At 38.8% G+C, this 72,089-nt stretch overlaps 2 protein-coding genes across 4 annotated transcripts; one reads left to right on the forward strand and one right to left on the reverse strand.

Moving 5' to 3' along the window:
* Positions 1-26,646: 26,646 nt before the first annotated feature.
* Positions 26,647-28,072, forward strand: LOC122318767 (GDP-mannose 4,6 dehydratase 1). Its single transcript, XM_043136372.1, has one exon. It carries the CDS (start codon positions 26,767-26,769, stop codon positions 27,871-27,873), a length of 1,107 nt encoding a protein of 368 aa, XP_042992306.1. The 5' UTR covers positions 26,647-26,766; the 3' UTR covers positions 27,874-28,072.
* Positions 28,073-28,253: 181 nt separating this feature from the next.
* LOC122318768 lies at positions 28,254-34,806 on the reverse strand. 3 transcript variants are annotated; one of them, XM_043136374.1, is made up of 6 exons: positions 34,648-34,806; positions 34,461-34,544; positions 34,217-34,301; positions 29,680-29,768; positions 28,880-28,991; positions 28,254-28,760 (listed from the first exon to the last, which is right to left on the reverse strand). In XM_043136374.1, the coding sequence occupies exons 1-6, from the start codon at positions 34,681-34,683 to the stop codon at positions 28,474-28,476; spliced, it is 693 nt and encodes a 230-aa protein (XP_042992308.1). In that variant the 5' UTR covers positions 34,684-34,806; the 3' UTR covers positions 28,254-28,473. The 3 variants fall into 3 exon arrangements, with proteins under 3 accessions (XP_042992308.1, XP_042992307.1, XP_042992309.1); XM_043136373.1 differs by having other exon boundaries at positions 28,254-28,799; XM_043136375.1 differs by having other exon boundaries at positions 28,352-28,694; positions 34,648-34,805.
* Positions 34,807-72,089: the final 37,283 nt, after the last annotated feature.

The following is a 72,089-nucleotide window of genomic DNA, read 5'->3' on the forward strand; positions in this document are numbered from 1 at the left end:
AAATGAGTAATTTGGATCTTTTTTAAAGAGTATTAGATGTGGTGACTTGTTGTGAAGAGAAGGTGAGGGGAGAAAATTTATAAGGTAGGTTGCAGTATGGAAAGCATTGGACCAAAATTTGTATGAGAGAGATGCCATTGCCAAAAGAGCGAGGCCAATTGCAATGATGTGACGACACTTTCTCTCCACTACACCATTTTGTTGGTGGGTGTGAGGACATGAGAGTCGATGTGTAAAGCCGTGAGATTGAAGAAGGTTGGTTAAGGGTGAAATTCACCTCCCCAATCGCTTTGAACAATTTTAATTTTTGTATTAAATAGGCATTCAACATTTTTTTGAAATAGAACAAAAGTTGATGTGGCATCACCCTTAGAAACAAGAGGATAAAACAAAGTGTAACGACTATAGTCATCGACAAAGGAAATGTAGTATCAAAAACCATCATGTGAAAAATAAGGGGGTGATCCTTAAACATCTACAAATATTAAGTGTAAAGGTCCTAGGGACCTATTAACATTAGGACTAAATGGTAACTGTCTACATTTCGCAAGTGGGCAAACAAAACAATAGAAAGAAGTCAGAGTGGGAAATGGTAAACACTCAGTGCATAAAATGTGAGACACAAGTCGAAGCGATGGTGACCAAGTCTATGATGCCGCTGAGCAACTGAGGTTCTTTCACCGATAAAGGCAACTGGAGATGATTTTGTGATGCTTAGGAGAGGAAAGAGGTAGAGCCCATTTTGTGTTGGTCCTTGGAGAAGGAGAGTCCCGGTTTGCTTGTCCTCCACAAAGAAATGTGAATCATGAAACTTAAAGAAAACATAGTTATCTCGGCAAAACTGATGCACATAAACTAAGTTTTTGGTGATGTGAGGGACATGCAATAAATTGTGAAGAAAAAAGTTAGAAGACGAGGAGGAAAACCTAGAATCACCAATATGAGTTATTTGAAGACTCTTACCATTGCCAATGGTGATTTGCTCAAGACCAGAAAATGGTTGAGAGGAAATATTTAGGTTGTGAATGTCAGATGTTATGTGATTTGTGGCAGCTAAGTTAGGGCACCATTGTGAATGAGTGGGAGATTGAGAAGAGGTGTACTGAGCAAAAGGAGGTTGTGGGGTGTTATACTAATAGGCTTGGTTGAAGCGGTAGTAACATTGTAGAGCAATATGGCCAAATTTATTGCAAACTTGACAGGTTGGTTTGTTGGAAGTTTGGGAAGATGAAGGAAAGGAAGAGGTTGTTTAACCACCACGAGAACCATGTCACCCCCCATGAGAGAAGGAGGAAGTAGTGATATTAGCTAATGGAGTTGGAAGAAGACCTCGCTGAATAGAGTTTAGAGACATGTGACTTTCAAAAGTTAGAAGAAGGTTGAAGAGCTCAGCTGAGCTTATTTGTGACGCCCCCAAATCCCCATGCACGGACACGGGAAAATCGAGACTTCCGGATGATGACATCACGGGTCATCATCCTATCGACGAGTGTCAAGTGTGTGTAAAAGCAACGAATGTGCACGAGAAACACGCAGCGGATAAGCAAAGTCAATACTAAGTACCAGAATTTTTCTTGTTTAATACAAAGCTGTTCAACACATACATAAATAAATATTACAAAACCCAAATATAGTTTTAAACCAAATATAAGACATAAACTTCAGCACCCCGGCGGAGCCGCATCCTCGGGCTCAACCTCCTCATCCTCATCCTCGATCTCTGCACCAAAATCTACGGTACCAAAAATGGTGCCACAGGTAAACAAAACCCAAACACCACCAGATAAAAATATATAGAACTCAAACAATATGCATGAAGTGATGCCAATGCACAAAACCCATAAAATCATATTTTTCCACACACGCCAAAAATCTCATTTGACCCAAAAACATAACCTTTCCAAATATCACACCAAAAGTCCCATTTGGCCCATATCAAACTCAATCCATTAACCAATTAAATCCGTATGCACCATGACCTCCCCTAGGGGTCATCCGCACACCCTGGCTCCAGTGCCACACCGCAGGTAACGACCACGCATGTGACACTTAAACGAGCGATGCCCAGTTCCGCGCCCCGCACGTTCATAGCCAAGCATCCTCTAGCCCTCACCAGCGAAGGGTCACGGAGTCGATGCGTAGAGCAATGCTAGGTTCCGCGCCCGGCGTGTTCGTAGCCAAGCATCCTCTAGACCCCGCTCCCGTCGTCGTCCAGCGACAATCTAAGGGACGTCACTCGGTATATTACGCTCCCGAGTAACTAGAGGAGCTCCACCGAGATAATAACTCATCCCGGCTTGGGCTCGTGAGACACACGCACCCGAAAATCCACTTGCACCAATAAAACAGGATTTTCTCAAATTAAATAAAACGCACGTGCATGCACCATGTAAATGCACAAAACAATCAACCAACCATAAATCAATAAATCAAGCAACTCCATCCTCTATCAATCCGACTCCCGAACTCCTCGAACTCAGTCCGGAATCAGTCAACCAACAGATAATAATTATTGAATGAGCAAAATATATTTAAATCTAAAAGTAGGGTTTGAAAAATACTTACAGTGCTATATGGTATTTTTAGAAAACACGCGGCGTTGCAAACGGCGGAAGGAAAGCAACGTAACAACGAAATTTCACTGTGGCTGTGGGTTGTAAAATACCCACTTTTGAACGGGGATAAACCAAGGCTCGAGATTGATAGGAAATGGTCTAAGGATATTTATGAAGCTAGTGGAAGTGGAGTTTGGCCGTGGGTGGCGGCGGAAATGGCGGAAGAAGGGCCGAAATGCCCAAAATGGAAACTAGCTCGTGGGAGCTGTTCCGGTGGCTGTTAGAGGCCGGAAATGGGTGGGTTAGGACAGCAAGGAGTCGGTGATGAAGTGGTGAAGAGGTGGTGGCCGGAGGTGGAGTGACGGCGGCAGATCGGAGCAAAAACCGTGTAACTTGATGGGCTTTTTCCGGCTAAACGGCGGCTCCGTTGGTGGTGGAATTTTGTGGGGTGATTCACCGGAGGGAGGGGAAGATTTTGGTGGGGGTGGTGTGTCGTACGGTGGCTGGCAGCAATGGGTCTGGGCAGAAGAAGCTTCCAGCGTGGGAGAGGAGAGAGAGAGAGAGAGAGAGACGAACCGGGGGGGGTATCACGCGGGAGGGGAGGGGAAAAAGGAAGGGAAAGAGAAAAAGAAAAAAGGGAAAAGAAAAGATGGAGGGAAGAAATATGGTCCAATCCTCACTCCGGAACTCAAAACAGATCCGCCGAAAACAACATTAAAAACCGTAAAACGACTAAATAAAATAAACACCACATCAAATAAATTAAAAACCAATTAAAATACATTAATTTAAAATAAATAAACCAATATATTAATTAAATTAAAAACAACCCTTCAGTAAAAATACACGTAAAAGCGGGTCATCACATCATTGGAGTCGCACGGGTGGTGACTGAAATGAAAAAGGACTCAAATTCTAAGCTAAGGGCATTTAGGAGGTAAGAAACAACTTCAAAGTCATGGAGTGATTCTCCGGCAGCTGTCATAGTATTGGAGAGAAGACAAACTTTTTGGTAGTAATCATTGACAAAGAGAGATCCCTTTTTCAGATTTGTGAGTTGGTGATGGATTTGAAAAATTTTGGCTTGGGGCTGAGAAGTGAACATAGTTTCTAGGGTGACCTAGAGTTCACGGGAGGTGAGAGAAGAAATTGCTTGGGCAAGTATGGGTTCAGTAAGAGAGGAGAGCAGAGTACTAAGAAGGAGTTGGTTTGTTTGTCACCATTGAAAGTACGCTGGATTGGTTGTGGGATTGAAGAAGGAGATGGGGAAGATGAGACTGAGGGAAGAATTGGAAGGGGAGGAGGAGAGGAGCCATCGTAAAGTGAAATGACTCTTGGCCATGAAGATAGGGGATTATTTGGGCACGCTAAAGGAGCTTCTTCAACGGGAGCCAATAGGCCATTAAGGCCTTTAAAAGAAATTCTTCAAAATTTAAGTTAGACTTATTAAAATTAGATTAAATAATTAGTTAAGTTAAGATGTTATTAATTAGAACAAATCATAGTCACATGAAGCAAGCCAAGCCAAAAACATCAGGACCCACCACACATCTGAATGATTCCAAATTCATACCTCTATGTTCTTTTGTCCAAATCTACTAGAAATATGTGCCACAAACTTAGCCTTACCATCTAAATTGTTTAGGAACTTGAAATATGTAGAAGACAATAGGATGACGTACATGAAGGACATGCCCATATGACATACACACTACAAGGTTTATTCGGACCAACACAACAACCAATGGATAAATGATGACACTTCCAGTAAAACCCGTCCATATGATGGGACTTTTAGAAAATGATTTCAAGGAGGAGACGAGAATTACTACAACAAATTTACTTTTTATGAGTCAATGACCTGTAAGATCTTATGAGTCAATGACTCATAAGATCTTTATTACAACAGATTTAATGACCTGTAAGATCTTATGAGTCAATGACTCATAAGATCTTTATTACAACATATTTACTTTTTAGGGACGAAAACTTTCATCTCAGAAGGTTTCAATTTTGTCTCTAAAAGTCTTTTGGGATTAAATATTTTCGTCTCTAATTTGTCTCAAAAGGTTTTTGGGGACAAATTTAATTTTCATCCAAAAAAAATATTTTTTGAGATGAAAAGTGTCATTTTCATTGTAGTTGTGGGCAAGTTTTTCTTAAACTTGCGCTCTGAAATTACCCCAATGTCCCTATATATTAATGCAAATATCCATCAATTCACTCAACAAATTGATTAGTCATTGACCATACAATTATTTAATAATAAAGTAATAAGATAAAGTAAATAAATTGCATAACATCAAGATTGCTAATGAAGAAAAACCTTTTAAAGAACTCTTTAAAGGTAGAACCCTATGGGACAGCCAAACCCAAAAAAGTCGATTTTATTATTTGAAAATCAGTTACATGCAATTTTTAATTACAAAACCTTTGTCAATTGATACTCTTACTTGACCAGACAAATGACTCGTTTCCCTCGACTGCAGTAGCAGTCAAAACCTCTGATGATTTTCAAATATTGGCTTTTCTCCTGTAACTCTGGTAGCTGAATCATGATCACGCTATCTGAATCTTGAATCAATGATCAAGCTCTTTAAGAGAAACAATATGAAAATTCTCCAAGCAATTTTCTCACCAAAATATGCATTGGTAAGTGCTCTAAAAAATATCTAGAACTGAGTCTCCATAGTTCTTAGCTAGTACAACAATTTAAATAGATTTCTAGAAACAGTTTCCAAGTCACAGTGAAATTATGCTGATGACTTGCACCTGATACTTATATTCTCAGAATTTACAGTTTCACATTCAAATTCTTTTCTGGATAAGATCTATATCTTAGAACTCGATTTTTGTACTTTTGACTTATTTAAAACACTTCCTAGCAACCTCTAGATAAGATCAAAACAATTTTAGATAAACTCAAATTATTTTACATTCATCCAAAATATAAATCCCAACATAAGATGAAGTCTATCATCTTAATCACTTAGTCCTATCCAAACTTATCAACTTAGTCACCTAGTCATAGCCAAAATCTTGCATCTACAACCTCCCCATTTGGTGAATTGTTAACAAAAACAATTTTTGATGAATGTAATATATACCACAACCAATGGACCAAGAAATCGAGTAGAAACTAAGGAGTGGGTATGGTTTTGTTAGACACTAAGGTGTTACTCTCTAGTTTAGTTCAGTGGAAAGTAACTTTTGTTAGGAGAAGTGGTAACCAGGTTGCTCATGATCTAGCTAAGGAGTCCTTAGAACCAGTTGAGAACTCGGTTGAGTTGGTCATTCGACCTCTTTGTAATCATGTTCCATCTTTCCCTTAAAGGTGTATGAAAGTAATGTTTCAAAAAAAAAAATCGAGTAGAAACTCCAAGCAAATAATCATAAATAAAAAATACTGATATAGAACAACGACTAAGATTATGTGGTGCCCCCGACCCCCACATGTGATTTGGTAGGGGTCGCGACACCAGGGTGAGGCCCCATCGGGTCACTTAATTTTACATGCTCCCGAGTGACAAAAAGAGTTCCATCGAGATAATACCCCATCTTGGCTTGGGGTCATGATATGCACGCACCCACAAAAAAATTTCTTTTTACACCAAAACACAGTTTCACAATACAACCAATATAGAGCATAATTTTAATATCATGCCAAAACAAATATCAATTACAAAAATACAAATGCAAATGCAAGACAGGGTAGGTATTGGATGGCATGGCATATTACAAACAACACACATCTCAACAAACAAATACCACAGTTGTTACAAATACAACAAATTCACAATTTCCAACTACACGCGATTTCCAACGCTTCATTCAGCCATTGGCCCACAAATTCGTCACCAACTATGATAAAAATTCCCAACATTTAATAGAGCCCTCAGCCCAATTTCCAAACCAGATTGCAATAAGACAATTTCTCAGTGTTAGAAATCTAAGGCCATTGCAAAGTTTTACTTACAATGCTAAAAAGGTAATTCTAGATGATCAAGCATGTGACAAATTTAAGTGTTCTGCAGTGTGAGAGAACGTGGGACGCTATGCAGTTAAAAGAGAATAGTTATTCAAAACCAACGTTGCGAAAAACAAGTAAATAGGGCAAGTGGCAAGTGTCTTACAATGGCAGTGTCCGAAAGGGTGGAACACGGTGGCGGCAATGGAGATACACGGTGACAGGGGTGGATCTCGTCTAAATGGTGAGGTTTACAACAGGGAAAAATTAAAGGAAAGCATATCCATGGTGACTGTGGGTGAAGGAGGGGATTTTCGCGGCAGTGCACAGTGGGCCTAAGCAGAGCATTGGCAAAAGTGAGCTTTTGGCTCACGGGTTGGGTGATAACAGGGGAGGAGGAGGAGGAAGTCAGGATTGGGATGGGGAAGGCCAGAGGGTAGTTGTACAACCACTAGAAGGTTGCTAACAGTGGTGTCCCATGGCGGCGTTGGTTGGAAAAGTTTCCTAAGGCTACGGGAAGGTGGATTTTGAAGGGAGAGGAAGAAGATGAGATGTGATTTAAGAGAGGGTGAAGTGGCTTGGGATGATTTTCTAAGAGAGGGAGGTTTGGCCTATTTATAGGTTGCAGGGTGGTGCTCAAGGTACACAACCATGGTTGCCATTGGGGGTACAAGTGGTGGGAGGTACACAACCATGGCTAGCTTGCAGTAGTGGCATCGCAGCTGCCATGCCTAAGGCCTCACAGATTGTAGATGTGGCGAGGTGTGGGTTGGGTGAGAGAGACGGTGGTGGCAGATCGAGAATAGGGTTGGCTATCCTATGGATACATGGTGACAACGTGATGGCGAAGGGTGGCGGCAAGGAGAAGAGAAAAGAAAAAAAAATGAAAGAGGGGAAGGTGTCTTTGTGCAGTGCATCTAAAAGGGAGAGGGAAAGAGATGGGAAACTAGGGCCTCTTCACTCCCTTGCCCCCAAAAAATGTAGTTTTGGGGGTGGGTTTTAAGGGGTTGGGCTTCCACAAGGGCTGGGCCCGAAGTCTCATCCATTTCACACCAAAGTCCAACCTAGCAGGGCCCAAAGTCATCAGAAAATAACCAAGTCCACTATCCCACATTTTTTACCCCATTTTACCAAGCAAAGACAAAGAACAACAAATAATAAATAATAAATAAAAGAAAAATGAAAAAGAAAAGGCCCTCAAAAAGAAATATATGGGTTTCACCTATTAGTACTACAAAATCCACAAGATCTAATTCAAAGTCTAAACCAACATCAAAATTATGTCCAACCAAAATAAACTAAATTATGTCCAACCATCAAGTAAAAGTTTCTAAAATAATTTTTACAAACCAAAATTTAGTTCTCCCCCTCAATATTAAACTATCTTTAACAGAAAAATAAAAAAATTCATTCGACTCCCCCTTAGCAACACATTTACTCCAACTCCCCCCTAAATTTTACAATACAAAAAAAAGAAAAAAAAAAGAAAAAAAAAAAAGGTCTGCTCCCCCTCAATCTACTCCTCTAGTGTTCTCCATCTCCTCATTTTTGTCACTAATTTGACAAGATTTAAACCTCCTCATCATCAGAATCAGGCCCATGTTGACTACCATGTGGGAATATGAAAATAAGACTCTTGAGAAGACCCTCCCACAACTATGAAGAACCTCAACTCTACAATATGGGAGTAAAATTAGGAATGACTCAATGAGCATGAATGCATGTAAAATAATTAACAAAATGCTGAAAAATTTTAGTTAAGATAAAATATCAAACACTTGGTGGCCATATCATGAAAATCGAAATGCATAATGCCGTAACCCACCAAAATCCATCATGAATACATAACTTTATTATGAAAAACTTAGAACCCAATCACAATTTATGGAAATCTTCATCCCAACACACCAAATCCAAATAAAACTCTCAACATCCACTACATACCGAAACTTAATCCCAAAGGGAAAGATATCCAAACCCTAGAAAAAGGGAATAGATGAGAATGAGACGCTCACCAAGGCTTAGGGACTCGAAGATGAAAATCGAAGCTCGATTTAGTGAGTCTGGTAAACCCTAGGGGACGAGAGGGGCACTTTGTGGATATGGAGTGGGCTCAAGAGACGTGAGAGAATAGGGACAATAACAAGTGTGGGGGCTTGGCACTAAAAGTTAGAGTCCCACTAATACTTGGGTATGGTTTAGTAAGTGAGAATTTTAATATGAGAATTTTGAGTTTTAAGATGAAATATTAAAATATTATATTTTAATATTATTATTATTTTAGAATTTGAAAAAGTTAAAAAAAGTTGTATTATTTATTATATTTTGTACGAAGATTTTAAAAAGTTGTAATGATAAGATGAGAATTTTGAATTTGATATGAGAATTTTCTTGGGCCAATTTTCTTGGTTTGGTTTGGCCATTTTAGATTACTTTACTATTATTTACAAACTAGTTGTTACTATATATTTTACTATTATTTATAAATTATTTGAGATACTCTTAACATCTAAACGTGCTATTATAATTTTGAGCTTTGTTATACGATACATAGAGCATTTATATATTGTTAATGTTTGATTGTTTTTAGGGAATTTATATCGATCTATAAATTAACTTATATATATTGTCCACGCTACCATTAAAATAAATTACTAGTTAAGATAAATATCATAATAAAAAATTTTAAATTAACTTATATTGGTAATGCGTGTTTTGTAGTCACCTATTTTGAGCGGTGTTTAAAGTGTTTTGTCCTGCGACAATGGTTTGATACTTGTGAGGGCTTAATAAAGGGTGGCTGGCTGGTGGCTGTTTCACTTCCGCTGCTAAAATTAGAATCTCTATTCTCTAAGCCCGATCGAAAGAAGAAAGAAGTTAAAAAAAAAAAAAAAAAAACACTAGAGAGCAAGATATCAAATGGCTTCCTTCACAGGAAGTTGGGCTGGGCTAAGCTCACTCTATTCTTAGGCCTAGAGGCTTTACAGGCAAAAGCCCGGCCTCTGAACAGGGATAAATATACCTTCCATATATATATATATATATATATATATGTTTGTATATGCATTTATGTATGTATATAGCTCTTCAAGTTATGTAGAGATGCCCAAAATATAAAAAATAAAAACAAATACATAGAAATATGTAAATACAAGTCTTTAGTTTTCCTTCAATCTCAAATATGATTCAATCATTCACCTATGTTTGAAAGGATACTTTTTTTAGTACTCAGGTTATTGTTTGGTCTTTAGAAAATCGGGTTCATTCAAATGGGGTATTCGAACCTCGTATCCGCACATATTCGAATACGGGTACGATTATATAATGTGATTATCAGGTTAAAAACAAGTTAAATTTCAAGGAAAATTTGCCTTATAGATGAAATGATGATTTTGATCTACAAAACTACATCATTTTGTGTTTATAGCCATTCTCTTTGAAAAAAAAAAAAATTATTGTATAAATTCAGGTATGATCACCTTACAATTCGAATTTTTGAAACTTGAGTATGGTCGAGTACCTGAATGTAGATCCAAGTATAGCTAGGGTGGTAATCAATTCAGTTCAATCTATTTTTGAACATACTATTAGAACAAATCGGTCTAAGTCAAATTTATAATTCTGATAATCGAAACTGGCATGCTCATCTCGAGAACAAAAACTTTTAATTTGTTATTTATTTTTTAATTTTTATTCAATTTATAGGTGTGATTTGGTTTTGAACTTTTTGTTCAGCTGGTTGGTATTTTTGACCCAAATGAATAATTCTTTCAGCCCAAATATGACTTTTAGAGCTCAACAAACCATGTATATGTAACTTAATATGCAAGAATAAATAACAATATATTAATAACTTAATACTAATATTCATATTTAAAAATAAATTTATATCAAGGAAATATAAATAATAAGATTAAAAATTTATGCTATATTAATTTTATAACATCTATAATATATATAGTATATAATATATATATAATATAAAAATTTTAAAAAAATATATATCAGTTCGGTTAGTCTTGCTATTTGCAAGTTAATACGTAAATAGACAGTTTTTTATCGATTATATTTATGAAATAAGTTAAGAAAATCAATATTTCTTTTACCCTAATTAATTTGTCAAACTTCCACCACTGACCACACGACGGGTACTTCTGGTGTATCAATAAATAGTTTTAGAAATAGGTTTTTCTATTACTAATGTTACTCTTTTTTCTTAAATTGTCATTCTTAAATCTCAATCATACAATCTGTTGTGACATATTTTAAGTTGTTTGATATGTCTATTATTTAAATAGACATGCACTTATAATATATCACATCCACAAATATGATTAGATATGATATAACATATGATAAAAATGGTATTTTTCAAAAACATTTTATACCTCAACTTCTCTACTGGGGTATTCAACTTTTTGCTAGGTAAGGTTCTCAACCTTAGAATAACATGGAAATGTATTTTAACTAATTTATTGTCCAACCTAATGTTTTGAATACTATTTCAGTGACCACTTCGGCCGAGGCATTAAAACGAGATATTTTTAAGTTGGAAACATATGCATGTACATGAAAATTGAAACCAAGAATTAATGGGGGTTTTGTGTGTATTAAATAATAAATATACTAACGTATTTATTTCTCAATCACACAAAAGATTTTCTCAATGTACAAGCAAGATTTTATATATCTTGTGAATATCGATTTTTTTATTTATTTATCATATTCTCATTTGTATGGTTTTTCTTTATTTTGGAGCCAAAGAAATTGTAATGTTGAGCCAAACAACTGGTCTAGCCTTGTAGCTGCATCCACCATTGCCCTTCAATAGAGATCACCTCTGTTAGGGGTGAGCAGGGGCCCCGCCTTTGTGTGCCTGGACAAATTACTCCGTTTGTATGGCAGGGGCCAGGGGTCCCCCCGACTGTATTTGGGGTCTATGGCGAGGGCGGTATGGGGTAGACCGCCGCCCCGTATACCCCATCCCGCCCCGCCTTTTAATAGTATTATAAATAAATGATTCTGATTCTAGTCAAAAGGAAGAAATTCCTTCTAACAATCAAATTTGTTTAATACGTCATACTATTCCTCTCAAATGGTTTTCTAAAGTTATTATCATTGTTTGTCATGAATTTGAATTTTCTATAATTGCTATGATTGATTCCGACTCAGATATGAACTGTATCCAAGAAGGAATAATTCTTAGTAAATATTATGAAAAATCTACTGAAATATTATTTTCAGCAAATGGATCTCAGGTGAAAATTAAGTATGAGCTCAATACTACTCATGTTTGCCAAGATAATATTTGTTTTAAAATTCCTTGTGTGCTTGTAAAAAATATGACTGACAAAGTCATATTAGGCATTCCTTTTATTTCCTCTTTATATCAATTTCTTTCTGAAAATGATGGTATTACTACTAATCCTTTTGGCTAGAAAGTCAAGTTTAAATTTGATTCAAAATTTGAAATTGATACTGACAAAAGTTTGAAATCTTTGCTTTCTACAAAAATCAAGCATTTGAATTTCCTTCAACAGGAAATTAGATTTAAAAAGATTTCTAAACAATTGTCCAATAAATTATTTCAATCAAAAATTGATGATTTTAACCATAGATTGATTATTGATATTTGTGATATTCCAAATGCCTTTTGGCATAGGAAGAAACATGTTATTTCTTTATCTTATATTAAAAATTTTTCTAAAAAAAATATTCCAACTAAAGCTCGACCTATTCAAATGAATAGTGAGACTTTAGAATTTTGCAAAAATGAAATTAATGATTTACTTTCCAAAAATATTATCAAACATAGTAAGTCTCCCTGGTTTATGTTCAGAAAAATGTAGAAATTGAGAGAAAGACACATCGGCTAGTTATTCATTACAAACTCTTGAACAAAGTCTTAGAGTGGATTAGATACCCTATTCCTAATAAAAATGACTTGATTTAAGGTTGTATGATGCAGTGGTATTTTCCAAATTTGACCTAAAGTCCGGATTTTAGTAAATCCAGATCAATGAGTCAGATAGATATAAGACTACTTTTACAACACCCTTTGGTCACTATAAGTGGAACGTAATGCATTTTGGCCTAAAAAATGCCCTTAGTGAATTCTAAAATATTATCTACGATATCTTCAATTCATTCACCTGTTTCACCATTGTTTACATTGATGATGTTCTTATATTTTTAAAGTTTATTGATGAGCACTGGAAACATTTGTCCTCGTTTCTAGATATCATTAGACAAAATGGTCTTATTGTTTCAGTCAAAAAGATTAAACTATTCCAAACTAAGATCAGGTTCCTTAGTTATGATATTTCTGAAAGCAAAATCTGACTCATCAATAGGGTTATCGAATTTGCTGACAAATTTCCTGATGTTATTCTTGAAAAAAATCAGTTGCAAAAATTTCTTGGTTCCCTCAACTATGTTGCTGAATTCTACAAGGATATGTGAAAGCAATGTCGTCTACTCTTTAAACAACTACATTTCAATCATCTACCCTGGACAGATATTCATACTAATCTTATTAAACAAATCAAAACACATGTCAAAATTCTTCCGTGTTTTAGAATTTCTACTTCTGATTCTTTCAAAATAATTGAAACAGATGCCTCGAATATTGGTTATGGTGGCATTCTGAAACAAAAAGTTTCACCAAACTCGTCTGAACAAATTGTTCGATTCCATTCTGAAGTCTGGAATAGTGCACAACTTAATTACAGTAATATTAAGAAAGAAATCTTTTATATAGTACTATGTATTTCAAAATTTAAAAGTGATTTGTTAAACCAAAAATTCTTACTATGTATTGATTGCAAGAGTGCTAAATATGTTTTAGAAAAAAATGTTGAGAACATTTCATTAAAACATATTTTTGCCCGATGACAAGCTATACTATATTAAGTGTTTTTGACTTTGATATTGAATATATCAAAGGTTCTGATAATTTCATTTCTGATTTCCTTACTTGTGAATTTTTATAGCAACCATGAGTAAAGAGAAAGATAAAGGAAAAAAGATTGCTACACCTCCACCAATTCCATATCTTAAACTCATTAAAAATGAGTCTGCTTCCCCATTAGAGATTCCTGATAGGTTTACTACCTTCGGGAGTATTCCTACTGTTAAACTTGCTTCATTTGCTTTTGTTATTGCTAACCCTTATGACTCATATGCTAAACCAATTTTTTCTATTAAACGCACTCAGTATTTCCCTGCTTCAAAAACTGAGTATCTTAAAAAAATTATTTCTCAAAATCTATTCTATATTGAATACAATCGATCAATATATACAAATCCCTTCAAAATTGCTTCCAGCTATTTTCCTCCAAGTTTTCACTGGATTCCTGAGAGTCCTACAAAAAACCTCCAGTATTATTCTAGTATTCTACTCCAAACAGAATCCATTGTTATTAAACCCATTTATGATAAAACCGATAAATCAAAACTGATTTATCATAGTCTTTACATTTTGAACATCATTACTGAAGAAGACTGGAGTACTCACCCATTTACTTTAAAAAGACTTTCCAATTATGAAATTGTTTATTGTTATTATGATCACATCGATGCCTAGTTCAAATTCATGCTGTTTTAGACTACAGACATGAGTCACTCCTGGTTTCTTAATTTTGATAAGAAATTTAATGGCAAACTTCCCATTTGGTGTTTAAAATGGTGGAACCAGTTTGGTCCAATTCCTGAAGTTTTTCTTGAATAACTTCAGAAATCTATTAAATATTTTGCTAAAGCAATTGTTTCAAAATTGGATTGCCAGAATGCCAAATTCCCTTACTCCCTCCATTTCTGTAAAAGGTACAAGGTACATTGGATTTTAAAATGGAGTTATGAGAGATATGGTGACCTATTGGTTCGTTACTATTTTGTCAAATGGTGGGATACATATCCCTATACATAAGATATTATTGATCACATTACCAGATATTTCCCTAAGACTACTCCAGATCTCAAAAATACTGAAGAATTCCCTGTTATTGTTCATCAATCAATATCGCCTAGATACCCACTGATCCAAGTAACCACTACTACTGAGACCTCTAAACAGAGGCAAAACGCTGCTGCTTCCTCTTCTGCAAGTACTATTAAATCTGATAAATCCTCAAAGTATAAAAAGAAGAATGTTCTTGAAGGGCTTAATAAAAAGGATTTGATTATTTGTTAAATAAATCTCTTGAAATGATCATTCTGATGAATCTTATGACAAGTCGGAAGCATCATCCGAAACTTCAGTTGCTAACCCATATAGCACAATATTTTGACATGATTCAGAATATACCCCGAGGTTATCTAAAGATGAATGATCCATTGGCACAAACCAACAAAAATTGTGGAAGGCTACTATCCTAAAGACTGATTGACCTATTTACTTGATTCGACATTGGTGGGACTCCAACTGCTAGTTTTACTATTTGCTTTATTTTGATTCGACATTGGTGGGACTGCTAGATTCCTACTCCAACTGCTAGTTTTGCTATTTTCACTATTTAGTTTGTTGCTTTAATAATTGTAATAAGTGCCCCCCTCATCTATAAAATGGGAGCCTTGCTTCAGAAGAAGGCATCACTTGTTTCAGGATTCATTTCCTTTCGAATACCTTCTTCTCATCTCTCCCTTTCATACCTGGATTTCTTTTGAAAATCCCTATGTCTTTTTGAGTTTTTCTTGTAAGTTATTTTTTCATAAATAAATCTTGTTACTCTCATTATTCTTGTTATTCTCATTAACTGTTTTCAATTTATTTTAATTATTATGAAGTTCCAGTTATCTGGTCCTATCCAATCATTTGGTCATGTTTTTAATTTATTTTCATTACTTCCAGTTTCAATTATTTGGTCCTATCTAGTAATTTGGTCCCTATAATTACTTGTATAATTATATATAATTATATAATTATATATATAATATATATATATTTAAAAAAAAAAAACCCTTCAAGTGACCAAAATGGCATCGTTTTGGCACCTAGGGTTTTTTTTTTTAATTAAGTTTAGGGGTGGGCAGCGGGGCCCCGTTACCCGCTGCCCCGCCCCGTTCGCCCCGTCCCCGCACAGTGCGGGGCGGGGCATCCGCACCGTCAGGGCCGGGGCAGGGCCCCCCGGCCCGTAAGCTGTAACCCATGCGGGGGCGGGGGACGGGGATGGACCCCCCCCGGTCCGTTTTTCCCCCGCCCCGTATCATATGTAATATATATATAATATATATATCTAAGAGAGTGCAGAGACGGGCTTTGAGATGAGGGCTTCTCCTTGTTCTTCTTCGATGGTCGAAGAGAGTGCAGAGACGGGCGTTGAGATGAGGGCTTTGGAGGCGCTCAGAAGAGGATTCGATTTCGCGAGTGATTTCAGGCTCAAGTTCGCCAAGCGCAGCCGATGTGCTTCAATTCAGGCGCTCGGAAGAGGATTCGATTTCGCTGCGATAAAGGGGATCGACTCCGCTTCAAGTCCGATGTGCTTCAATTCAACCAGGTTATGGTTTTTCTTACTCTTTTTTTTTTTTTTTTTTTTTTTTCCGTTTATCCGATGCTTGAGATTCGATTGTGATGAATCTCCTTATCTCTCTCTCTGCTACATTACTCTGAAATCAGTCGAATCTCGTCGATGAATCTCTGTGGCGTGGGCGTTGGTGGCTGTTATGGCCTCTTGACGTAAGGGCGTGGCCGTGGGCTACGGTGGCTGTTATGGCGTCGAGGCGTGGGTGTGGGCTATAGTGGAGCGCACCATTTCAAGCAAGCTATCGGGGGAGAGAGGGAGAACGGTGTAGAGGGAAAATGGCAGAGAGAGAGAGAGAGAAGAAAAAGAGAGAGAGAAGGGGGGTGCGGGGGGCCGGACGGACTGCCCCCCCACCCCGTACCCCGTCATGCGGGACAGGGTACCCCGCCCCCGCACACCAGAGGCAGGGGACGGGGGGGATTTTCCCCATCCGCCCCATGCGGGGGCGGGGGGCGGGGGGGTGCCTACCCCGCACCGTATGGTGCGGGTAGCACCCCTAATTAAGTTAGTAAACCCAAAATAGTGTTGTTTTGGGATTCATGTGTGTGTGCGTGGCCTGGGTGGCAGTGCACGATGGTCAACGCCTCATGCTATGATGGGAATGAAGATTTAGTATGGGTTAGGATGCTTGAAGGTAGTAACGAGTATGTTATCTAGGATTGAGATGTGTGACTTAGTCGGTTTGAGCCATGCATTAGAATGTAGTTAATAATAGAGTAAGACGAAGGTCTTAGTGTCTTAACTCTAAGGTGAATCATAAAAGTTCACTTTAAAAGATAAGACCTCGAAATAGAATGTTGAATTTGGAAAAGGTGACCCAAGTGGGTCCCAGAAAGAGGAAACATGATAAGGAAGACATAGAAAACAGAGGTAGTGACTGTAAATGGATCATGAAGGTTTTAGCATAGTAAATGGCACGTAAGAACATGGGATAGAAGGAGAGTATTCCAAGTGAAGTGTAGTTCTATTTCTAGTTTAGTTGCTTATGTACTAGATAAAATAATCACGTTAAGGTTATGATTATGCATGCAGATTGTCATCTGACATGCACATGAATGGACTCATGGAATGAGTATGACATGGAGTCCAGGTAAGTATTATATTTATACTCTTCTAAAGTTTTCTAAAGATATGAAAATGACATGTTTTTCCTTTACGATACTTTACGAGATGACACGAACTATGTTTTACAAAAGAATGCTAAGTATAAATTTTCAAGTATATGTATGTAACAACCCTCCTTGGCAGCCCCTTTTTATGCCCTCCAAAGTATTAAGTATATGCATGTGAATGAATATTATACGTAGTAAGTATTAGATGTATTTTCATGAAATGAAATGTGAGGTCGACGCCTCATGCTTTAAGCGATACTTTAAAGGACGCGAAAAAAGTGTTTTAAAATGCCCCTATGAAAGACAATGTTTTAAATGATGCCATGAACTGATGATGTTTAAAGATGCCACGGACTGATGCTTTAAACAATGCTTATGTTTATGAGTTCAAAGACTGCTTTTAAATGTTGAGGTTTAAGCCTATGCTTTTAAATGATGCTTATGAACTGAATAGACTGAAAAGAACAATGAAAAAAATTGAAAGAAAGGACTGGATGAACAGAAGGACTAAAAGATTTAATATATGAAAATACATAACGGCCACATGAATGAATGAATTGACAAATTACAATATCGGGTAAGTAGTATTGGTAGTGTACCTAGTGCTGCATCCTGACGAAAATGGATTCCTAACCCATGGCCACAGACGGAATCAAGGTCTAAAAGACCGCTAACCCTCGCACACGAGGTGTAACTATGTGCCACGGCCAATGAAAGTGATAAGAAATAAAGTATGCATGTTAATGAAGAATGCATGTATGCTTACATTCCTTAAGAAATGAAGGCACGAGGCATGAGGAAATGTTTTATGAAATAAAATCATTTTTCAAGAAAAACTCCACCGCACAATGTTTTAATTGAACGAATGTCTCAAGTATAAGTATGTATGGAGTGATGAATGATGATTGAAAACCTATGTTATGATATTTTAAATGTATGAAGTAATGCTCATGATATTTCAACTCATTTTAATTTTTATGTGTTCCCTCCCAAGGACAAAACGAACGGTAGGCATCAGGACAAACATGACCCAATGGGAAGAGTACAAAAGCTTAGGCACAATATTTTGTGCGAAAGAACTTTAATTATAAAATTTAATATTTACCGCTGTAACACTTTTAAATTAAGAATCACATTTTATTTTATAAATATAGAGTCTTTCGTATCCTGGCATAAAAGGAAAAAGTTTTAAAGATTTTTCTTAAAATTATTTTCTAAAGGACCCACCACAAGGATGAGCGTTACATTTTATGATATTGAATTTGATTCTCATAGCACTCAACACAACTTAGAGTTTTAGTGAACTCACCGCCACCCAAAATTGATCAAACTTCCCAATATTATGATTTTGTTAATTTACAATTAGTTGTAATGTTAATAGTATAATTTGTAGTAGTTATTATTTTTATATGTCATTGTAATTTTTTAATAGTTTATTAGTTGTTTTAATTTGTATCATTGTAAGTTTGTAATAGCTTAGTGCCTTAGTGATGGTTATTACTTAGTACTTAATAGACTAATAGCATTAGTTGGAAATTGGAACTTAGTAATTAGTATATAGTTTCTATTCATAATTTTTTTTTATCAATTTTTTTAATATATAAATATAGTTGTAGTTAAATTTTAAGTCCAAAAACATGTTTGAATGTATTTCCGAGTCATTTTGGGCCCAAATAATCGAAATGAGCTATAGGCCCAAATGTAGCCGGGCGAGGGGTAGACGGTTAGATGTCTACCCCCGCACCCCCATCATCGGACGAGGTACCCCGCTCCCACATGTACGGGGGCGGAAACTCTTCCCCTAACCATGTGGGGGAGGGGGGCAAGGTGGCCCCGACCTTTGGGGGGGGGGGGGGGGGGCGGGGGGGGGGGGGGGGGGGGTAGCACCCCTAACCTTTGAGGTGGAAGGAGGAGCTCTGGCACCTCCCTTCCTTCCCTCTACACCAAAAACCTCACTTTTTGACAAAATTCCTTTTCCTTGCTCTTTATATGCATTTTTAGGCCATTTTTTCCTTCCACTCCACTCCTACCACCACAAGCCAACTCTTTGCCTTCCTTCATCCTTGTTCCGGGGATGCTAGCCCCACCCCAACCGATGTGTGCGTAATATGAAAAGGAAAAAAAAAATGAAAATTTATAGTTTATGAAAGTAACTCACATATTATTTGTAACACAAAAAAAAATTAGAAAGACAAGAATAAAAAATTGGCGCATCCACAAAAGAAGCCTCCCTCACTCTCACAATGCCAACATGTGCGGAGCATTAAGTAATTGCTTCAAATTACTTCACACCCGCTAAAATTGGTGAAAAATAATCTAAAATAAATATGAAACATGACCTTATAACAGGTTTGCCTTTTTATGCAAGAGATTGGTTTAACGGTAGATTTTTAACACAAGGGGCAAATTGAAGATAAATACTTCAAATTATGATAAAAGTTCCATTGAGTCAAAGCTTATGCATACATGGGAGAATTGGGAGGTTTGACTTAATAAAATACAATAATTTTAAAACTATAAAAGACCTCAAGATGACAAATATTAAAACATAAAATTAATTATCTAATTAAAAATAATATTAATTTTTTTCAATTTTAAAAGAAAATGAATTTCCGAACTGAATCTTATTCTAAAAGAATTCGAAATATCAAAAATAATTAAAAATAATAATTTTGTTATAAACCAATTTATATAACCATCTTTATCCATCAATTAAGACCATCTTTAACCATCAATTATGACCATTTAGCCATCAATTATGACTTAAGCTATACATAAACCGCTTTTGTACTCTTATATATATGAGTATCGTTCACTTGTATAGGAAGAGATTTTCATTATTGAATAACAATGCTTTCTCTTGCAATATCATTTCTTTTTTAATTTTATAACACATTATCAGTACGAAGGTTCTGTCGATTTTGAAGCTAGTAGTCTTCTATTTCAAGTAAGTTTTTCAATATATTATTTGTAGTTCTCAAAAAAAATATGAAAGGTTACATTACTTATTATTATTTAATAAAATTGTGTTTATTCTCATGATTTGGTGAATTTATTTCTTATTTAAAATATAAATATACTTATTTTCCTGATTTATATATATAGAAAATGTCAAACCTTATAAAATTGGAATTCATTGCTCTTGACATTTATGAAAAAAATTATTTATCTTGGATCCTTAATGTTGAGATCCATCTGAATGCGATGAATTTGAGAGATACAATTAAAAAAGGAAATCACGGGTCCCAGCAAAAATGCGCTAAGGTAATAATTTTCTTTCAGCACCATCTTCATGAAGAATTACAAACTGAATATCTCACAGTGAAAGATCCCCTTATTTTGTGGAATGATTTAAGGGAGAGATATGAGTACTAGAAAACTGTAATCCTCCCAAAGCCAGTCATGATTGGTTGCACCTGAGGTTGTAAGATTTCAAGAGTGTTAGTGAATATAACTCTGCGTTCTTTAAAATCAGCTTAATATTGAAATTATGCGATGAAAAAGTCACTGATGATAACATGTTAGAGAAGACATATACTACTTTTCATGCATCGAATGTGCTCCTGCAGCAACAGTATCAAGAGCGAAAGTTCAAAAAATATTTTGAACTTATATCTTATCTTCTAGTAGCTAAGCAAAATAATGAGTTTTTGTTAAGAAATCATCAGTCACGTCCTACTGGTTCTATATCATTCCTTCAAATGAATGGTGCAGGATTTACACCATTCCCAGAAGTGAATGTTGTATCTTTTCAAAGAAACTGAGGGCGTTGACGTGGTAGGAAAAACCATAGAAGTGAAGGTCCTAAAAGCGATCACACTAAAAGAGATAATAATAGTTATATAACGTACCACCAGAAATGGTTTAACTCAGAGAAGGGTAAAGATCTTCAGAACAAATTTTTAAAGAAAGACGAAAATGGATGCCATAGATGTGGTATGACTGGACATTGGTCTCATACCTATCGTATAGCTAAGCACTTGGTTGACTTATATCAAGCTTCCATAAAAGAGAAAACAAAAAAGTTTGAAACAAATTTTGCTAAACTATCATATACTTTAGTTTCTCAGGTGGAGAAGATATTACCAACCTTGATGTTTATGATTTATTTGAGGATTCTAGTGATAGAGTTGACCATTTGATTGGTGATGGAAGTGTTCCTTTTTAATTAATGTATTTTCTTTATCTTATAGTAAAACTTTTTGATATTTTGCAATGTTTTGTAATAATGAAAGTTTTATATATTTTGTAGAATCAAGAATCTTACTGATAAATTTTTTACCTCTGAGATGAATAATAGAGATATATGTCTGGCTGACAGTACTACAACTCACACAATTCTTAAGGATAAAAAATATTTCCAAAATCTAACATTGAGTAAAGCCTACGTCCATATCATATCTGATTCATCGAATCTAATTGAAAGCTCCAGAAGAATTTATATTGTGTTGCCTAATAGCACCAAATTATTTATTGATGATACTCTATTTTCTTTACGATTCAGAAGAAATTTATTGAGTTTTAAGAATATACGTCGTAATGGTTGTCATATTGAAACCACCAATGAAGGCAGTAACGAGCATCTTCTCATTACTAAAATAATTTTGAGCCAGAAACTCGTATTAGAAAAACTGTCTATTCTCTCATCTTGATTATATTATACAGAAATGAGAACAATCAAATCATATGTGATAATACATTAGAAGTGCATTGACTCAAAAGTATTTATGACTTGGCATGATCACCTTGGACATCTGGGATCAATAATGATAAGATGAATAATTGATAATTCGTATGGACATCTCCTAAACAATCAGAAAATTATCTTACTCAATGAATATCCGTGCTCTGCATGTTCTCAAGGTAAATTGATTATCAAACCATCTCTCCCAAATGTTGTTTTTGAATCTTCGTTATTTTTACAAATGATTCATGGGGATATATGTTGGCCTATTCAACTATCAAGTAGACCGTTTAGATAATTTATGGTTTTAATTGATGCATCAAGTCGATGATCACATGTTTGTCTAATTTCCACTAGAAATATTGCATTTGCTAAACTTTTGGCCAAAATAATTAAACTACGAGCACAATTCCATGACTATCCAATTAAAACTATTCGATTGGATAATACAGGTGAATTTACATCTCAAGTTTTTGATAACTATTACATGTCAATAGGAATAGATGTTGAACATCCAGTTTCCCACACACACACTCAAAATGGTTTAGTCGAATCATTAATTAAAAGACTTCAGCTAATCGCTAGACCTTTACTTATGAAATCAAAACTTTCTATTCCTACCTGGGGACATACTATATTTCATACAGCATCGTTGATTCAAGTGAGACCATCAGCATATAACAAATATTCTCTATTACAGCTTGCATTTGGTCAACAACCAAATATTTCTTATCTTCGTATTTTTAGACGTACAATATATGTTCCAATTGCACATTCATAACGTACAAAAATGGATTCTCAATGTAGACTTAGAATATATGTTGGGTTTGATTCTCTATCTATTATTAGATACCTTGAGTCTCTTACAAGGGATATGTTTAAGGCACGTTTTGAGGATTGTCATTTTGTCGAATCCATTTTTTCAACATTAGGTAATGAGAAGTCAGTGCCTGAAGCACGACAGGAAATTACTTGAAAAAATAAAGTCATTTCCCAATTTAATCCTCATAAAAATGAATGTAAACTAGAGGTTCAAAAGATTATTCATTATCAAAGTGTTGCAAATCAATTACTGGATATATTTACTGACACTAAATGTGTAGTAAAATCATATATTCCTGTGTTAATGTTCCAGCAATGATTACAGTATCTTAAGGACAAGTTGCCAAAATAGCAATAAGTGAGTCTAAGACATGCCTGAAACTCGGATGGCCTATTGATGCAAATGACAAAATTTCTCGGAAGAGAAAAATACAAAATGAATTTGGTATTCCTAAAAAGTCTATACCCACAACACAGGCCATAAGAGTAATTGATCTCCTAAAGAGACTAAATTTTCTGAAAAAGAACCTCCTGAAGAGATATTTCATGAAATGTCTTCCTTTAAAGATGGACAGGTACCTGAAAATAACGAAATCTCGATACATTTCATGAGTACTGGATAAATTTTGGGTAGAAATAAATCTGTTGTTGACAATATATTTTCATATAAAATGGCATTTGACATTACCAGAAATAATGAAAAAAGTGAGTTAGGAACTGTCTAAGATTGTCGACGTAGAAATGATTTGCCAAAATAGAAATAAGCTATTGAAACTGAATTAAACTCGCTAGCAAAGCGAGAGGTCTTTGGACCAATTGTATAAACACCAAAAGGTGTAATGCCTGTTAGATATAAATGAGTATTTATATGTAAGCGTAATAAGAACAATGAAATTGTGCAATATAAAGCATGACTTGTTGCACGAGGTTTCCTGCAGAAACAAGGGATTGATTATGAGGAAACATACTTTCTTGTTATGGATGCAATCACATTCAGATTTTTTATTGGATTGGTAGTTACAAAAAGATTGGATATGCAGTTGATGGATGTGGTCTCTGCATATTTATATGGATCATTGAATCATGACATATATATGAAAATCCCTAAAAGATATAAAATGTCTTAAACTTCTAATCTGAGTATATCTAGACATATGTATTCTATTAAATCTTAAAGATCTTTATATGGATTACAACAATTTGGACGCATGTGGTATAAACGCCTTAGCGAATATCTATTGAAAGAAAGATTTAAGAATAATCCAATATGTCCATATGTTTTTATTAAGAAATCAGACTCCAGATTTGTTATTATTGTAACTTATGTTGATGATCTAAATCTTGTTAGAACTTTTGAAGAGATCATAAGAACTGCTACATATTTGAAAAATGAATTTGAAATGAAAGACCTTAGCAAAACGAAATTTTGTTTCGGCCTGCAGTTTGAGCATTTGCAAAATAGAATTCTCATTCATCAGTCAACTTATACAGAAAAAGTCTTGAAGCACTTTTATATAGACAAATCTCATCCCTTGAGTACTCCAATGGTTTTTCGATCACTTAATGTGCAGAAAGATCCATTTTATCCTTGTGAAGATGATGAAGAAATTCTTGATCCTGAAATATCTTATCTCAGTGCAATTGGAGCCCTGATGTATTTTGCAAATTGCAATCGGCCTGACATTGCATTTTCAATTAATTTAGTTGCAAGATATAGTTCTGCACCAACTCGAAGACATTGGAATAGTATTAAACATGTCCTTCGATACCTTCGAGATACGGTTGATATGAGATTATTTTATCAACATGGATCAAGTCCACAATTAGTTGGATATGCGAATGCAGGTTATCTTTCAAATCCACACAGAGGTAAATATCAAACTGGTTATGTATTTACTTATGAAAATTTTGCTATATCATGGAGATCTGTCAAGCAAACACTATCTGCTACCTCTTCAAATCACTCAAATATTATTGCAATTCATGAGGCAAGTCGAGAATGTATTTGTCTAAGATCAGCGATTCAACATATTCAAGAAAAGTGTGATCTTTTTGTAATTAATGATAACCCAACAATTTTATACGAAAATAATGCTGCTTATATTACTCAAATTAGAGAATAATATATCAAAAGTGATAGAACTAAACATATTTCCCCTAAATTCTTTTATACCCATGAACTTCAAGAGAAATGTGAAATTAATTTTAAGCATATACGGTCAAGTGATAATCTGACAAATTTATTCACTAAAGCATTATCAACTGCAACATTTAAGAAGATTGTGCAGAATATTAAAATACAGAGACTTGAAAATTTATTATCATGCACTTTTCAGGAGAAATAAATGTCTTTGTTATAAAACCTATGTTTTATAGTTATAAAATTGCCAAGATTTTATTAATAAAGAAATTCAAAACAGATAACAAAACCTTATACGTTTCGGTTCTGAAACTCAACAAATATATTTTTGTTTCTTGACTTAAAACTGAAATGTTCAAGATTCACAATAGCCACAAGATTACCAACTATGTTCACAAAACCAGCAGAATACCACCACAAATCTGTACAAGATTATACAGCACCTTCCAGATTCAATATAAGCACGAATCAACAAAATAACCGAGAGCAAATATACCAGAAATTAGCAAGGAAATAAACATGAACAACGAAATAAGAAATAATAAGTAAAACATAGAAAGAACACACCGAGATATGTGGTTCGACCCTAATGATCTACATCCACGGCAGGAATGGCCTCAGAGATCTTTATTGATAACCATTACAGCACAGAGAAGCCTAAGTTCGATAGAGTTACAAGCCCTCTCATAAATCACAAGAAATTGCACATATTTCTCCCTATAGAGATCAAACCCCGAAACCCTAAATAGCCCCCTTCTCCCTTTTCTCTCTATCCCTCTGCCTCTCGAGAAAGACCCAGCCGCTACACAAAATGACTCAACTCTCTTAGGGTTTTCACAGTAAGGATGCAATATATATGTTACAACAGATGGTGACAAGTGTAACAATCTAGCGGCTTGGCTTATGAAGAATCAGATGGAACCACGGGCTCCTCACGTGGTCTGGCAGCTCATCACTTAATGATATCAATGGCCCTAATCTTTCCACCTTACACATCATTCACTTATTACACATAAAAGAGAATACATAAGTTGGTTAAATAAATAATATAACAGATAAATATATTGACACACATATTACAGTCTTGAAGATTTGTGTTGATTGTATTCTTTTTCCTTCGCTAAGATTTTCTCTCACTGGGTTTTCCTTTGCAAGATTTTAATGAGACAATCTTAAAACACTTGGTAGTACACATGAGTGTTTTACTATTTTTCATTTGCCATTATTTTTTACCATTGGTTTTTTTCCTGGCAAGATTTTAATGATGCATATTATTTATGTATGATCATCCAAATGGTGAGTGTTATAAACCGATTTATATGACCATCTTTAGTTACCAATTAAGACCATCTTTAACCATCAATTATGACTGTTTAGCCATCAATTAAGATCATCTTTAGTCATCAATTAAAATTATCTTTAACCATTAATTATAACTTAAGTTATACATAAACCGCATTTATATTCTTATATATATATATATATGTATAATTCACTTGTATAGAAAGAGATTTTTATTATTCAATAACAATACTTTTTCTTACAATATCATTTTTTTTTAATTTTATAACAAATTTTTATTAATTAGATCAAGTAATTGCCAAATGGCACGAAGAAATTCCCTACTCCCTTGCCCTTGTTCTTCTAGAATCGGTCTTTATTACCGCAACGGGTTAAACTCGGCCTGCCAAGGCCCAATCACAGATTGACCATGCACCGACGCCACGAGGATAAAAAGTCCATTGAATTCTCTTCCACCACGTTGGTCATAGTGAGGTGTCGTTCCGTTATTGGTTGAAGGTGAGTAACCGGAATAGCGCGTACCATTTTTTCAAGCACCATTAAACCCTCCTACTCGCTTCCAAGTTCCAAGTCCAACCTTCAATTAACAACAGTCGCTCTCTCTCTCTCTCCCTCTAGTCTTCCCACCCCCCGGAGGACCCGACTGATTAAACGAGCTTGAAAACAATGGCGTCGGAGAACCACAATTCCGGATCCGGATCTACATTCGACGGCGAAGCTCCTTCAAAACCTAAAGTTGCGCTGATTACCGGAATTACGGGGCAAGACGGTTCGTACTTGACGGAGTTTCTGCTCCACAAAGGGTACGAGGTGCACGGCCTGATCCGGCGGTCCTCCAACTTCAACACCCAGCGCATCAACCACATCTACATCGACCCCCACAACACCCACAAGGCCCGCATGAAGCTCCACTACGCCGACCTTACCGACGCCTCCTCGCTCCGCCGCTGGGTCGACACGATCCTCCCCGACGAGGTCTACAACCTCGCCGCCCAATCTCACGTCGCGGTCTCCTTCGAGATCCCGGATTACACCGCCGATGTCGTCGCCACCGGCGCCCTCCGCCTACTCGAGGCCGTCCGGTCCCACATCGCCGCCACTGGACGTAGCCACATCCGATACTACCAGGCCGGATCTTCAGAGATGTTCGGGTCGACCCCGCCTCCCCAGTCTGAAACGACGCCGTTCCATCCCCGATCCCCATACGCCGCGTCCAAATGCGCCGCTCATTGGTACACCGTGAACTACCGCGAGGCGTATGGGATATATGCGTGCAATGGGATACTCTTCAATCACGAGTCGCCGCGGCGGGGCGAGAACTTCGTGACGAGGAAGATCACGCGTGCGGTGGGACGGATCAAGATCGGCCTCCAGAACAAGCTCTTCCTGGGGAATCTCAGCGCCTCCAGGGACTGGGGATTCGCCGGGGACTACGTGGAGGCAATGTGGATGATGCTGCAGCAGGAGAAGCCGGACGACTACGTGGTTGCGACGGAGGAGTCGCACACGGTGGAGGAGTTCTTGAAAGTGGCATTTGGGTATGTGGGGTTGAATTGGAAGGACCATGTGATGATCGACAAAAGGTATTTCAGGCCGGCGGAGGTGGATAATCTGAAAGGGGATGCAAGCAAGGCCAAGAAGGCGCTTGGATGGAAGCCAAAGGTGGGGTTTGAGCAGTTGGTGAAGATGATGGTTGATGAGGATGTTGAATTGGCCAAGAGGGAGAAGGTGCTCGTTGATGCTGGCTACATGGATGCTCAGCAACAACCCTGATCAGCCATATTACTCCAATTTTGGTTCACATCCGATCTGCGCCAAGTTCAATCTACTAGTCAGTACTGAATAGATTTGATTCAGTAATTTATATAGTTATGGTGTTTTGAAGTTCATGTCATCATTTGTTTGATTTCCTGTACCCCCCATTTATTTGATTCTATCAAATCCATACATGTTCAATTGTTGTCTGCACCCATTTCAATTCCCATTCTTCTACTTTTTCAAGCAGTCAATTCTTTTATTTGGAAGCTTTGAGATCTTGCAGAAACCGAATCTCTCCGGGGGATGCTAGATCTGATCATTTGTTGATCATATCTTGCCGACCTTGAGTACTGTTTCTTTTGACGAATCTATCATTATTGCTCAAAGAAAGAGAATGCAATAAATCTTGGTGGGGTTCTTTCTGTTTGCCCAAGATCTGTTCTCCCACATTTTTCGAAGTGAAATCTTACATCAGATGAATATTGCTCGAGTGTTTGCCGTGTGTTCAGTCATACGCTTACTGATATCATTCATATTAAGTGCTAAGTATAAAATTATAAATTCAAGATGAAATAAAAGCATTAGTCGTATATATTTGTCTCAATCTCTACGAGTCTAACTTGGCTTTGTAGGAGACTGAATTTTGTTTAAATCTCCGGGCGAAGTAGATGAGGGACTGATGATCTCTGGGTCGGTGGCAATTGCAAATGGTTTGACAGATGACCGGAGAGATTCTGGTCCCTCTGAAGCAATTCTCTTACACAATGCGTCACAGTTACTAAGAACCTCTGTCAACCTCCCTTTAAGCTCGCCAATCTCCACCTGTAAGGCATGAACTGAATGCATTTTCCATTGTAAAAAGTCGATACATGTCCACAGGCAATAATAAAAAGCAGCAGAATCTGCAAAAATAGTCTCGGTTGATCTGTCCTGATGCAAGACTACGGCCCATGTGCCAGAACCATTTCAGTGGGCCATCAGAATAATTCAAAGAAACTGAGACTTGAGCCTAATCAATTACCTCCTGATAAATGTTGGGAAGTTGTCTTCATTTCCGAAACAGAGTAATTGAACCGTTGTAGAAGTTTTACTGCCAAAGCATCAGCAACTTCTATCTTGTTTTCTATCTCTTCCTGCAATAATGTCACTTATCACATCAAACGTACCCAAAATAAAAATAAAAAATGCCAGTCCAACACTAAATCAGAAGCAGAATTCTACTTGGCTAACCATGGCAATTTTATCATCTGCTGAAGCATCAAATGGACTGAGTTAAGATCCAATCCAATTAAGTATTCATACACACCCATATCTTTCCTTTAGACTTCACTTTATGGATTACCCAAAAGTAGCTTTGAACTCATCCATATCCAGCTAGTGGATCTGAACGATGTTAAGATGGTGGTTGATTGATCATTTTACTTTTTTGCAAAATTAATCAACAAGACGCATGTTGATTAAGATATGCGTCTTGACATGTCATAATCCTAGTTTAATTAATTTAATTGCGACTTAAGGATCCACTTTGGATGAGATCAATTGTGAACCTGCAAAACCATGGTTTGATAATTAATTTAATTGTGAACCTCCTGAAATCAGAGTTGATTATGACTTCAAAGCATATCTGAGTCATAGCAACATAGTATCAAAGACAAACTTGAATCTTAATCCAATTCTAGATCGATGCAGAACAAAAGAACTTCATCTGACTTATGGTCTCAAGGATCCACTTTCAATGAGATCAGTCAAGTGCCTAGTACTACTGAAGTCATCTCCTTGTTCACTAAGCTAATTCTGAACTCAAAAAGTTTAGACAGAAACCTGGTTTTTGCTAATCATTTGAATCTTCTTCTCCTGCCAATCACGGTATATTGAGAAGAGCTCCATCAGCACCTTCGGATCCACAGTTGCTGTTTCAAACAGAGAAAAAGTATAATTACCTATTAGCCTCCCAACCAAACTTGTTTCCAGCTTAATAAGTGATAAATAGCAACACTGCTAAGATAAATAAATACCCAAAATGTCATTTGTGAAACATGATGTTTCAGTTGGTGCATAGGATTTATAGATAGATGACAATGATGACTAAGTTCCTTCGATGTTTTGCATTCAAAATTTAAAAATATATCTTGGTTAAGATGGTTAACCATAAAAAGTGAGGGTCATGCTAGAGCCACTGACAGTGGCTCCTGGGAGGAATATAAGTGCAAAATGCTTTTTTATTTTGTATTTTTTAAAGCATTTTTTAAATCCCTTTAAACATTTAAAAAAAAAAAAATCATAAACTCATTTAAAAACACTTCCTTAACACTTAAGTAAATATATATATATAAATAAAATAAAAAATTAATAGATGTAAATGAAAGAAACCCAACACAAGGTTAAGATGGTTAAGAAGATTTACATGTGCACAACTGGTGCCATAAAAGGAGATTTTTTTTGGGTTGTTGGGGGGGGGGGGGGGGGGGAGGAGGCGATGCTTTTGAAACAGGCAGGGAGGTTGATGGAGGGAGGCGATGCTTTATGGAAATGGCAATGGAAAGCACTTAGAAAGGTTATCAGCAGACCCATTGCAATAAATTAAAATCCTTGTCTTGGTGCTCCATTATCCTCTCCTTTGACCGCCAAGCTTCCGCTCTCAACGGGACTTCCAGTATAAAAGTTTACATGCATGACCCTCCTTTCAGATTTTACTTGCAAAGAAATCAGTACATACACATCTAACAAATTGTTTTCTATTAGTACACACTGCACATCTAACAAATCGATGTTTCATACAAGAGAATGCCAAGGCAGTGATCTTGAATGACATATCGATGTGTTTTAACGAACAAAAGAATTAGCAGACTTTTCTCTCATCTACACCCAAACTGCACCTCAAGAAGTAGGAACCTCTGTGCCACATCGAACCAAATTATCATTTTAATGTGGTTTCTTGGCCATTTCTGATCACTAAACCAGTAATGTCTTATGTAGATATAAAACGATACTCAATTCAGTTTTGATAAATAAATGATACTCAATTTAAGTAAGAGGAAGACTAAAGTTCCAATAAGAACAACAGCTTTTATTTTTTTCAATCAAAATAGATTATGCATGAGAACAAGGCAGAGCAGATCCTAAAGCAAGGAGTGAAAAAGAGGCTACAGAAAATATAAAAGACGAAAGTAGGGATGCTTTAAAACAAACCATCATGATTTGCCATCATTTACCAAACCATCCAATGCACAACTTTCTTTCAAGAGACCATATGCGCATTACACAACAATCCTTTTGATGATGTATTACCACAATTTAGAAGGTGTCTTAGATATCAGTTGCCTTGGAATATTTGAAGTTTTGCAAGTCATGTGATCATGTTTATTACATTTAAAATTAGGATCTATAAGGCTCCAACTTAAAGCTACTTTGAGATTTAAATTCATAAAATTTTGTTTGGAACAAATAAAAGCCAGGTTTCCACGCAAGATCAACTTCCATAATCTTGAAGTATGGCAGTCCTTGGGGTGGCTGGAAATCTGATGAGGTGAGCAGGACTTACGGGGTTTGATTATGGAAAAATATAAGGGGCTTGGAGAGTTTTAACATCCTACCAGATATGAGTTGGACAATGAATTTAAAATAAAGTTCTGGTCTGATGCGTGTTGTGGAGAACGGCCTCTTAAAGGGGTCTTTCTGGATCTATTCTGCATTGCTCAAGCTAAGGATGCATCGGTGGCAGAGAATTTACAGCTCTCTAATAGATCTCCTTTAGGGGAATTGGATTGTACAACAGCGACAAAAGATTTGAGAGATAGTTCTCTTTAACTCATTCAATACTTGGTTGTATTTTATTTGGTTGAGACAGGAAGAGAAAATATGTTGGCCATGTCCAAGAAAGCGGTATTCAAAGTGTTGTTCTATAATTCATTTATCCTCATGATTGTAATAGCTTTCCATGGAGGTCCATCTAGAGGAGTAGGGCCCCTCCGATTTGCAATATTCTTTATTGGGCATGAACAAACTGTGATTTTTGCATATTTGACTTGTTAGACTATACCCAAAACATGACATTTTGAAAAAGTTGTCAAAATCTCATTTGAGTTTGGAAAGGGGTTGCTGTTTTTTTAGAAGAGAGAAAAGGGGGGACGGGGGGGTTATTAATGTTAACAAGCCCAATCAACCCTAGAGGTCCAGTTTTCATCATGAAAGCACTGATTTTACTCACAAAGCCCATAAATTTCGTAATGCATAAAAGGGGTTGCTGTCAACAACCTCAGAATCAGCCACTGTTTTGTGAATTGCATGCACTTTATAGATCCCAAAGACATGAAAACATGAAGCTATATGTATGCATGCATATGGTGTAGCAGCATCTAGGAATAAAAAGTGCAATGCCCAGTGACCTGGTTACAAGTGCATGCATTTACATATTGAAACAGCATGTGATATGACCAAAAAGCATTCATTTATGAATCATGAAAATCCAGAGCTGATAAACATGTTTTAAGTGATGCCATGCATGATAAAATAGTTGGCATATTGCATATTACACCATTCATGTTAATATGAAGTGGTCAAAGCATGTTCCACTCAATATGCCTTGCTGGAATTGGTAACCCCAAAAGTAAACTATCAAACTAACTTATCAACAAAAAAAAAAAAAAAAAAAGACTGTCAAACTGTTACAGACAAGGTTGCGACCTTAGAGACGTGCCGCCAGCTTACAACTTTAGATTATGATGTAGTGAGATAGAATTGACACGGTGTTGTGCATGTACCTATTTAGGTATTGTTGACATGATTGCTGAACATTGCACGGATAGGAGGTAAGTAACAATGTTCATACCCTTGCTTTATGTATGTAACCATGATCATATTCTTCTTGCTAAACATGTAAGCAAAATGTTCTACATCTAAAGTTATACAAGATGTATATGTTTGTCAATCACATGGCATATAGCCTATTCCTTATTAGCCATTACATGTACCCTTACTTATGAGAATTGTGAATGTGATAGAGCTTTTATGTATGCTTCCGCTATGTCATGAAGTATATATAAATGTGATAGGTATATATAAATATTATCTACCGAAAGAATGGAAAAAAAAGGGAAGGGAAAGGATGAGGTAAGGTAGGGTAAGGCAAGGAATGAATAGCAGATCAATGCATGTTCAATTGTTAATGTTTTCTTATTTGGCCACAATGAAGTAGGTTTACATACAGAGGTGAGTTGAGGGGCAGATTGCAATGCCAAGAGTTGCTCATTGGTAGTGAAACCAACAATGTCCATTCTAGAGGAGGACTAGTTTCTTGCCCGTTAATCCCAAGAGCAAGATCACAAAGATTGCTAGCCAGTGCGCACGAGGCAAAGGTGTGCTGGCCAATGAGGTTTAGAAAGGAAATGTATGAATAAATATATGAGAATGAATGTTTTATATCATGAAAGAGCTTTACAAATGAAATATTATTAGATCATATTTCTCACTATATGAAATAGTTGCGTATTGAGTATTCGACCTGGTTTTGTTTTTACGTGTTAACCATCCCAGGTAATGATCAATGCGAGGATGAAGCTACAAGACAAAACATGGCTACGGGGAGAAGAGGCGGAGGCCTAGAGCATTTTCAAAGATTTTAGCTTATTTATTATGTGATTTTATGATTTAGCACAAGATTTAGAAATTTTTTAATAGATGCTACCTATAACTCTCAATTCATTTAATGAAGTTTGATTTGCTTTTGTTTATAGGATCTTGTATACTTGGCGCTTAAAAAATTGTTTTATTAGCATTCCTGACCTCATGAGGGAAGGGGTTTTATACTGCATCTATAAGATGGATGGGAGAACTGTGGTTCACCTATTACTCCATTGTGAAATAGCTACTAGCACTATGTGCCAAGCAGTTTTCCTTCTCTTTGGGCTTAAATCAGGTGAAGCCTGGACAGACTTGGATTTATTAGCATGTTGGAAAGGAAGATTTGGCAATGATCACAATAGGATCTTGTGAAGAACGGCCCCGATCTTAGGTGGTGCATGCAGTGAGAAAGGAACGGCCGAGGCTCCGAAGACTCACAATGACAATAGAGGAGCTCAAAGATTTTTTTTAACACACTTTACAATTGGATGACTGCCGATTTATGTTTTCCTAGCTTTAGTTTCCAGGCATTCTTGACCTCTTTACTTCCTGTAGTTGGGTGTATCTATGTACACTCCCTGTGTTCTGGGATAATGCGTTTCGGATAGCTTACCTATCTAAAACTAATTATGCTTTAACATGTGGCTGTGAAAACAAGCAAGAGTTTTAGGATACATTTAAAAATTAGAATGGCAAATAAAGGAAAGCCTTTGATGTACCAAATCCACGAGAAGCTCACCTGGAGCCGAAGAAGACGAAGGTTTCCTCACCAATATGTCAGTCAAACTACTCTCCGTCGGTGCTGACGTCAGTATCGGTGTTGTCTACAAATTATACAGCAAGACAACTTAGAAAAAAAGGACAATTGAAAATGATATCGAGCACAAAACTCAGACCAGAATTACTAACAAATAAGAGAACTCAAAACAATAATATTTCAAAGCACGATCCAATATTTAAAAAAAATAAAGAAAAACACATACTAATCTGAGGGATTTGAGTCTCTCTAAGATGGGGTCGGCGACCTCCGATACTTCGGACACTCTGGTGATTTCATCGGCCGGACGCTTCACGTTAGGCAAAACAGACGTTTACATGACAATCAGCGCAGAGTAAAACCAGCAATTAATGCAAATAATTTTAGGAGTTTAAGCGTCATTGAGGAGCTACCTGTGAGCTTGAGTGTATGGATTCTGAGGCACCCATGGCTACCGTTCGGTGCTTCCAGATTAAGACTCGAAACGCAGCGTTAGAAAGATTTTAAAGTGAATTCTCCATTTTTCAGCCAAGGGATGTTACCGATAAAGCCAATGAATTTTTTTATTATTTTTATTTTTCATATTTTTAAATGTATATATTTTATATTCATAACATTATTTAAAAAAAATACTTATTTAGTTCTTAAGTTAAAAATGATAAGAATAATCGGCAGTCACCATTGGTGACTTTTGTCAACAAATAAAGTATTATCCTTTAATAACATGCTACTTACTAGGCCTGGCCACACCCGAGGGAGGCTATTCGCCTGCATTAGGTGGGCAAATGCCATGCATAAAGGCAAGGGTGAATGCTGGGCTAGGCTTCGGCCCTGTCCGGATATCACTTGTCCGCCCGACCCTTATATATAAAAATAATTTAGAATAAAATGATGTTGTTTTGAAGAGTTACCCATTCCTCGCCCTTGTCTTTCTTTCACAAGGGTATATAAGGAAATAAACCCGGACCAACTCTCCATTCCTCAAGCCCCGCAACACTTCTTCTTCAAGACCACAAGCCACGCTGTTGCCCATGGGTATCTTATGGAGGTTTGATATGTATATTTTTTGTTACTTTTTTGTTGGATCTGTATATTTGAAGTTTGATGCATGGACTTGGTGGGTGGATTTGTAGATTTGATGAACAAATATGTAGACTTGGAGCTTTCGGCTGATTTTGAATGGGACGACGAGTCTATCTGTCTGCCTGACAGCCAAGCGAGGTTAGCCACTAACCCATGCAGAATGGGACCAAGTGTCAAGGTCTATATGCATCCACCCGCCCATGCGGATGTGGAGGGTTAGGTGGCAGGTTGCTCATCCATATAGGGTGGGTAATAGACCTACTATTTACACCGTCATATTTTTTTTTATAAATATTTACATAGTAATAGTTATCACGCCATAATAATGTACTTTTGAAGAATGCATAATCATCATTTTAAAATATTATAAGTAATAAAAAGGGTAAAGTTTTTTCTAAAAGTCACCACCAACAAATGTATGATTTTTCTCTAATTTCTTGTTCATTTCTACATATTTCTTACTTTTCTCCATGATAATAATCTTGAGTTAAATAAGTGAGCTTTCCCTTTTATAGATAAAATATTAATTTATAATTATTGATTTGTTACAACCATAATGTGGCTTAAGCATGTTTAGGTTGATGAACATGTTGATAAGTTTCTAAGGTTAAATACATTTTGCACCTACAAACCATTGAATATTTTTCATTTTGCTCCACAAACTTCCAAAACTAACACATATTATTTTTAAACTACAATAAACTAACACTTACAAACTACTAAAGTGTTGGCTTTTGATAATTTGATAATACAATACACTTCCAAAGCCAACCAAACAATTATTTTCAATTTAGCCCTCAATGCAATATTTTCACCAATCCTTTTAAAAGGAGTGGGGAAGTTTTACCACGCTACATTGCATGTTGGATCTTGGGGTTTGATTGGTTGTCCTATATATCCAAGGTTGTAGAGTAGGAGATCTTCCTCAATTGCAACAAATGATTTAGAACTGGTGCAATCCTATCTACTGCAACATCTCACATCTACAGTAGATACCTTGAGTAAACCTCTTGAGGAATGCCAACAAAAACCACCTCTGTGGTTGAATTTCTATTGGACTATGTTGTAGTTTATTGGCTAAGAGATCAACATGAGACCTGAGCTACTCCATTAGTCCTAGCTTTCCTTTTCTATATTCTCTTTTTTGCATTTCTTTGACTATTTAACACCTAGGTTTGAAAACTTTGGAGCAATTATAGGGGTTGCCAACCCCACCTAGTATAACTTAAATTACTATAAATAAAATTATTTGCCTATAAAAAACAGAAAAAAAAAATTAAATAAATAGTGGTGGTTTGTTGCGAAATGGAAGTTTGATAGAAATAGGTCTTAGAAGTAATAATCGAAAGTAATGGTGGTGCTGTATATAGCAGTTTGCCCCATGCAAGGCCTAAGGATCCTTGAGGTCCATTGGACTGAATAAATCCCAAGCCACACCAACATGCCCATGTAGAAAGTTGGGTAATGGATTTCTTCTATTCTTTCCTTATCCAATATGGGTATTATAGTCTTGGTAGCATTGTCCTTTGTAACAATCAAGACTCGTAAGCCCGCCCATCGGTCCACATAATTGTCCTTTAAACAATAGTGAAAGGAGATAAGATAGGGGTATCTTTATAGCATGTTTAAAGACCCTAGTAATAAGGCATAGTTTAGCTAAACAAATTTGGTTCTCTCAGCACTACGATAGAATATGGACCGATCATGATGAGAATGGGGAGCTCTTGGTGAGGAGATCTTAGCATAAGTTGCTAAAACAAACGGGGGTAAGGGGAAGGGATCAACCCTAATAGATCAACTTACTTTGATATCGATCTTTATTAAATTAAATCCATTCTTGTAGGCGGAACAAATCAATTAAAGCATGACAGTATAGCACATAAGGACTAGACTTCTATAAAGTTGAATGAAATTAGATATACATCCGTTGCAAGGCTTTGAGGTTTGAGACTTGTTTTTGTTCTTCCTTTCCTTTTTTTTTTTTATGGAAAATGCTTCAATACATTCATTCATAAACGAAGTTACAACTGTGACTTATCAATACAGGAAAACCAGACTATAAGTCAACTAACGCAACTGCTCAGGAGCTTCCCCGTCAACAAATTTCTTTGTGACGGACATTGTCTAAACTTCTATACCTCCTCTCTTGACAGCAGTCAAAAGAGAAAGCTCTTTGTTAAAACAGAGATAAAACGACCTTTCTTCCAAAGAAGAAAGGTACACTCACGCTCCATCCTCCCAAGGAGGAGGAGTACAACCACACTCTCTCCTCCCAAAGAGGAAGAGTACCAAACCTACATTCCTCCAAAAGAGGAGTAGGACAAACACCCACATTCCTTTAAAAAGGAGTGGGACTAGTCTATTTTTTATTTATAAAAGCTAAACCAAATCCACAATCACCAATACAAAACACAAAAACTGAAAAGGGCTGTAAAAAACAACAAACCCAGACACTGTAAACACATTAGGCCCAGCCTAACTGAAAGCCCAGCTTCGTTAGGCCCAAATCGTTAGGATTCATCCCAACCCGTTAGGCCCAACCATTAGGCCCAACCCGTTAGGGATTCATCCCTTTCTTCTGCCGCCGCCTCCATCTACAACACTGAAGGATCGACCTCGTGCCTCGCGCTGCGCTGGATCTACCACACTGCTCTCACCAAAGCAGGTTTTCAGGTCAGCCCACGCTGCATCCTCCACACCACGCCCTATGTTCCGGTCGTCCCTCGCTTCCGCCCCTCTAATATACCTCCCCCTCGATCCTGCAGCACCAGAACCACCCCAACTGTAGCACCAGAACCCTTTGTGCTACAAACCCATCCCACGCCACCCCTGTTCCCGAAAGACAGAGTAGCTGCCAACCACCTAACCACCCCCACAACGGGTTGCACGATCGCGAAAGACCACCCCGAAAGACCAGAGCCACCGCTCAGCCACTCACCCCAAAAAACCAAAGGCCAACTGACCACCGTGTCTTCTCTGCCTCAAGACGCCAAACAATCGGGGAGAAGGTTTTTGGGGTGAACCGAGTACCTGGCCATGGCGCTGAGTCACAACGATACAGCTCCCTTCAGACCTCCACCAAGAGCTTATTTAAACACCAAAACCAGAGATTTAAACCAAAACTAAATAAAACGCCATATAAAAGGATAGGAAAGGGGAGGGAGGAAAGGAGGATGGAGCTGAGGCCCCCGTCCCCCCCACCCCCCGCCCGGTCTGGTTGCTAGGTTTGCTGGGTTTCTAGGGATAGGCTCGAGCCGCGGAGAGAGGGTCTTCTGTTCTTCCTTTCCTGGTTTGAGAGAGTGGATTTAATATATGGTTAGTTGACTATTTGGAGATACTTTTGTTATTCCCAAGAAGATGGTTGTAGACCTTAAGGAATAACGCTGTAGACTTTAAGAAGGAATAGAGGAAGGCCTTCCAATACCTTTCTAACTATTTATTCTCAAAAGGAATTAGTAGAAGTATTATTTGTGGCTAATTTCATTTCCAGTGATGGATATTTGGCTGCAAAAAGTATATTTGACTGTAGCCGCTTTTCATTTCAGGCGAGTGTGAATTGTAGACACAAATACCACTTTTTGCAGCAATTTTTTATCGCCGCAAATAAATACGCAGTGAAAGAGTTGTACAATCATGTTTTATTTCTGGTGATAGATAAAGTTGCCGTGAATACTACTTTTTGCGTTGATGTTTAGCGCTGTAAATAAATCCGTATTTAATCCATACTTGGAATCTCAACATGCCAACAGTCCTACTATTTGATCTACATGTACATGTACATATTCGCACTTAGTTCAATGGGAGTTTTTGGGGTCTTGGCTAGCACAACCAATTCAGCATTGCCCTTAAAATCTGATGAATTGACTTGTTGCAATACAACAATAGCATAAACTCAGACCATAGCAAGAATAGACTAAAAATCAGCAATTTATTATCCACTACATGGTCGTAATATATATGTTAAAAACTACTATTAGATTCTTAATCCATATTATGATGGATTTTGAAGCTGATGCACAGTTTGTACCTTACCCATTGTATGAAGAACCTCTCCAATACCACCTTGGCTGGAATTCCAACGTGCTCCATATGTGCCTAGCCTTTACAAGAACCCTGTAAGTATATATCACTAGTAAGCTAGTTGTTCATGATTTCAACTATAATGTCATATAATTAGCCAAACAAAGTAGCTTTAATTCAATGTGTATCTTTATCTACAACACTATTATGCTTATTCTACTTTGAGATAACAATTGTTTCCAAATTAAATCATTAACCAAAAATTGATAATATGCACTTAGTCTAACTGAGATCCCCTGTTCCAATTTAAGTCAATACCAAGGTTCAATAAGCCTAGCTTTAGATTAAGTTAGGAAATTTCCCATTGACAATATAATGACAGAGTAATATACACTCCCATCCTATACACACATATATATTAAATGTGCGCTATGTGGATCAATAGTCATAAATAAAAGCAATAAATATATATATAGCTAGCACATCCTGCATATAATATATATAAATACTTATAACGATTGTCTCCTAAATTTCTACATCTTCTTGACATATAAAATAGAAAGGTGCATGCCTGCATTCATACAAGTAGTATGCCAAGTACTAAATGTGTTCATACATGAATAAAGTCATTACTCTACTGTAGTCATATTTTGATGTACTACCTGACTAGTGCTACATGTGGGTTTCTCAAACGTTATATATATATATATATATATTTATATATATATATATATTTATTAATTTGTATTTTTGGGGAGAAAATGGAAAAAAATCTCATTGATTTCACCCATGTGTACGTTCTTTACATTTATCAAATAGTTAAATGAAAGCTATATTTCTCAATATAGCTTATATATATATATATATGCAGGCATGAGAGACACTGAAATCTTGGCTGAAAAGCAAGTTTGTCCCAAGATCATGTATAAACAATATAGATATGAATGGAAATAACTTAAGAGTCTTCATATATGGCCTTGGACTAATTGACTGGTGATCTCTGAGGGTTATAGTTCCTTGTAGAATTTTTATCACTGTGCTCTAATATTTTGTTTTCCTCTCATTACTTTCATTTTTTTTCCCTTTCCCTTCGCCTTTAAAACCAATAAAGATTTCCTAAATATACAAGTTCTTTTGGTATTCATGCAGTCTTTTTTTCCCTTTTAATTATTCCTCATCACTAATTTCAAATTAAAATTCTTGAAAATTTTGGCATAGAATATTTAATATTTTATCATATTTAATATTACACAAAATATTAAATACTTATGTGATGATATATCAATCATAATCATTTGAGATACAAATCTATAGATTTAGAATATTTCTCCCAATCAAATATCCTAATAAATTTAACTGCTCCATAAAGTTATTAGGTAAAGGCACAACACTATTATACTTGATTTGCAAATCCAAGATAACACTTGTTTCCAAATTAAAGCATATACCCAAAACAAACAATTGGAAGACTTAGTTGGAACATGATTTGAAGCATGCGAATTCAAATACCACCCTAGATCCAAAAAATAGCTAGATGTCAAGATACATAGAGTTTTGAATTAGAATAAATATCTCAACCCAAAACAGTGCAAGGAGGGTATATATGAAGCAACCATAACTGTGACAAAACCAACATGTGCCGAGACAAGATTGATTTCCAAAGTACTAAATTGTATACTTTATTTTTTTTGGATAAGCAACTAATGTCCAATTGTAAAACCAGCTATCAAATTGCAAACAAAGCATTTTAGATTCCGTTTACTATATACACCTATACAATTCAGGAAAAAAAAAATAGGAGTATCCCTCCCTTCCTCATAACCTTGACCAAATTGCAATATAGTTATGAGATATCCAAATCTTTGCATATCACCCTATCCAAGTCTTGGCAAAATAGTAGTTGCTGCTGGCATGTTGTAAATATGAGGAATTGTTTGAGTCTCTCTCTGAGACTCTAATTCTGTCTCCACTCCAGTCATTCATGCATTTACACATTCGTCATACTCCTGCATATGGTCCCTCATAGCCATGAAACCATTTTCAATCTCTGCAAGTTGATTTTGGTAATACTTTGCATTCTTCATATTTCATGCATTTTTCTCGACAAGACACTCATACTCCTCATTGGATACTCCAAACAATTTAGGTATTTCGAGCATAACAGAGTGTCCCAGGCCTCTTGAATAACCTGACCTATGTCCCAAAACCTCATTGAAAATGGTTGTTGCTGCTTCATCTGTGTGACCCTCTAGGTCATTGGCATTCATCATTTGAACCATCTTATTCTATGGAATGAAAAACCACCCAATTAAGTTTATACAACTAATAAATCATCCTTTCCACGCACTGGGGAACTTATCTGCAACTAGTTCATATATTCAGTACATCTTATATACATATCCCATTGAACTATGTATACAAATATCACCAAATGATCATATAAGCTTTGAGTACTCAATTGGATCAATGTACTGTGATAACATCTAACCCGTGTTGCCTTACCAATTTTTTTGGGCATATACCCTTGTACTTTTCTACATGAACAAATGTCCCTTACCATGTGGATAAAATTGTAATGCCATACATTACACAATTCAAAATAAATGGGCAAGTGCCAGATAGTACTCATATAAAAACACTTGGAAGCTCATATAGTTTCTCTTCTGCAGTTGGTGTGATAAGTGTCCCCTTTTTATTTGACCAATGTACATCTTTGTAGAAATCAATTAGATTCTTGTCCTTTTATATAATCATTGGCAAACCATGTTAAATCACTTTGTTGCTTGCATTTCAACTATTATCTATAAATTAAGATTCCCAACATCCAGCATAGTTACTTGTCAATCAAAAAAAAAATAAGAAAACATCCAACACAGTAACTTATCATCGAATAAAATAAAAAACATCCCGCATAATTAAAACAATAGATGTGATGACCCGCTTTTGAGTGTATTTTCGCTGAAATAATTGTTTTTATTTTAATTAATATATTAGTTTATTATTTTAATTTATTTGCGTTTTAAAATTGGTTTTTAATTTATTTGATGTTGTGTTTTATTTCTTTTAGTTGTTTTGTGAGTTTTAATCTCTTTTTGGCGGTTTAGTTTTGTTTCCCGGAATGAGGATTGGACCTCATCTTTTCCCTACATCTCTTTTTCCTTTTTCCCTTTTCTTTTTCTTTTTCTCTTTTTCCTTCTTTCTTTTTCCTTTCTTTTCTTTTTTTTCTTTCTTTTTTTTTTCTCCTCCGCGTCGACCCTCCCCCCCCGATCTCTCTCTCTCTTCTCTCTCCTCACCCACGGCCGGAGCTGTCTTCAGCCCAGACCGCCGCCGCCGACCGGCGTGGCCGACACAGCCACCGGCGTTCGGTTCGTCCACCTCCGGCGCACCACCCCACTGAAGCCCACCCCCATCCGGCCGGCCGTTTGGCCTGAAAACCCTCTTAAAGCCTCCACGGTTTTTCCTCTGATCCGCCGCCGTCGCTCCACCTCCGGCCACCATTTCTTCACCACTTCATCACCGGTCCCTTGCCGTCCTAACCCACCTATTTCCGGCCTCCAACGACACCGGAACAGCTCCCACGAGCTAGCTTTCCTTTTTGGGAAATCCGGCCTCTTTCCGGCGATTCCGCCGCCACCCACGGCCAACCACCACTTCCAATAGCTTCACAACCATCCCTAGACCATTCCCTATCAATCCCAAGCCCTAGTTTGTCCCCGTTCAAAAGTGGGTTTTTCATAATCCACGGCCACAGTGAATTTTCACTGTGACGTTGCTTTTTGGGCGCCGTTTGCAACGCCGCGTGTTTTCTAAAATTGCCATATAGCACTGTAAGTATTTTCCAAACCCTATTTTCAGATTTAAATATATATTGCTTTTTCAGTTAATTAATTTGCTGGTTGGTTGATTCCGGACTGAGTCCGAGGAGTTCGGAGGTCAGATGGATGGAGGACGGAGTTGCTTGTTTTATTGTTTATGTTGTTGGATTATTTTATTATGCATTGATATGGCATTACATGGTACATGCACATGTGTTTTTGTTTATGTGTGAAAAGCCTGTGTATTGGCGTAAGTGGTCTTACGGGTGCGTGTGTATCACGACCCTAAGCCGGGATGGGGTATTATCCTGGTGGAGCTCCTCTGGTCACTCGGGAGCGGAATAAACTGAGTGATGTCCCCTGAGTTGTCGCTAGACGACGGGAGCGGGGGCTAGGGGTTGCTTGGCTACGAACGCGTCGGGCGCGGAACCGGGCATCGCTCTACGCACCGACTCCATGGCCCTTCGCTGGTGAGGGCTAGAGGATGCTTGGCTACGAACGTGCGGGGCACGGAACTGGGCATCGCTCGTTAGGTGTCACATGCGTGGTGGTACTCTGCGGTGTGGCACTGGAGCCAGGGTGTGCGGATGACCCCTAGGGGAGGTCATGATGCATACGGATAAAATGTGACTTTGGCGTGTTTTTTGGAAAGGATGTGTTTTTGGGTCAAATGGGTTTTTGGCGTGTGTGGAAAACTGTGTCTTTGGGTTTTGTGCGTTGGGCATGTTTCATGCATATTGTTTGAGTTCTATGTGTTTTTATCTGGTAGTGTTTGGGTTTTACTTACCTGCGGTACCATTTTTGGTTCCGTAGCTTTTGGTGCAGAGTTAGAGGACGAAGAAGAGGAGGCTGAGCCCGAGGATGCGGCTCCGCCGGGTTGCTGATGCTATGTTTTATATTTGTTTAAAACTGTATTTGTGTTTTTTTGTAATATTTTATCTATGTACGTTTTAAACAGCTTGTATTACATTAAGAAAATTCTGGTACTTAGTTATGTCTTTCGTTTTCCGCTGCGTGTTCTTTCGTGCACATTTGTTGCCTTTGCACACACTTGTCACCCGTCGATGGGATGGTGACCCGGGTTGTCACCATCCGGACGTCTCGATTTCCCCGTGTTCGGGCGTGGGGATTTGGGGGCGTCACAGGTGGTATCAGAGCGGTTTGGCTCTGGGTAAAACCACATGTCCCGTAGGTAGTACCAGGATGCTTTTTAAAGTTGTGTTTTGAAAATTATGTTAAGTATAGTTGTTTTATTTGTTTTATTTGTTGAGCTTGTTTGTTTGTTTGTATTTATTTGGTTATGTTTTTGCAAGCTGGTTTCTTTTGTTTCTTGCTGTGTGGTGTGGTTTTGTTTTTGTTGGTTTTATGATGGTTTTATTTGTTTTCTTAAAGGAGGGTCAAGAGTGGTGTTGTGGCAGGAATATGGGGAGACCAAGGAAATCTACCCAGGAACCACGGGACAATACCTCCAGGGATGACTCCCTAGCCGAAGCAATACGGCAGATGACAGAATTTATGCAGCAGAGTGCGAGGTCTCAACAGACAGGGCCTTGGCCACAACAAGGACCTTGGCCACAACAAGGGGGTCCTTGGCCACCATTAGGAGGGCCTTGTCCACCATCAGGAGGGCCTTATCCACCGTCAGGAGAGCCTTGTCCGCAACAAGGAGGGTATTGGCCACAACCAGGAGGTCCTTAGCCATATCAGGGAGGGCCTTGGATGTATCCAGGAGGGTCCAGTAGCATGGTGCAAGCCGGATGCACCTATGAGCGCTTCCTGGCGCATAGGACTCCACACTTCATGGAAATGAGGATCCACTTCAGGCTGGAAAATGGATCAAAGATTTGGAGAAAACTTTTGAGGTGTGTGGATGCACTGAGGCACAACAAGTACTCTACGCCAGCTATCTCTTGCAAGGTACCGCTTCTGATTGGTGGGATACCAAGAGGGTGTTGTTGGAATCTGAACTGGGATCTTTCGCTGCGGTGACCTGGCAGCGTTTCAAGAAGGAGTTCAATGACCGCTTCTTTCCCGCATCGGTAAGGAAGCAAAAGGCAAGAGAGTTCTCTAATCTGGTCCAAGGGGGCGCGACAGTGGAACAGTACGCCCGGAGGTTCATAGAACTTGAGCGATTTGCTCCTCACCTTGTCGCCACAGAGGAGATGCGAGCAGATCGGTTTCAGGAGGGGCTATGCCATGACATACGCCGTATGGTGGTCAGCCATCGGATATCCACTTTTCAGGAATTAGTGGATGTGGCCACCCTTGTGGAGCGGGAAAATAATCTGAGTGTGGGCTCCCCTCCAGGGCATAAGAGGCGAAGTTTTTCTGGTGAAGGAAGCAGCTCAGGTTCGCCCCAGAAGTTTGTTCAGCGGGCCGAAACTCGACCTCCAACGTCCTCAGGTGTTCGTATGGGAGGACGGGTGCCTATTTGTGGAGCTTGTAATAGAGCTCATGAGGGCGAGTGTCGGATGAGTAGCGGACCCCAGTGTTACCGGTGCGGCCAAGTGGGACATATCGCTCGGGATTGCTCCGTCAGAGTTCAAGAAAGCCGTGGAGGTAGACACGGTGGAAGAGCCAACCCGAGACAAGCAGTGCAAGCCTGGGTTTATGCTGTCACACCCGGAGAGGTGGATGATGAGGCACCAGCGACCCATGATGCTGGAGTAATTACAGGTATGGTTTAATTTAATTTTAAGTTGGATTTAATTTTTGGTGTTTGTGGTTATTCTTTGCTTTTTGGATTTCATGGGTTGATGTGTTTGGTTCAGGAAGAGTCCGTTTGTATGAGTTTTATGCTTGTACTTTGTTTGATTCCGGTGCTTCACGGTCGTTTGTATCTTCCACGTTTGTTCGGGTGTGTAATTTGGTCACGGAACCGTTGCCGAAGTCTATGGTAGTGGCTCTACCCGATGGTGAGATGGTGTGGTGTTCCAAGGTTGCTTTGGGATGCCCGTTAAATTTTGAGGGAAGGTTCTTGGATGCTGATTTGGTGGTGTTCAAGCTGTTGGGCTTCGATATCATCCTCGGGATGGATTGGCTATACCGATATTCTGCGAGTATTAATTGCAGAAGTCGGATAATTAGCTTTCAGCTTCTAGATGGTGATTGTCTGGAATTTGTGGGGAGTAGATTAAAAGAAAAACCGATAATTATATCGGCGATTCAGGCAAGAAGAGAGATTGCATGGGGAGCGGATGCATTCTTGGTGCAGATAGTGTCCACGCCGTCTGAGAAGAAGTCTTTGGCAGACATTCCAGTTGTGGAAGAATTCCCCGATGTGTTTGTGGATGACTTGCCCGGACTGCCCCCTGTTCGGGAGATGGAGTTTGTTATAAACTTGGAACCTGGAGCGGCTCTTGTGCATAAAGCTCCTTATCGCATGGCACCGGCTGAATTGAAAGAGTTGAAGACTAAGTTGCAAGAACTGGTAGAGAAGGGATTTATTCAGCCTAGTACGTCGCCGTGGGGTGCACCAGTTTTATTTGTTAAAAAGAAAGATGGAACCCTCCGTATGTGCATTGATTATCGGGAATTGAACAAGGTGACCATCAAAAATAAATATCCTCTCCCGCGGATAAATGATTTGTTTGATCAGCTTCAAGGAGCAGCCGTGTTCTCTAAGATTGATCTGAGGTCGGGATACTACTAGCTGAGAATCAGAGACCAGGATGTGCCTAAAACTGCTTTCAGGTCGAGGTATGAGCATTATGAATTTAAGGTGATGCCGTTTGGGTTAGCTAATGCCCCTGCAGCGTTCATGGATTTAATGAATCGAGTGTTTCGACCTTATCTGGATTCCTTTGTGGTAGTATTTATTGATGATATACTGATTTATTCTCGAGATGTTGAAGAGCATGTGTATCATCTTAGTCTGGTACTTGAGAGGTTGAGAGAACACCAGCTATACGCCAAGCTAAGCAAGTGTGAATTCTGGTTGGAAGAAGTTAAATTCCTTGGGCACGTAATTTCCCGGGGCGGAGTGGCTGTTGATCCTAGTAAGGTAGAAGCCATTTTGTCATGGCAGCGCCCGACTACAGTGCGCGAGGTCAGGAGTTTCTTGGGGCTCGCCGGGTACTACTGAAGATTTGTAGAGGGTTTTGCTCGCCTATCGGGACCTCTCACAGCTTTGACTCGGAAGAATACAGAATTCGTTTGGTCAGAGAAATGTGAGAGAAGCTTCCAGGAGTTAAAGAACAGGTTGACAACGGCACCAGTGTTAGCACTCCCAGAACCGCATAAGCCATTCATAGTCTTCAGTGATGCGTCTAAGTTCGGTTTAGGTTATGTCCTTATGCAGGAAGGACGGGTTGTAGCCTATGCATCTCGTCAGCTAAAGGACCATGAGAAGAATTATTCGACGCACGATCTAGAATTGGCTGCGATTGTTTTTGCCCTTAAGATCTGGCGGCACTTCTTGTATGGGGAAGCTTGCGAGGTATTTACTGATCACAAGAGTTTGAAGCATTTGTTTTCCCAGAAAAATCTGAATATGAGGCAGAGGCGATGGCTGGAGCTAATCAGTGACTATCAGTGTGAGATCAAGTACCATCCGGGGAAGGCTAATATAGTTGCTGATGCTTTGAGCCAGAAGTCACATTTGGAAGATGAAGCCGAGCCGTCAGAATTGGAGTCGTTGCTTTGTGGGATGAGAAGGCTCCTTATAGAGAGTTCGCAGCAAGTAGAGATTTTGTCTTCAGTTCTTGATATTCGGGTAACTGATTTTGAAGAATTGAAAACTCTCCAAAGAAAGGATCCGAAGCTGCTGAACATCAGGAAAAGAGTCCGAAAATCTCGAGGGCCGTTGCATTATAGCATGGATAATGATGGGATACTTCGGTTCCGAGATCGCAGAGTGGTCCCAAAGGACTCAGATTTCAAAGAACGGATCATGGCGGAAGCTCATGCGGCCCCGTATTCAGTTCATCCCGGCAGTACAAAGATGTATCGAGACTTGAAGAAGAATTACTGGTGGGATGGAATGAAGAAGGACGTTGCCTTATATGTGGAGAAATGCCACACATGCCGTCAGGTCAAGGCCGAGCATCAGAGACCTGCAGGTATGCTCCAACCCCTCCCTATTCCTGAGTGGAAGTGGGATGACATCACGATGGACTTCGTAGTGGGTTTGCCGAGAACGCCTAGTGGGAAGAATTCTGTTTGGGTGATTGTGGACCGGTTAACGAAGAGTGCTCATTTCTGCCTGTTAATAACACCGACTCTTTGGGTAAGTTGACCTGTTTGTATGTCAAAGAGATAGTGCGGCTACACGGCGTACCAAAGAGTATAGTGTCGGATCGAGATCCGAGGTTTACGTCGCAGTTCTGGAAGAGTTTGCAGGCAGCTTTGGGTACTAAGTTGAAGTTCAGTACTGCTTATCACCCACAGACAGACGGCCAGTCAGAGCGCACCATTCAGACCCTGGAAGATATGTTGCGAGCATGTGTCATGGAATTCCAAGGAAGTTGGGAAAACCATTTGCCGCTCATCGAGTTTGCATACAATAACAGCTTCCATGCGACCATTCAGATGGCTCCCTATGAAGCTCTTTATGGGAGAAAGTGCAGGTCGCCCTTGTGTTGGGATGAAGTTGGGGAGAGTAGGATAATTGGACCCGAAATAATTCAAAAGATGCAAAGCCAAGTCCGGATCATCAGAGATAAAATGGCGGTAGCTCAGAGTCGCCAGAAGAGTTACGCTGATACCAGGAGGAGAGAGTTGTCGTTTGAAGTTGGTCATTGGGTTTACCTTAAAGTCTCTCCCATGAGAGGTGTTAAGCGTTTTGGTAAGAAGAGGAAGCTAGATCCGAGGTACGTCGGCCCTTTTCAGATTCTGGAGAGAGTAGGGTCCGTCGCCTATAGAGTTGCTTTGCCAGATTATTTTGGGGATGTTCATGATGTCTTCCACGTATCATCCCTGAAGAAGAGCTTTGGACAGTAAGAGCCACGTTTCGTCGACCCAGCGGGTATTCAGTTGCAATCGGATCTCACTTATGAAGTTGTTCCGTCGCAGATTTTGGATTGGAAGGAGCAACAGTTGAGGTCCAAGACGATACCTTTAGTTAAAGTGGCTTGGGGAGATCCGTTAGCTCAAGACTTCTCTTGGGAGCGAGCAGCGGACATGAGGGAGCAGTACCCGTATTTGTTTGAATAAGGAAGGTATGTGTCTTAATCTTGATCACAGATGGTTTATGTGCTTTCTTGTGGCTTGTTTTAAGTTGGTGGTTGATCTGCAATTTCGAGGACGAAATTGTTTTTAAGGAGGGGAGGATGTGATGACCCGCTTTTGAGTGTATTTTCGCTGAAATAATTGTTTTTATTTTAATTAATATATTAGTTTATTATTTTAATTTATTTGCGTTTTAAAATTAGTTTTTAATTTATTTGATGTTGTGTTTTATTTCTTTTAGTTGTTTTGTGAGTTTTAATCTCTTTTTGGCGGTTTAGTTTTGTTTCCCGGAATGAGGATTGGACCTCATCTTTTCCCTACATCTCTTTTTCCTTTTTCCCTTTTCTTTTTCTTTTTCTCTTTTTCCTTCTTTCTTTTTCCTTTCTTTTCTTTTTTTTCTTTCTTTTTTTTTCTCCCCCGCGTCGACCCTCCCCCCCGATCTCTCTCTCTCTTCTCTCTCCTCACCCACGGCCGGAGCTGTCTTCAGCCCAGACCGCCGCCGCCGACCTGCGTGGCCGACACAGCCAGCGGCGTTCGGTTCGTCCACCTCCGGCGCACCACCCCACCGAAGCCCACCCCCATCCGGCCGGCCGTTTGGCCGGAAAACCCTCTTAAAGCCTCCACGGTTTTTCCTCCGATCCGCCGCCGTCGCTCCACCTCCGGCCACCATTTCTTCACCACTTCATCACTGGTCCCTTGCCGTCCTAACCCACCTATTTCCGGCCTCCAACGACCACCGGAACAGCTCCCACGAGCTAGCTTTCATTTTTGGGAAATCCGGCCTCTTTCCGGCGATTCCGCCGCCACCCACGGCCAACCACCACTTCCAATAGCTTCACAACCATCCCTAGACCATTCCCTATCAATCCCAAGCCCTAGTTTGTCCCCGTTCAAAAGTGGGTTTTTCACAACCCACGGCCACAGTGAATTTTCACTGTGACGTTGCTTTTCCGGCGCCGTTTGCAACGCCGCGTGTTTTCTAAAATTGCCATATAGCGCTGTAAGTATTTTTCAAACCCTATTTTCAAATTTAAATATATATTGCTCTTTCAATTAATTAATTTGCTGGTTGGTTGATTCCGGACTGAGAGTTCGGGGGTCGGATGGATGGAGGACGGAGTTGCTTGTTTTATTGTTTATGTTGTTGGATTATTTTATTATGCATTGATATGGCATTACATGGTACATGCATGTGTGTTTTTGTTTATGTGTGAAAAGCCTGTGTATTGGCGTAAGTGGTCTTACGGGTGCGTGTGTATCACGACCCCAAGCCGGGATGGGGTATTATCCCGGTGGAGCTCCTCTGGTCACTCGGGAGCGGAATAAACTGAGTGATGTCCCCTGAGTTGTCGCTAGACGACGGGAGCGGGGGCTAGGGGTTGCATGGCTACGAACGCGCCGGGCGCGGAACCGGGCATCGCTCTACGCACCGACTCCTTGGCCCTTCGCTGGTGAGGGCTAGAGGATGCTTGGCTACGAACGTGCGGGGCACGGAACTGGGCATCGCTCGTTAGGTGTCACATGCGTGGTGGTACTCTGCGGTGTGGCACTGGAGCCAGGGTGTGCGGATGACCCCTAGGGGAGGTCATGGTGCATACGGATAAAATGTGACTTTGGCGTGTTTTTTGGAAAGGATGTGTTTTTGGGTCAAATGGGTTTTTAGCGTGTGTGGAAAACTGTGTCTTTGGGTTTTGTGCATTGGGCATGTTTCATGCATATTGTTTGAGTTCTATGTGTTTTTATCTGGTAGTGTTTGGGTTTTACTTACCTGCGGTACCATTTTTGGTTCCGTAGCTTTTGGTGCAGAGTTAGAGGACGAAGAGGAGGAGGCTGAGCCCGAGGATGCGGCTCCGCCGGGTTGCTGATGCTATGTTTTATATTTGTTTAAAACTGTATTTGTGTTTTTTTGTAATATTTTATCTATGTACGTTTTAAACAGCTTGTATTACGTTAAGAAAATTCTGGTACTTAGTTATGTCTTTCGTTATCCGCTTCGTGTTCTTCCGTGCATATTTGTTGCCTTTGCACACACTTGTCACCCGTCGATGGGATGGTGACCCTGGTTGTCACCATCTGGACGTCTCGATTTCCCCGTGTTCGGGCGTGGGGATTGGGGGCGTCACAATAGATGTACCTTCCTTTCTATTTGTGACGCCCCCAAATCCCCACGCACGGATACGGGGAAATCAAGACGTCCGGATGATGACAACCCGGGTCATCACCCTAACGACTAGTGCCAAGTGTGTGTAAGAGCAACAAATGTGCAAAAGGAAACGCAACGGATAACGAAAGTCATATAACTAAGTACCAGAATTTTTCTTAATATAATACAAGCTGTTTAAAACATACATAAATAAAATATTAAATAACACAAATATAGTTTTAAAAATAGCTACAAAGCACAACTTCAACTCAAAACTCCGGCGAAGCCGCATCCTCGGGCTCAGCCTCCTCCTCCTCCTCGAACCCTGCACCAAAATCTACGGAACCAAAAAATGGCGCCGCAGGTAAGTAAAATCCAAACACCACCAGATAAAAACATATAAAACTCAAACAATATGCATGAAGTATGCCCAATGCACATGTCTCATAAACCGCATCTCAAAACCCATAAAAACATATTATTTTCCACGCACACCAAAAATCCCATTTGGCCCAAAAACATATCTTTTCCAAATATCACGCCAAAAGTCACATTTGGCCCATATCCATCTCAACCCATTATCCAATTAATCTGTATGCACCATGACCTCCCCTAGGGGTTATCCGCACACCCTGGCTCCAGTGCCACATCGCAGGTTACGACCACGCATGTGACACCTAACGAGCGATGCCCAGTTCCGCGCCCCGCGCGTTCGTAGCCAATCATCCTCTAGCCCTCGCTAGTGAAGGGCCACGGAGTCGGTGCGTAGAGCGATGCCCGATTCTGCGCCTGGCGCGTTCGTAGCCAAGCATCCCCTAGCCCCCGCTCCCGTCATCGCCCAGAGACAACTTAGGGGACGTCACTCAGTTTATTCCGCTCCCGAGTGACCAGAGGAGCTTCATCGAGATAATACCCCATCCTGGCTTGGGGTCATGATACACACGCACCCGAAAATCCACTTACGCCAATAAAACAGGCTTTTCTCAATTAAATAAAAAAATGCATGTGCATGCACCATGTAAATGCGATATCAATGCACAAAAATAAACAATCATCCATAAATCAATAAAACAAGCAACTCCGTCCTCCATCCATCCGACTCCCGAACTCCTCGGACTCAATCCGGAATCAGCCAACCAAAAGATAAATAACTATTGAATGAGCAAAATATATTTAAATCTGAAAGTAGGGTTTGGAAAATATTTACAGTGCTATATGGTATTTTAGAAAACACGCGGCGTTGCAAACGACAGAAGGAAAGCAACGTGACAGTGCAAATACACTGTGGCCGTGGGTTGTAAAATACCCACTTTTGAACGGGGACAAACCAAGGCTTGAGATTGATAGAGAATGACCTTGAGATATTTATAAAGCTAAGAGAAATGAGTTTTGGCCGTGGGTGGTGGAGGAAATGGCAAATGCCAAAAAGAGGCTGAATGGAGTTGAGCTCGTGGGAGCTGCTCCGTCAACGGATCGAGGCCGGAAATGGGTGGTTTAGGTCGGCAAGAGGTAGGGGAAAAAGCTGTGAAGAGATGGTGGCCGGAGGTGGTGCGACGGCGCCAGAAATGGTGAAAAACCGTATACCTTGGAGGAGCTCGTGGCGGCTAACGGTGGCTCGGATGGAGGTGAAACTTGGTGGGGATATTCACCGGTGAGAGGGGAAGAAAATTGGGTGGGTGGTGTAGACCACACCGCCGGCGAGCGGCGGTTCTGGGCTGCGAAAGCAATCGGCGACAGGGGCAAAAACAGAGCAGGTGCAGTGACTTCCGGCGGCTCGCGGTGGCTAACGGCTGGTCCGATGGTTCTGAAAATTGGTGGGGATGATCTCTGGTGGAAGGGGAAGAGAATGGTGGTGGTGGTGCACTAAACGGTGGGTGGAGAACTGGGCGGTCAAAGTGGCGGCGACAGGAAGGAGAAAAGAGAGAAGAGCTGCGCAGGGAGAGAGAAACCGGGAAGGAAAGAGGAAGAAAAAGGAAGAAAAGAAGAAAAGAAGAAAAATAAAAAGGAAAAGGGAAAAAGAAAAAGAGAAAAGAAAAGAAATGAGGTTCAATCCTCACTCCGGAAACCAAAAACAGATCCGCTGAAAACGATATTAAAAACCGTAAAACGACTAAAATAAATTAAACACCACTTCAAATAAATTAAAAACCAATTAAAACACATTAATTTAAAATAAATAAACTAATATATTAATTAAATTAAAAACAACCCTTCAGTGAAAATACACGTAAAAGAGGGTCATCACATCTTCCCCCCCTTAAAAACAAATTTCGTTCAGGATCAACTACCAACTTAAATCAAGCCACATAAAATCAAATAAACCAACTGTGACCAAGATTAAGAAACGTACCGTCTTTACTCAAACAAGTATAGGTTTTGTTCCCTCATGTCCGCTACTTGCTCCCAAGAGAAGTCTTGAGCTAACGGATCTCCCCATGCCACCTTAACCAAAGGTATCGTTTTGGACCTCAACTATTGCTCCTTCCAATCCATGATCTGCGATGGAAGAACTTCATAAGTGAGATCTGGGTGCAACTGAATACTCTCTGAGTTGACAAAGCATGGCTCTTGTTGTCCAAAGCTCTTCTTCAAGAACGATACGTGGAAGACATCATGAATATCCCCAAAATACTCTGGCAAAGCAACTCTATAGGCGACGGGCCCTACCTTCTCCAGAATCTGAAACGGGCCGATATACCTCGGATCCAGTTTCCTCTTCTTACCAAAACGCTTAACACCTCTCATGGGAGAGACTTTGAGATAAACCCAATCACCTTCTTCAAAAGATAACTCTCTCCTCCTTGTGTCAGCGTAGCTTTTCTGACGATTCTGAGCTGCTGCCATTTTATCCCTGATGATTCGAACTTGGCTTTGCATCTCTTGAATTATTTCGGGTCCAATTATCCTACTCTCCCCGACTTCATCCCAACACAAGGGCGATCTGCACTTTCTCTCGTAAAGAGCTTTATAGGGAGCCATCTGAATGGTCGCATGGAAGCTGTTATTATATGCAAACTCTATGAGCGGCAAATGGTTTTTCCAATTCCCTTGAAATTCCATGACACACGCTCGCAACATGTCTTCAAGGGTCTGAATGGTGCGCTTCGATTGGCCGTCTGTCTGTGGGTGGTAAGCAGTATTGAACTTCAACTTAGTACCCAAAGCTGCCTGCAAACTCTTCCAGAACTGCGACATGAACCTTGGGTCTCGATTCGACACTATACTCTTTGGTATGCCGTGCAGCCGCACTATCTCTTTCACGTACAAGCGTGTCAACTTACCCAAGGAATCGGTGTTATTAACAGGCAAGAAATGAGTGCTCTTCGTTAACCGGTCAACAATCACCCAAACAGAATTTTTCCCACTAGGTGTTCTCGACAAACCCACTACAAAGTCCATCGTGATGTCATCCCATTTCCATTCAGGAATAGGGAGGGGTTGGAGCATACCAGCGGGTCTTTGATGCTCGGCCTTTACTTGACGGCATGTGTGACATTTCTCAACATATAAGGCAATATCCCTCTTCATTCCATCCCACCAGTAATTTTTCTTCAAGTCCCGGTACATCTTTGTACTGCCGGGATGAACTGAATAAGGGGCCGCATGAGCTTCTGCCATGATCTGCTCCTTGAATTCTGAATCTTTGGGGACCACTCTGCGATCTCGAAACCGAAGTATTCCATCTTTATCCATACTATAGTGCAACGACCCTCGAGATTTTCTGACTCTTTTTCTGATATTCAGCAGCTTCGGATCCTTCCTTTGAAGAGTCTTCAATTCCTCAAAATTAGTTACCCGAACATCAAGAACTGAAAATAGGATCTCTTCTTGCTGCGAACTTTCCATAAGGAGCCTTCTCATCCCACAAAGCAAAGAATCCAATTCTGACGGCTCGGCTTCATCTTCCAAGTGCGATTTTCAGCTCAAAGCATCAGCAACTATAATGGCCTTCCCCGGATGGTACTTGATCTCACACTGGTAGTCACTGATTAGCTCTAGCCATCGCCTCTGCCTCATGTTCAGATTTTTCTGGGAAAAAAAATGCTTCAAGCTCTTGTGATCAGTGTATACCTCGCATGCTTCCCCATACAAAAAGTGCCGCCAGATCTTGAGAGCAAAAACAATCGCAGCCAATTCCAAATCATGCGTCGGATAATTCTTCTCATGGACCTTTAACTGACGAGATGCATAGGCAACAACCCGTCCTTCCTGCATAAGGACACAACCCAAACCGAACTTAGACGCATCACTGAAGACTACGAATGGCTTATGCGGTTCTGGAAGCGCTAACACTGGTGCCGTCGTCAATCTGTTCTTTAATTCTTGAAAGCTTCTCTCACACTTATTTGATCAAACAAATTTTGCATTCTTCCGAGTCAAAGCTATGAGAGGTCCAGATAGGCGAGCAAATCCCTCCACAAATCTTCGGTAATAACCAGCAAGCCCCAAGAAAATCCGGATCTCGCGCACTGTAGTCGGATGTGGCCATGACAAAATGGCTTCCACCTTACTAGGATCAACAGCCACTCCGTCTTGGGAAATCACATGCCCAAGAAATCTAACTTCCTCCAGCCAGAATTCACACTTGCTGAGCTTGGCATATAACTGGTGTTCTCTCAATTTCCCAAGTACCAGACGAAGATGATACACATGAACTTCAACATCTCGGGAATAAATCAGAATATCATCAATAAACACTACCACAAAGGAATCCAGATAAGGTCGAAATACTCGATTCATTAAATCCATGAAAGCAGCAGGGGCATTAGCTAACCCAAACGGCATCACCTTAAATTCATAATGCCCATACCTCAACCTGAAAGCAGTTTTAGGCACATCCTTGTCTCTAATCCTCAGTTGGTAGTATCCCCGACCTCAAATCAATCTTCGAGAACACAGCTGCTCCTTGAAACTGATCAAATAAATCGTCGATCCGCGGGAGAGGATATTTATTTTTGATGGTTACCTTGTTTAATTTCTGATAATCAATGCACATACAGAGGGTTCCATCTTTCTTTTTAACAAACAAAACTGGTGCACCCCACGGCGAAATACTAGGCTGAATAAATCCCTTATCTACCAGCTCTTGCAACTGAGTCTTCAACTCTTTTAATTCAGCCGGTGCCATGCGATAAGGAGCTTTATATACAGGAGCCGCTCCAGGTTCCAACTCTATAACAAACTCCATTTTTCAAACAGGGGGTAGTCCGGGCAAGTCATCCACACACACATCGGGGAATTCTTCCACAACTGAAATGTCTATCAAAGACTTCTTCTCGGATGGCGTAGACACCATCTGAACTAAGAATGCATCCGCTCCCCATGCAATCTCTCTTCTTACTTGAATTGCCGATATAATTACCAGTTTTTCTTTCAACTTACTCCCCGCAAATTCCAAACAATCACCATCTGGAAGCTGAAAGGTAATTACCCAACTTCTGCAATTAATACTCGCAGAATATCGGTATAGCCAATCCATCTCGAGGATGATATCAAAACCCAATAGCTTAAACACCACCAAATTAGCATCCAAGAACCTTCCATCAAAATTTAACGGGCATCCCAAAGCAACCTTGGAACACCACACCATTTCACCATCGGGTAGAGCCACTACCAATGACTTTGGCAAGGATTCCGTGACCAAATTACACATTCGAGCAAATGTGGAAGATACAAATGACTGTGAAGCACCCGAATCAAATAAAGTGCAAGCATAAAACTCATATAAACGGACTCTTCCTGAACCAAACACATTAACCCATGAAATCCAAAAAAAAAACAAAGGAGAAACCAAATGCACCAAAAATTAAATCCAACTTAAAATGAAATTAATCCATACCTGTAATTACTCCAGCATTATGGGTCGCTGGTTCCTCATCATCCACCTTTCTGGGTGTGACAGCATAAACTCTGGCTTGCACTGCTTGCCTTGGATTCGTTCTTCCACCGCGTCTACCTCCACGGCTTCCTTAAACTCTGACGGGGCACTCCCGAGCAATATGTCTCACTTGGCCGCACCGGTAACACTGGGGTCCACCACTCAGCCGACACTCGCCCTCATGAGCTCTATTACATGCTCCACAAATTGGCACCCGTCCTCCCATATGAACACTTGAGGATGCTTGAGGTCGAGCTCCGGTCCGCTGAATAAATTTCTGAGGCGAACCCGAGCTGCTTCCTTCACCAGAAAAACTTCGCCTCTTATGTCCTGGAGGGGAGCCCATACTCAGATTATTCTCCCGCTCTATAAGGGTGGCCACATCCACTAAGTCCTGAAAAGTGGATATCCGATGACTGACCACCATACGACGTATATCAGGACGTAGTCACTCCTGGAAATGCTCAGCTTGCATCTCCTCTGTGGCGATAAGGTGGGGAGCAAATCGCCCAAGTTCTATAAACCTTCGGGTGTACTGTTCCACTGTCATGCCTCATTGGACCAAATTTGAGAACTCTCTTTCCTTTTGTTTCCTTACCGATGCGGGAAAGAAGCGGTCGTTAAATTCTTTCTTGAAGCGCTGCCAGGTTACAGCGGCGAATGATCCCAACTCTGCTTCTAGCATCACCCTCTTGGTATCCCACCAATCAAAAGCGGTGTCTTGCAACAGATAGCTGGTGTAGAGTACCTGTTGCACCTCGGTGCAACCACACACCTCAAAAGTTCTTTCCAGGTCTTTGATCCACTTTCCAGCTTGAAGCGGATCCTCTTCTTTAGTGAAGTGTGGGGTCCTATGCGCCAGAAAGCGCTCATAGGTGCATTTGGCTTGCACCATGCTGCTAGATCCTCCCGAGTAAAGCCAAGACCCTCCCTGATATGGCCAAGGACCTCCTGGTTGCGGCCAAAGTCCTTCTTGTTGCAGACAAGGCCCTCCTTGTGGCAGCCAGGGACCCCCTTGTTGTGGCCAAGGTCCCCCTGGTTGTGGCCAAGGCCATGTCTGCTGTGGCCTAAAATTTTGCTGCATAAACTTCGTCATCTGCCGTATGGCTTGGGCTATGGAGTCATCTCTTGACGTATTGTCCCGTGGCTCCTGAGTAGATTTCCTTGGTCTCACCATTTTTCCTGCCACAACACTACTCTTGACCCTCCTTTAAGAAAACAAATAAAAGCATCATAAAACCAAAAACCAAAACCAACCCTACACAGCAAGAAACAAAAGAAACCAGCATGCAAAACCATAACTAAATAAATAAAAACAAGCAAACAAGTTCAAACAAATTAAACAAATAAAACAAATCAAATAATAACTTTACTTAACATAATTTAAAACAAAACTTAAAAAAAAAAATATTCTGGTACTACCTACAGGACATGTAGTATTACCCAGAGCCAAATCGCTCTGATACCACCTGTGACGCCCCCAAATCCCCACGCACGGATACGGGGAAATCGAGACGTCCGGATGATGACAACCCGGGTTACCACCCTAACGACGAGTGCCAAGTGTGTGTAAGAGCAACAAATGTGCAAAAGGAAACGTAGCGGATAACGAAAGTCATATAACTAAGTACCAGAATTTTTCTTAATATAATACAAGTTGTTTAAAACATACATAAATAAAATATTACATAACAAAAATATAGTTTTAAAAACAGCTACAAAGCACAACTTCAACTCAAAACTCCGGCGGAGCCGCATCCTTGGGCTCAGCCTCCTCCTCCTCCTCGAACCCTGCACCAAAATCTACGGAACCAAAAAATGGCGGTGTATGTAAGTAAAATCCAAACACCACCAGATAAAAATATATAAAACTCAAACAATATGTATGAAGTATGCCCAATGCACATGTCTCATAAACCACATCTCAAAACCCATAAAAACATATTATTTTCCACGCACGCCAAAAATCCCATTTGGCCCAAAAACATATCCTTTCCAAATATCACGCCAAAAGTCACATTTGGCCCATATCCATCTCAACCCATTATCCAATTAATCTGTATGCACCATGACCTCCCCTAGGGGTCATTCGCACACCCTGGCTCCAGTGCCACATCGCAGGTTACGACCATGCATGTGACACCTAACGAGCAATGCCCAGTTCTGCGCCCCACGCATTCGTAGCCAAGCATCTTCTAGCCCTCGCCAGTGAAGGGCCACGGAGTCGGTGCGTAGAGCGATGCCAGGTTCTGCGCCCGGCGCATTCGTAGCCAAGCATCCCCTAGCCCCCGCTCCCGTCGTCGCTCAACGACAACTCAGGGGACGTCACTCAGTTTATTCCACTCCCGAGTGGCCAGAGGAGCTCCACCGAGATAATACCCCATCCCAGCTTGGGGTCGTGATACACACGCACCCGAAAATCCACTTACGCCAATAAAACATGCTTTTCTCAATTAAATAAAAAAATGCATGTGCATGCACCATGTAAATGCGATATCAATGCACAAAAATAAACAACCATCCATAAATCAATAAAACAAGCAACTCCGTCCTCCATCCATCCGAACCCCGAGCTCCTCGGACTTAGTCCGGAATCAGCCAACCAACAGATAAATAACTATTGAATGAGCAAAATATATTTAAATCTGAAAGTAGGGTTTGGAAAATACTTACAGCGCTATATGCTATTTTTAGAAAACATGCGGCGTTGCAAATGGCGGAAGGAAAGCAACGTAACAGTGCAAATACACTGTGGCCATGGGTTGTAAAATACCCACTTTTGAACAGGGACAAACCAAGACTCGGGATTGATAGGGAATGACCTTGAGATATTTATGAAGCTAAGGGAAATGAGTTTTGGCCGTGGGTGGTGGAGGAAATGGCGGTCGAAGGCCAGAAAGGGGCTGAACGGAGATGAGCTCGTGGGAGCTGTTTCAGCAATGGATCGAGGCCAGAAATGGGTGGTTTAGGTCAACAAGAGGTAGGAGAAGAAGCTGTGAAGAGATGGTAGCCGGAGGTGGTGTGACGGCGCCGAAAACGGTGAAAAATCGTATGGCTTGGAGGAGGTGAAACTTGGTGGGGATGTTCACCGGTGAGAGGGGAAGAAAACTGGGTGGGTGGTGTAGGCCACGCCGCCAGTGAGCGGCGGTTCTAGGCTGCGAAAGCAACCGGCGACAGGGGCAAAAACAGAGCAGGTGCAGTGACTTCCGGCGACTCGTGGTGGGTAACGGTTGGTCCGATGGCTCTGAAAATTGGTGGGGATGATCTCTGGTGGAAGGGGAAGAGAATGGTAGTGGTGGTGCACTAAACGGTGGCCGGACGGCGGAGAAATGTGCGGTCAAAGTGGCGGCGACGGGAAGGAGAAAAGAGAGAAGAGCTGCGCGGGGAGAGAGAAACTGGGAAGGAAAGAGGAAGAAAAAGGAAGAAAAGAAGAAAAGAAGAAAAAGAAAAAGGAAAAGGGAAAAAGAAAAAGAGAAAAGAAAAGAAATGAGGTCCAATCCTCACTCCGGAAACCAAAAACAGATCCGCCGAAAACGATATTAAAAACCGTACAACGACTAAAATAAATTAAACACAACCTCAAATAAATTAAAAACCAATTAAAACACATTAATTTAAAATAAATAAACTAATATATTAATTAAATTAAAAACAACCCTTTAGTAAAAATACACGTAAAAGCGGGTCATCACACTATTAGTACAACAAATAACATCCTTCGGCTTGTGTGGTTGACCTTTTGTTTATGCCTATTTTCTTTGTTTTGGTCAGACATTTTCTGCAATAAAATCGTCACATCTTCAATTCTAAATATATACTACTTTTTACATCGCAAACCACCAAAAATGGGTCATTTAAAACAAATACTATCTAAACCAGTGCTTACTATCTTTATAACAGTTGTGTCATCGTGCAATTTAAGATTCAAGGACATTCGTTCTAGATATCTCATGTACTATTTTTTTTTTAATTGGTGTATATCACATTTTAGGTGTTACAGTGTGCTGTAACACCTAAAACTTGCTTCCTAAGACAATGAAGGTCCCAACTTAAAATGAATCTATGTTATACCTTTTAAATCAGTTAATAGATCAAGGCCTTTACATGCTTACCTTAAATTCATCATTCGCTCACCAATTGCATAGCCACTCCCAAACTTGCCATTCTGCCATAGTGCCTCCATGAGCTAGTGCCTCCTCATGTATTGCATAAGTCAAGTATTTACGGTATAACTTATAATGAAATGCATTATAAGCACGAGATAGCTGATTTGTGACTATTTTACAATGATTTTTCTTGGTCCAATCCAAGACGAAATCAGCCTATCAATGTCATTTTGTTAAACATGTACTATATTGCTGTTTTAATAACTCATATACCATATTGTTTTATAGTTGCCAATATATATAATCTTAATAACCCATGTACCACTATTCTTAAGCTATATTTGTGTATTTTGTGTTTATGTTGAGCCTAATGTTCAAAAATATCATTTTTTCTAACACTGATTTTGAGCCATTTTACATGTTTATCTTACTTTAAATATGTGTTAATACCACATGCCTTACCCTTTACAAATGGAAGTACCCACTTCGAGATTGTTATAAAAATTACACATGACGTTTAGCACTGCATATTGTCTCCCTTATCATTACAAAATATTGGTAACACAACCTTACCTATGAACATGTACATCATATTTACCATGTTGACTTATTAACTTTTCTCATAAACACAACATCCTTATGTAGAGTATCTAAATCCTTTACAGAATTTCAACATGCTTATGTAGAGTATCCAGATCCTCTACATAATTTATTGTATCCTTAACCTCTACATAGCATGCTAATTTACCATAAGTAAATTTAACTCTACATGTTTCTATTACACCCAAATTACAATTATATGAATCATTTAAGTTAGAAACACATACTTTAACACGCTCAATAAGTTTCTCTTTCTCATTTCCATCAACAACACTCCAAATAACATGCCTCGTTTCTACCTAGTGTTGCACGAGCCATGAAACACTTATTGTGTACACTGTTCTATTGTTGCATGATGGGCCGATCTTCCCATCTTTGATCTCAAGTGGTATCTTTTCATACTTTTGCAATCTCTCAAACATTGTCCCCCTTTGCTACTCCCCTAACACGTTTACTACTAGTGTTTTCTACAATTTCACAGTAGCACAAATAGCCATACATTATACAACGTATCTCTTAAAATGTATAAAACCTGACTATCGGGTGTTAATTAAAAATTTAACAACTATATGTCATTATACTTAGCCTCAACTGTTATATTCACCTCTACTGGAGTACTTACTGGCAACTCAGTTGGAAATGGGTCATCTGGAGGTTGAGTAGAGTCATCAGAGTGAACCTCAGCTTCATCTCTCAAAGTCTAAGCTGCTGGTGCTACCTGTGAGTGTCGAAGTGTAGCAGGCAACACTCGTCCTCGGCCTCTCCCTCTCTTTGACTGATTCATTTCTTCTGGGTTACCTATCAAAGTTACATGGAGGTTAAATTTAAGGTACCCCAACAAACTACTACTTTCCATATTTTGATAAGAGAAGAACCTACATTGAAACTTAAAACAAAGACATCATTTTTGTTTAATACACCACCAAACTACTACTTTCCATATTTTGATATATAAGAGAAGAACCTACAATGAACAGCAAAACTAACTACTTAAGCTTGTAGAAAATGATGAAGCCATTTTCTAAATTTAGAAAATGGTGAAGAAGTAAAACTTGTACTTACCAAGAATGAAGTAAAACCTGATGCAGATTAATGGTGAAGAAGAATTTCTAGCTAGCAGAAATGTAGATGCAAGATGCAATGTGGCTCCCTTCAACAATTGCCTGAGGACCTGTATTAGACTTCAATTAGAGACTCATGGATATATATTTAGCATTGGTATTAAAAATTGACTTTCCCGCTTCTGTGACTTGTTTCCCTCTCCCGCCAAGTGAATGGTGTTGTCTCTCAAAGCATGGGCTGATCTATTGTACTTCTAGGATATGCTGTATCTATTTTGAACATGAGATGATAGCTGAAGGCAGTAGCTAGCCATGATGAATAAAATGTAATATTGTTTTTAATCTTATGTTAGAGGTAGCCTTGTTATAGAGCACTTTCCCTGCTATTGTGGGAAACCAGTACCATGTGTATAAGTCCTAGAGATCACCACTTGTATGGATTTATATCACTTTGGTTGTAGAACATTAGGCATATCTTGCTATTCTTTGGGCACACTCAATGATAGAAGAAATTTAACTGAATTAGCATATTATATTAAATCTAATTTTTCCTCACTCTTTTGCAGTAGCAAATTTTTAATAATCTTCAATCTAGAAAATGAAGTTGGAAATACAATTTGGTATTTAATAACCCATGCATGGAGGCACACAAATATAATCAACCATACACAAATATATAGATATATATATATATATATATGTATTCGTAAACATATATACAAGCATACACTACAAGAAAATAGGCCTTTTGCAGCGCTTAAAATCGTTGCAAATACCTTCAAAAAACGCTGAAATTAATCAATTGCAGCGTTATCACCCTCCTTGCATGTTCGACAGTATAAAAGTGATATTTTTGATCAATAGCAGCGCTGTTGAAAAAACGCTGCAAAAGAGCTCAATTGCAGCGTTTTTGAAACGCTGTAAAATCGCTCTGTTCACGCTGCAAATAGCCAACACATGTAGCTGGTATGGCGTTGCATTTGATTAATTACAGCGAAATTTATCCTTGCTAGATCACTAAATTTCGCTGCAATAGCCAATCAACAACAGCAGCGCTACAACTGGATCGTTGCTTCTGGACTTTTTTGCAACACTAAATATCGCTGCAATTAATAAAAAAGCGCTGCAATAGATATATGTCAAAAGCAACATATCATTTTTAGCGCTGCGTTTGCTATCAATTACAGCGTTTTTTGATCGCTGCAACTAACTAAAAAAATGCTGCTATAGCTTATGCCAAAGCAACAATTATTTTTCGTTGCTTTAGTTCACTTACAACGTAATTAAATCGCTGCAAATATATATATAGCGCTGCAATTGAATGTTAACCAAATGCAACATATTTATTTTCGTTGCCTGAATTGTTTTTGCAACGCTCCGTAATCGTTGCTTTTGATTTTTTACAACGTTAGGAAACGCTGCAAATGAGTAATTGCAGCAATTTTGTAAATTATGATTAAAAACTCGGATTTAATGTTTCTATATTTGCAGCGATCAAAAAACGCTGCAAAAAATGGAGGTACAGTTTTTTTTTTTTTTCCTCCGCTTCGATTTATAACTAAGTCAACTAACTTAGTTAAATGTCCAATTTAGTGACTAACTTAAAAAAATAAATAATAATATGTCCAAATATTATTATTAATTGTTAGTTATTTATATGTCCAAATAATAGTTTTTAATTGTGAAAATACCTTAAACCCAATTAAAAATATTTTCAATATTTTTTCACCTATATGAAATGTCACCTAGCTGATAATCACTTTATTAAGTACTTATCAATTAGTGCACATAATAAAAAATGCATGGCCACGCCTTATATACACTAATAAATATCTTGGATAAATAATCCATAAAATGTAACATCAAACACAGAGGGAATCTATTCCTCTTTGGGAATTCACATTAATATGGTTATGGGCTATACAATGGGGTGGACCAAATGGAACCAAGATCCTTCAACTTTTCTAACTACTAAATATATAGTGCAACCAGTCTTGCTCTTTTATATTTAAAAATGTTATTTACACCAAGTGCACCTGGGCATTGTAGGCAGGATATATCAACTTCTCGGCTTGCATCATGCGGGGGAACTTGATCTGTTGCATTCTTTATATTCTCATCTTTCTCTCCATGCTTCAACCTAGCAGTGATAACAGAAATGAGATGTCAGTGATTGCAATGCAGCTGGAAAGTAGCGATTTTTTATTATCAAGAACAGAAAGAAGTCCCAAACATCCTATAAAGACATGATACTTCTAAAAACTATTCTAGTAATGTGCATATATTTTTTTTTATCAAGAACTCAACAAATGCCTGCTGTAGCAACTTAGCTGAAAAATGTACACGGGGTACCTATCCAATTATTTCTGCTTGTATGGATACATCTATAGCAGGACAATCATTCTTTGCCAATCAACCAAAAAACAGCAGTCACTAGTATGGAATGTCCAATACACTCAGCAATAGATGTGATCATTTTCAACAGCTGAGATCCATAAAAACTAAACATTACAACTTCCAAACATCTCCAAATCATTACATTTAATTAGACTATGGACATATCTAATTAAGGACTGCACCATGCAATACCCAACAGTATACAACATGGAAGTTTATGATGGCTAGAAAGAAATTTTGCCAACATCTAACCAATACCCTCTTGCTGCTCCTAACATTTAAATTTCACAGAAAAATTTAAAACCTTAAAACAAACCACTTGATTTGGGGAGAGGGAGGGGGAGAGAGGGAGGGGGAGAGAGAGAGAAAGAGAGAGAGATCTCAGTGCATATACAATAGAGGCACCCCATAAATCACAAATGCAAACCTAACCATGGATTGCTAATTTCACATCTCATTCTTTGCCTTTTTCCTCACAGTTTTTTTTTTTATTTTTTTTTATTTTTACATTTGTTTCCCTCTGCTGAATGGATCCCTGCTATGTCAGAAAATAGCATGAAGAAATCTGGATGTATATGTGAAGACATGCATATCTTGATGAACTTCATCAATCAATGTTGTAGAACACTTGATCAAGTGTGCACTGATTTTTTCATCATAACTTGTGCATTACAGCAATCTGGTCTCCTATTGTTGGCCAGACATTATTCTTTTATCTAAGTTTCTTTTGCCAAATTTTAGACATTCAATCCCATCACTCAGCAGTCAAGATAAAAAATAATGTGAATGTAAATTAGGTAGTTACAGCTTAAACAGCCCAAACACTAGCATTTTTTAACCTACTCTACGGGTCAGTGCAGAACTTCTACACTGTATCAATAGTGTTTGTCATTATCTACCTACTTACAACCAACAATAATTTGAGATTCTGAAATGGTTGTACTGGCTTAGAAGAATGTCACTGACTCAAAACAGTAGAGGTATCATCAAATCCACCCCCTACACTTATATCACATCCTAAAATTGAATCAAATCCAACATTTCACATAACACCTAATGAAATCAAACCACAGTTATAGTACTCATTCAGCCTTGATAATGGGAAAATCAGAATCTTATGATTCTAATTGCCTTCATATTGGATATTAATAAATATGAAGTAGAATTCACACCAAGCTTTAAGATAACACATTCATGAGATGCTTGAGAGTGTACTTTAGAAGAATATGTTGTATGCTGACTGGTCTACTTTCATTAACCTTTTTGCTAATGAAATTCTTGAAAATTCGCCTAAACTGTTTTTTCCAAGTACATCAATAGTAACTATAGTCATCCATTTTTACCTGTCAGTGCTCCACTTCCTCATTTCCCGTATACTTCAAGACCAACTGCTCTGGTTGATAAGTTAATGCCCACTCTAAGAATATATTTCACAGATAACCAGCAAAGGAAAATTATTTATAACAAACATAAGAGTGAAACATGAAGCAAGCCAGTAATACTTTAGTTTTCAACATTGCTGTCTGTAAAAAAGGATGCTAAGACAACATTGTAATATTTACAAATTTTTCTGCACTTGTTTCTGCTTGTTTTCAGTCCATAATTGATTAAGGTACATTGAGATATGAAACCGGGGCTTGGCAATCAAACCTTAGCCCCCCAGAATCCAGCTGATTAACCCATACCCAGAGGTGATGGATATAGAAATTGATGGTTTGTTACCTACCCATCTGCTTAGTATTTAAATAAGATCGTAGCCTATACAAGTTGAATCAGCCTCCATTTATTTGTGGTTGAGTTAATAAAAGCTTTTCACATCTGTTTCACATTGGCAATAACTAATCATGGAATAGCATTAGTTTGGACATATGTAACAGATTTTTTTTTTTATCTAACGTGGATTCCAAAGGTAACATATATTCTATATTCTCCTTTCCTATTCACCTAATGAACAGATTTGCTATATTCAATGAATTCCCATTTAAAAACAAATATGGACAGATCCAACCCTTTTTTAATGGCTCTAAAGTTTAGTTAATGTTGTACATCTTCAGCCATATTTGCATAGAATTGGTATTTCTTGAGGGACCATTTGGACATTTGTTCTCGGGAGTACTAATACCTATCCTGGTTTTGCATTAAAAACAGGGGGAAAATGACCAACTCATTTTCCCACGATCTGGTCTTACAGTTTGGTGTGTCATGTTCAAAGTTACTCTTCACATCTAATATAATCCTTTCAAGGACCAGCTTTTTAAAATAGATGAAACACCCATTTCAGGTTTACCCCATTTCATATTATGAAAGTGTTGTAGGAGGCTTTGCTTGTGGACAAGCAAAGCCAAATTATAGACTTATCTCAATGAGTGCTAAAACCGAATTTTGTGCTATCATAAGACACCTCAACATGAAGATCCAAGTTTATGCCATCACAGAGAAAAATAGCCAATACTTACATGGAAGATTCAATACAGTTTATACATGTGTCGCGAAACCATACCTTGAATGATAAAAGCTAGGAAAACACCACAATGTGAAGTGTAGGATGTCTCATACTGGACTCATCGATGGGCCATTGCTCTTTATGCCATCTCATTTCACGGGCTATATTTGCAGTCATGAAAAGACGTTGCAATCTTGGTTTCAAAGGAAAATGCCTCAACACTTTTTGAGGGATAAGACGAGCCCTATGGGTATTAGGCACCCACCTTGAAGCCTTACAGGTAGGACATTCATGAAGATTGGCATTTTCCTTCCAGAATAAGATGCAGTCATTGGGACATGCATGAATTTTGTGATAACTCATACCCAAACCCCGCTCCAATGACTTTGATTCCTCATATGAATGTGGCAATTCAGCATCAGGAAAGGCAGTCCGTAACAAGTTAAGTAGCATATCAAACGACCTTATTGACCATCCACCGAGTGTCTTAATGTGTAACAACTTCACAATGAATGATAGTTTTGAGAATTTTGTACAACCAGCAAAAAGTGGACGTCGGACATCCTCTAGTAGCTGCTCAAAAGATGAACTTGGAAAGGGATCTGGTATTGATCCACCAGTTGGCAATGGATTACTATGATCTTGGGGCACATCAACAAATGTTCCTGCCTGAATGTCAGCTAACATATGGTCCATGTCATCAATGTAGTCATCGGCATAATCAGCAACACTATCGTCGTCGTTGCACCGGATGAAAGTTTGTGTTTCCTCCTCCCCATGAAAGATCCACTGGGTATAATTTGGATTGATCCCATTCAAGAACAAGTGAGTCTCCACATCAAATATAGGCAAGAAGAGAGTGTTACAGCATGAACGGCATGGACAGCGAATGCGATCACTTCCTCCGGAATGGTTTCGTGCCAGGTTGAGGAAAGTGTTAACCCCCTCGGCATATGCAGTTGATTGGAGTCTATTGGGCAAGTGCATCCAGCTTTTGTCCATCTAAAATGGTTGAAATCAGCATATTAGTATATAAGGTTTCCCTTTAAGGTTCAATTTAGCTATACGATAGATGGGTTGTAGAATATGGAGGTGATTATACTAACCGCATGTTTGTCGTAAGGGAATGACGAAGGTTGTGTATTCACTTTTGGTGTGTCTATGCCAGGAGTATTGAAGTGCTGCAGCATATGTCATCATGTTAAACATTGTAATATTTGCTAGCGTATGTTGGTATATGGCACAGGAATGCATATAAAGATGCTAAGAAGAAAGGACATTGATATGGAGGTTGTATAAGCTTGTTGTTGGTATACTTTACAACAGATTATTTAAAACGAAGATTCAATGGTTTAATGAAGAAATGTGAAAAACATATCTCAATGAACTGCACTTGTAAACGAAGGTACTTGGGCAATAATAGGGAGGTTGTGAAAAACGTGATGGAAGTTTCAAGAGATTTAGTATGTGCTTGAGAGAGAGCAAGAGAGTTAAGTATCATCAAAACCCAGCAAGGTCCTTCACATGAGGCTAGAAGTAGTCCCAAATCTAGATATTTTGAAAGCCAAGCCACAAGAAACTAAAGCCATAATCTGGAGTTTAAGGGTTCTGTTCGTTTTGTAGTAAAGAAGTTAATGATCATGTGGTGCATCTAAGGTAGCCACAAAATTAAAGTTTATGCTGAAAGAATCGAAGCTGGATTTTTCAGAATCCAGCAGGTTTTTCTATGCCCAGCATACACATTTCCCAAAAATTCCCATGTGCAACCATACCACAACTTTGGACATAATTCACAAAGAAGAGAAGGTTGGGGCAACAAAAATCTGAGCTTGTCAAAAGATAATTTTTACATAACAATTTAATAGTTATGGGCTGTGTGTGTATGTTTTCAAGTAGCCAGACATGTGGTCTTACATGGTTCAGGCATTAGGACAATTTCTATTCATTTCAATAAAAGTCTTGTCAACATAGTAACTCCATGTACCCACTGTCTTATCAATCCAACAACCACTTCAAATTCTATATACCTTGTCCAATTCTAACATAGTTTTCAATACACCAATTTTGTCTAAGTCAACCAATTCTGTATTTGAGTTTAAATGCCCATAGAATTTAAGCGTAGTTGAATTTAAATAATTCTGATCCATAATCAGAAAAATATGGACCATCCACACTTAACTCATCTGAACACCTAATCAGTGGGTTTGATGCTCTATAATTTCTAGCCTCACTACTTACATGAAGGTAAATTCACAAAATATGGACCATCTCACTTTGCAACTGTTTTATGACCAGTGGAGACCTAGAGCCTCACCGACATGTTCCAAGGATTATAGCATTTTGCCAGCTCCTACATTATCTATAGATAAACATGAAGGATGTCCAAGCAATATTGTCAATTATTTATAACCTTATAGTTCTGCATACCAATTAAGTGTGACTTGGGAAATATGAATTAAAGAGTGAGGTAATTTTAGATATTTTGTAAATGGTAATAAAAAAAATAATGTAACAATATTAAAAATAGTGAATAAGAGGAAAACTAGTTTTCAATATGTAAAAAATAATTAGTCAAATTAAGGAATAAACAACTAATATTTTCAGAACATTCGACTAACCAAATGGGGCCTTAAGCTTTCTGGCCTCCACTGACAGCTGATCTGTTTCTACATGCAGCTTCTTGAAACTTATTGTAAAATTAGTTGGCTTAATTTGAGCTTTGTCTCCTAAATTAGCTTCACCACATGATTAAGAAATTATCCATAAATGCCACAAAAAAGTTCTTCAATATCTGATCTTTCTGAGCATCAAGATAATCACTTTCTCCCTTAGACAAACTATAAAGTAAACGTACATGACATAATTTTACTATCTTCTGAACACCTAATGAATTCCTAGTATTTCACCACTATATATTGCCTGTAACTGAGAGATCACAGCCACCTAACAAGGCCAAACCTCTCACACTTTGCCATAATCTTTGGCCAACATTATGGCAGAAAGTGGACATTCTATACACTGACCTATTCTGAGTTGGCTGGCTTCCTTCCATGCCAACCACATTAGACTGTGGTTAGCAGAGAAACCAAATGCGTTTAACTAATCATGTGATATTCCTAGTTTTACATGAAGCATTTAGAGCCATTCTATAGATATATACATGAAAACAACTATCAGTATGGCCTTATGATATCCCAGGATCCCTTAGTACATTTCTGGTACTTTTTCTTATCTTTTTCAGAACTTCACACATTTCGAGATTTTTATGTAGACATTCTTGATACACCCAAACCTTAGGATACATCAGAATGTACTCATTTTCTTTCCTGGAAAAATAAGTAAAAAGAACCATACATGATCATGAACATGTAATAAGCAACATTATTATCCTCAAATAAATATTATGATTAATAATATTTATTTGCTGGGGAGAGACCAAGAAAGAGAGCACTCCAGAACCGAACATGCATGCATGAGGAGGTAGTGTCATGATCTAACGTGATAGACTGAGTGGGCGAACCCTATATGTTGTCCTGCCCATGCAGTTGTGTTTGTGTCAACTGTCATCTATAATTTACAGCTTATATACACAACTGCATGCAAGAAGCTCGTGATCTAATGGGACCCTGCTCTAAGCTGAGGTGCTCCTCAGTCCTCATCTTTCTTCCACCCCCTACACACCTTCAGCATGTATCCTCGATCAGAATCCAGCTTCTATCTCGTTCTTGTACTGGCGGGCTGGCCCCACTTGCCGTCAACCTTTCTTAATAAAGGTACATATGAACTTCATCATCCAGGCATGCAATTATAGTACACCAATACATATATATATGTATGTATGTAAATTTTGGTGTATTAGACTACCTAGGGTGAGATGTTTGGAGGATGAGATGGTCTCAATCCATCTCATCCCATCTCAACATCCAAACATCTCAACATTCAGAAAATATGCACAATTCTCTCTGTTTATAAAGAAATTACAGCAACAATTATAATATCATGCATCATGGAAACGCTGCAATAGTAAACTATTTTTGTTTATGGCAGTACCAAAAGGTAAAGACTGATGAGTTTAGAATTAGATGTGAAATTACGGCGTTTTCTTGTATGCTAGCAGATCAACTTATGCAAACATTGCAAA

This window comes from Carya illinoinensis, chromosome 8, assembly GCF_018687715.1.
Source record: "Carya illinoinensis cultivar Pawnee chromosome 8, C.illinoinensisPawnee_v1, whole genome shotgun sequence".
Taxonomy (NCBI): domain Eukaryota; kingdom Viridiplantae; phylum Streptophyta; class Magnoliopsida; order Fagales; family Juglandaceae; genus Carya; species Carya illinoinensis.

Coding starts and splice junctions, on each gene's coding strand:
- LOC122318767 (XM_043136372.1), top strand. CDS start 26,767: ATGGCGTCGGAGAACCACAATTCCGGATCCGGATCTACATTCGACGGC.
- LOC122318768 (XM_043136373.1), bottom strand. CDS start 34,683: ATGGGTGCCTCAGAATCCATACACTCAAGCTCACAG. Junction 34,545..34,647: donor CCATACACTCAAGCTCACAG/GTAGCTCCTCAA, acceptor CCTAACGTGAAG/CGTCCGGCCGATGAAATCAC. Junction 34,302..34,460: donor GACTCAAATCCCTCAGATTA/GTATGTGTTTTT, acceptor TATAATTTGTAG/ACAACACCGATACTGACGTC.